This window comes from Puma concolor, chromosome D1 (genome assembly GCF_028749965.1).
Source record: "Puma concolor isolate L17-30 chromosome D1, mPumCon1.1.hap2, whole genome shotgun sequence".
NCBI lineage: Eukaryota > Metazoa > Chordata > Mammalia > Carnivora > Felidae > Puma > Puma concolor.
This window is the reverse complement of record NC_141676.1, coordinates 113758214-113830302: the sequence shown is the minus strand read 5'-3', so window position 1 is coordinate 113830302 and position 72089 is coordinate 113758214. Positions and strand designations below refer to the sequence as shown.

At 41.5% G+C, this 72089-nt stretch overlaps 2 protein-coding genes across 4 annotated transcripts in view; both read right to left on the bottom strand.

Annotated features, from left to right (window-relative positions):
* Window positions 1-33146: 33146 nt before the first annotated feature.
* Window positions 33147-52518, bottom strand: LOC112865165 (caspase-12-like). 2 transcript variants are annotated; one of them, XM_086679265.1, is made up of 13 exons: window positions 52284-52518; window positions 51129-51378; window positions 49532-49594; window positions 49239-49373; window positions 47198-47446; window positions 45850-45912; window positions 41797-41888; window positions 41213-41386; window positions 40093-40327; window positions 39545-39691; window positions 36629-36738; window positions 36119-36238; window positions 33147-35262 (listed from the first exon to the last, which is right to left on the bottom strand). In XM_086679265.1, exons 2-12 carry the CDS (start codon window positions 51334-51336, stop codon window positions 36140-36142), a joined length of 1575 nt encoding a protein of 524 aa, XP_086535391.1. In that variant the 5' UTR covers window positions 51337-51378; window positions 52284-52518; the 3' UTR covers window positions 33147-35262; window positions 36119-36139. The 2 variants fall into 2 exon arrangements, with proteins under 2 accessions (XP_086535391.1, XP_086535390.1); XM_086679264.1 differs by having other exon boundaries at window positions 33147-34909; window positions 52284-52515.
* Window positions 52519-59659: 7141 nt separating this feature from the next.
* CASP4 (caspase 4) overlaps window positions 59660-72089 on the bottom strand; it is a 14190-nt gene continuing 1760 nt past the window's right edge. The window contains exons 1-8 of one of the 2 annotated variants that reach the window (XM_086679263.1): window positions 71824-71949; window positions 68256-68365; window positions 67010-67183; window positions 65656-65893; window positions 64956-65120; window positions 63427-63536; window positions 61845-61948; window positions 59660-60111 (exon numbers count right to left, since the gene is read on the bottom strand). In XM_086679263.1, the coding sequence (XP_086535389.1) occupies window positions 61850-61948; window positions 63427-63536; window positions 64956-65120; window positions 65656-65893; window positions 67010-67183; window positions 68256-68351 (882 nt within the window). In that variant the 5' untranslated portion in view covers window positions 68352-68365; window positions 71824-71949 and the 3' untranslated portion in view covers window positions 59660-60111; window positions 61845-61849. Of the gene's footprint in view, window positions 60112-61844; window positions 61949-63426; window positions 63537-64955; window positions 65121-65655; window positions 65894-67009; window positions 67184-68255; window positions 68366-71823; window positions 71950-72089 lie in introns of those variants that run through there. The other variant, XM_025929060.2, reaches the window with a different exon arrangement.

Below are 72089 nucleotides of genomic sequence, written 5' to 3'. Positions count from 1 at the left end.
TTTTTACTGACTCATCTCCGCATCCCTAGCAGTTAGACGGTGTCTGATAACTATACTTCTTACTAGAACTTTACCATTGCACCTAAAATATAATTCAGATGGCAGGCATTTGAGATCAGTTAAGAAAAGGAAGAAGTTAGCTCATGCCAGAACACGTGAAGCGTGCCCAGTGCGAGGGTCTGGGAGTGGCCCCAGTGATTCAGCACCTCTGGCAAGCTGATGGGTGAGTCTGGGGTCTGCTATAACACCTGCTGTTAAGGTTGGATTCTTCCCTCCCTCCCCCCTCCCAGAGAATTGAGCCCCATGGAGGGTGAGGGAAGTAGTTGGAAGGGTGAAGGACCCTACAGAAGCAGCTGGTAGCATTCCAAATGAAAGGCAGTTAAAGGCCTGTTATGAAGATGCTGGAGGTTATTTTTCTGCAGCTTTGGCTATCGGATTACCCTTTACTGTCAGTGGCGGAAGCTAAGATTCATGTTTTCTCATCTTCACGGCCAGGAGTATACAAGTGCCTCTTCTCTGTGGATGAGAAATTGCAACCGTCTCTGGGAGAAAGCCTCCAGGCAAGTTTTCTTCCTCTGCACCACAGCCAACAACTAGGTAAAACAACTGTGCATTCACTGGAATGGTCCGCACTTTCCGCAACATGCTGGGCCATCGAAAAGATGTTGCAAAGGCCATCTTTCAGAAGTTAGGGGTTAAACTCAAACCATGAACTGCAGTAAAAGGTAGGAGTGAACCATCATACTGGGTTGTTTTGAAGATTAAATGAGTTAATCCCTGTAGAACTTTTAGAGCAGTGGCTGGTCTGCACCTGTACTCATTCAGTAATGGCAAATAGAAGTGTTTTTTACCCTCCCCAGGAAAGATCCCCTGCTAGTAATTTGGTTATTAAATGTCAACAAATCAGGCAATTAGGTAAGTCTCTTACTTTATTAAAACCTCAGGAATAGTAGTCAGCCAACATCCTACCAAAGGCCTCGTTTAGCACCACATAAAAACCTGGTCCTGTATCTCAATTTACAAGTCAAGGTTGAGAAACTATGCCTGGCAGGGAGATAGAGGTATTTTCAAATTCTTCCACATCGCTCTTCTCCCCTAAAACAAACGCCTTTGTGCAGCTCACCCAGCCCTACCGAAGAGGACGGTTAATGGCTACAGATGGCTATTGATTAATTGCAATCCTCCACAGTTTAGTTTTCATAATTCTTGAGGTAATCATAGAAACATAGACTCACAAAGCTGAACAGCGCTATATGGTCATTGAGTTCAAAATTCACATTTTACACTTGAAGAAATGTGTCTTCATTTGGACTCAGTTCAGCCCTTTCCCTTTCATTTGGAGGAGGAGAGCCTGGAACAGGAATTCTGGTCCCGAGCCATTGCTTTCCTGCTGTGTGCGCACCCAGGCACTGTCCTGAGCGTGACTGCTGAAGGCTCTTCAGGGCAAGGGCCTTGGTGACTCTGCTTTGCCAGATGTGTGGTGCCTCATGGGACTCATCGCAGCCATTGTGTGATCGCCAAGCCCGTGGGTACCGTTTTAGCCACAGAAATCGAGGTTAAGCTTCTCTCCTCCCAACGGACAACACGGCTGCCGTAGATTTGGGTCTCTTACTGACTTGGAATTCCCTTGAGTTTTTTTAATTTGCGACCGGGCATTAAAGTGTTCTGGACTTTACAATGTTCATGGCAATATTTATCCCTAATTGCACTGGGTTGTCAGGAATGGGCCCCCGCATGGGATGGTGCCGAGGTCGTTCAGTTCAGATTTAGAGTGGCTGGTTGACAAAGAGAAAAGCAAGTTGATGCAATGCAGTGGATCCCCTGATAGGTGACAAAAGTCCAGCTCAGCGTACGTACGCACTCGAGCCCGCGTGGCAGACCATGGGCCGTAGGAAACATGGAGGCTCACATAGTACAGATGACTCTGTGGCCTGCGGTAACCAGCCAGCACCCTGTTCCCATGCAGGTGATAGAGCAAAAGGCTCCCCCACGGCCGTGGCACGTTTTGAAACCATGTTCTTGGAGCTGTAGGCTCCTGTGACTTCTCAGAAGGAGATTACACTCTCACACCACTGCCTCCGAAAAAAGATATGATCGCTTCACATGCCTAGGTAATGGAAGGGGAGTGCTATTATTTTTTAATGTTTATTTATTTTTTGAGAGAGTGAGAGAGAGAGAGAGACAGCGAGTGCGAGCAGGGGAGGGGCAGAGAGAGAGGGAGACACAGAATCTAAAGCAGGCTCCAGACTCTGAGTTGTCAGCATGGAGCTCGATGCGGGGCTCAAACTCACAAACTGTGAGATCATGACGCGAACCGAAGTCAGAGGCCTAACCAACTGAGCCACCCGGGTGCCCCGGGGAGTGTTCTTATTGTGTTAAATATCGAATATAGCGTACTTTTATACTCCCCAAAATAAAATATGCACGTGTGTGCACATAGCCCATAGGAACTGGATGCAGGTCGTGTCCCTTCTTTATGTATATTCAGACATTATTTGAAAGCTTCCTCTAATCTGCAGTAAAAGGTGGGAGTGGAATTGGAACGAAGGAGAATGCGCACATCTTGTATATAGTGTGGTATCAGGAGAGACGGGAGACCAAATGGAAGATTACTGTTGTTTTCACTACATTTGGAGAAAGGTTTCCTTTCCTGGCCTTGATTTTTCTTGTTTAAATACTGTTTGTAGAAATCAATCTGTAGGGCTCACGACTGCCAACTCTATACGACTGTATTAACAGAAGTTATCAAGAATACAGATGATTCATAAGAAGTATCATCCTGATACGTGTACAGCTTTGTACTGCCTTGAAGAATACAGATAGGACAAGCAGACACATGCACACACCCCTTAAGAAAGTGCAAATAAAACCAAGTTACACTGCTGTAATTCACAGATGCAAAATAGAGCTGTTTTGTTTTTGTTTTTCTTTCTCAAGTGCAAGGGCATATAGTCTTGACTAAAATTAATACTGATGTCACTGTAGACACTTAAATGGTACAGCGTGTATGGGTATGACGTAAGGTATGAAAGCCTCTCAGTGAAATAGCTGCAGAATTGTCTTGTGAATTAAAGCACATCTTTCTAGATCTTTCTAGGTCTCCATGCAGTGCTACAGGACACTATCATGAATTAACAGGTTGTAAGGAAATAGTTCACTCAACAGGAACATCCTGACCTCTCAATTCTCAAGACTTCATGAGAAGTAGCTCCCAACCACAGCTGCCAACCACGTTAGAATAATCTGGAAAGATTTTTTTTTAAATACTCGCAACCCAACTCCACTTAATTTTCATTTCCTGAAATACCAGAAAACAAATTGTACAAAAAGAAATAATACCTGACCTTTAGACCTCAATATTCCAGTCACTAAAATTACCTTAGGTATGTCACTGAATATCTGCAGCACACATATTTGTCTATAAAAACGGTTTGCTTATTTGCAAAATACTAAATTCTTATAGGGTTGTGAGTTTATGTGAGCATTCATTGAGATAAGGGATGTGATAGGGTTTTGAAATGCAAAAATGCTATACAACTATAAAATCTTAGAGTAATTAAAAATTTTTTGTTTAACTCTATAGACTTTTTTTTACCATCTTTATCATTTTAAAGAATACAGCCCAGTAGTGTTAATCTCCATTAGTGTTTGGATTTTTTTATTGAAGTATAATTGACATATAAAATTGTAAGGTATTTAAAGTGTGCAGGATGATGATTTTTTTTTTTGCTGTTTAAAAAAATTTTTTTATGTTTATTTATTTTTGACAGAGAAAGATAGAGTGTGAGCAGGGGAGGGACAGAGAGAGGAACACACAGAATCTAAGGCAGGCTCCAGGCTCTGAGCTGTCAGCCCACACCGATGCGGGGCTCGAGCTCATGAGCTGTGAGATCATGACCTGAACCGAAGTCAGACGCTTAACCGACTGAGCCACCCAGGTTCCCCTCTAATGATTTTGTATACACACACAATCATGAAAAGTTTCCCCCACTAAGTTAACTAACACACCCATCACATATTTTTCCCTTTTTTCTTTATGTTGACAACATTTAAGTTGTACTTTGTTAGCACATTCCAATGATACAACACAATGTTAATAACTATAGTGACCATGTTTTACATTAGATTATCAGACCTTATAAAAATAACAAATGAAAATTTGTACCCTTTACCAGTCTTTCCCTATTTCCCCCATACCTCAGGCTTTGGCAACCACTTTTCTACTCTCGGTATTTATAAATGCAACTTTTTTCTTCTTCTTCTTTTTTTTTAAATAGATTTCACATATAAGTGAAACACTGCAGTATTTGTCTTATCTTTCACTCTGGCTTATTTCACTCAGCATTATGTTCTCCAGGTTATTCCATATTGTTGCCTATGACAGGATTTTCTTCTCTTTTTAAGGCTAAATAGTAGCCCGTATTATATATACCACCTTTTCGTTACCCACTCATCTGCAGGTGGACATTTAGGTTGTTTCTGTACCTTGGCCATTGTCAATGGTGCAATGAATATGGGAATGCAGATATCTCTTTGAAATCATGGTTTTGTTTGCTTTGGGTATATACCCAAAAGTAATAACACTAGATCATAAGTCCTATGTTCAATTTTTTGAGGAAACTCCATACTGTTTTCCATTAGGGCTATGACAGTTTACATTCCCTCCAACAGTGCAAAAAGCATTCCCTTTTCTCTACATTCTCACCAGCGTTATTAGTCATCTCTTGTATTTTGATAATAGGCACCCTAAGAGGTGTGTGAGGTGATAACTCCTTATATTTTATTTACATTTTCCTGGTGATGAGTGATGTTAAACACATTTTTCATGTCCTGTCGGGCCATCTGTATGCCTTTTTTTTTTTTTTTTTTTGGAAAAAAAGTGTTCAGATCCTTTGTCCGTTTTTAAATCCTATTGTTTGTGGGGTTTTGTTTTATTTTGTATTTTGCTGTGAGTTGTATGAGTTCATTATATATTTTGCACATCAACCTTTTATCAGATTTATGGTTGGCAAATATTTTCTCCCATTCTGTAGGTTGCCTTTTCATTGTGTTAATGGTTTTCTCTGCTGTGCAGAGCTTTTATAGATTGAAATAGTCCCATTTTCATTTTGCTTTGGTTGCATTTGTTTTTGGGGTCAAATCCACCCCCCCCCCAAATATTACTAGACCAATGTCAAGGAGCTTACCTCCTTTGTTTTCTTGTAGAAGTTTTAGTTTCCATTTTTACATTCAAATCTTTAATCCATTTTGTTGATTTTTGTTTATGGGGAAGATAGGAGTCCAGTTCATTATTGCAATATGGCTATCTAATTTTCTAAAAACATTTATCAGAGACTATCCTTTCCCCATTGTATAGTCTTGGCTCCTTAGTTGTAAATTAATCAACCATATATGCATGCATGTGTTTCTGGGTTCTGTATTCTGATATCTTGATCTATGTGTCGGTTCTTTCTTTTTCCTTCTTCTTCTTTGAGAGATAGAGAGACAGACAGACAGACAGACAGGGAGAGTGAAGGGCAGAGGAAGAGAGAAAGAGAATCTTAAGACTCCATGCTAAGCACTAGCCCGATGTGGGCCTCAATCCCATGACCCTGGGATCATGACCTGAGCTGAAATCAAGAGTTGGATAGTCAAATGATTAAGCCATCCAGAAACCCCTGTGTGTCTGTTCTTATGCCAATACCATACTATTTTTATTATAATGGCTTTGTAGTATAGTTTGAAATCAGAAAGTATGATGTCTTCAGCTTTGTTCTTCTTTTTCAAGATGGCTTTGGCTATTCAGGGTCTTTTGTGGTTCAATACAAATTTTAGGAATGTTATTTTATGTATCTCTAAAAAATTCCGTTGGAATTTTGATAGAGATTGTATTAAATATCTACATTGCTTTGGGTAGAATGGATATTTTAACAATATTAATTCTTTCAATCCATAAACACAGGATATCGTTTCATTTATTTGTGTATTCTTCACTTTTCTTTCATCGTTGTCTTCTAGTTTTCAGCATACAGATCTTTTACCTCCTGTGTTAAATTTATTCCTTTGTGTTTTATTCTATTTTTGACACAATTGTAAATGGGATCATTTTCATAATTTCTTTTTCTGACAATTTGTTGTTGGTGTATAGAAAGGCAACTGACTTTTACATAAAGATTTTGTAACCTACAACTTTACTGAGTTTGTTTATTAGTTCTTACAATCATTTGGTGACATCTGTCGGTTCTTTTCTGTTTTAAAAAAATTTTAATGTTTATTTTTAAGAGAGAGAGACAGAGCATAAGCAGGGGAAGAGCAGAGAGAGGGAGAGAGAGACGCAGAATCTGAAGCAGCCTCCAGGCTTTGAGGTGTCAGCACAGAGCCCTACATGGGGCTTGAACCCACAGACCGTGAGATAGATCGTGACCTAAGCTGATGTCAGACATTAAATCAACCAAGCAACCCAGGCACCCATAGATTATTTTTTTTTAAATGTTTAATATGTTTTCTGTAAAAAAAAGGGGGGGGGTTATTTTACTTCTTTCTTTCCAATTTGAATGCTTTTATTTATTTTTCTTGCCTAATTGCTCTGGCTAGGATTCCCAGCATTACTTTGTATCAAAGTGGCAGTAGTGGCCATCTTTGTCTTATTCTTGATATTAGAAGAAAAGTTTTCAGCTTTTCACTATTGAGAATGATGTTAGCTTGTCATATATGGCCTTTACTTTGTGGAGCTACATTCTCTTTATACTCAGTTTGTTGAGATTTTTTATTATGAAAGGATGTTGAGTATTTTTAAGTGTTTTTGTGCACTTATAGGACAGATGGACCTAACAGAAATACACAGAACATTTCAGTATACAGCAGTAGTACACACATTCTTCTTGAACACACAGGGAACATTCTCCAGGATAGATCATATATTAGACCATTAAACAAAATGGTCTTATTAAATTTAAGGAGACTGAAATCATATCAGATATCTTCCCTGAACACAATGCTATGAAACTGGAAATTAATTACAAGAAGAAAACTGGAAAATTAACAAATATATGGAGATGAACCAACATGCTTCTGAACAACCAGTGAGACAAAGAAGAAGTCAGAAGATCAATTAAAAAATATCCTGAGGGGCGCCTGGGTGGCTCAGTCAGTTAAGCGTCCGACTTCGGCTCAGGTCACGATCTCACGGTCCACGAGTTCGAGCCCCACGTCGGGCTCTGGGCTGATGGCTCAGAGCCTGGAGTCTGCTTCCGATTCTGTGTTTCCCTCTCTCTCTGCCCCTCCCCCGTTCATGCTGTGTCTCTCTCTGTCTCAAAAATAAATAAACGTTAAAAAAAAATAAAAAATATCCTGAGACAAATGAACATGAAAATGCAATCTATCGCAACCTATGGGATGCATCAAAAGCAGCTCTAAGATGGATGTTCATAGCCACAGATACCTACGTTACAAAGAATAAAGGTCTCAAATAAGTGACCTAACTTTATACCTCAAAGAACTCGAAGGAGAAGAATAAATCAAACCCAAAGTTAGTAGAAGGAAGAAAATAATGAAGATTAGAATGGCAATAAATGAAATAGAGACTAAAAAGACAATATAATTGATCAATGAAGCTAAGACTTGGCTTTTGGAGAAGATAAACAAAATGGGCCAATATTTATTTGTTTGTTTTTTAGAGAGAGAGAGAAAGAGAGAATGCAAGTAGGGGAGAGGGGCACAGGGAAAGAGAAAGAGAATCTTAAGCAGGCTCCATGCTCAGTGTGGAGCACAACGTACAGCCTGATTCCATAACTGTGGGATCATGACCTGAGCCAAAATCAAGAGTCGGACTCTTAACCAACTGAGCTACTCAGGCACTGCCAAGATGAACCAATCTTTAACCATAATCACCAAGAAGAAAAGAGAGAGGCCTCTGACAAATAAAAGTATAAATGAAAGAGGAGATGTTACAACTGATACCACAGATATACAAAGGTTCACTGAATAATTTTATGCCAGTAAATTGGACAACATAGAAGTGGATAAATCCTTAGAAACAAGCTGAAGTCTGAACCAGGAAGAAACGGAAAATCTGAACAGACCAGTGATGAGTAGGGAGATTGAATCCGTAATCAAAACCTTCCTAATGCAAATAAGTCCAGCGGCAGATGGCTTCACTGGTGAATTCTACCAAATATTTAAAGAAGAATCCTAATCCTTCTTAGAATCTACCAAAAAAATAGAGGAGGGAATGGGTCCAAACTCAATTCACAAGGCCAACATTACCTACATACTGAAGCCAGGCAAAGAAACTACAAGAAATGAAAACTACAGGCCAGTAACCCTGGTAAATAGAGATGCAAGAATTCTTACCAAAATATTAGCCAAACAAATTCAACAATATAATAAAAAGTTCATGTACCATGATCAACCTGGATTTATTATAATTAAAAATAATCTAAGTTGAGTGATCACTGAACCAGTACCTAAATGCTTCTGGGAAAAAAGAAAAATCAGGGCTATTTGTCAATATATATATAAATTCAGTATGGAAGTAGAGGGAATATGTAGAATGAGAAAATAAAATAGCAGAATTTAGAGAAACAATGGTATTATAGGAAAAGGTATGAACAAAAAGTAAGTTTCAATGGAATAAATTTCATAAAATGTTATGAATTGTCTACATATAGCACAGACGTCTAGGAATTATCAATTCTAACCTTTCGTTGACTTTGTTCTATATTACAACTCTTTGTCAATTGTAGGTCACTGATATACATGCAAATTATGTCTTGTCTGGTGGAGGTTTAATTATCTTCATGTCTACCCTGTGGAAAAAGTAGTCCTGCCACCATTTGCATAACTACTTCCATACTCTTGATCTATAAATGTGCCTGTTTTTAAGTTATCTTTGAACCAGTTATAACATCTGTCTGATCCCCTCACTAAATTGGTAGATCTTTAAAAAATATTCATTTTTCTATGTGTATGAAAATCATGATCTTATCCTTTACTGAAAATTATATTTTAAAGAGACAAAAAGAAAAGTTAGCTGAAAAGAGGGTGATTGAATGGTTATTCAGAGAAGCAAAAGGGCACCCAGTGTACATTGTTCCTGAGATCCAGGGAAGAAAAGGTTTCGGGAGTCAGGGAGTATGCACAGTGCCCCAGAGGTCTCTCCTAAGTTGACAGAGTTTAAGAGCTTCTTGCACCTGGCAACCAAGTGATCCCTGATATCTCTGCAAAAGAGTATTTTCACAACGTGTTAGGGTTATCAAGTACAATGCAGAATTCTAAGGAATGAATGAAACATGAAAACAGAAATTGAAGGGCGCCTGGGTAGCTCAGCTGGTTGAGCATCCAACTCTTGATTTCAGCTCAGGTCATGATCTCATAGTTCATGAGTCTGAGCCCCACGCTGGGCTCTGCACTGACAGCGTGGAGCCTGCTTGGGATTCTTTCTCCCTCTGCCGCTCCCCCACTCATGCTTACTTCCTTGCACTCTCTCTGTCTCTTTCTTTCTCTCAAATAAACTTTAAAAAGAAAATATAAAAAGGAATGCATAAAGGGAGACAATCTTTGTTTTAGTTTTTTTCTTTTGACCCTTATTCTGTAACTGTAAAAAAAAAACTGTAAAAAAAAAAAAAAAAAAAAAAAACAGGCTCTGTCAAAAATATACATAGTCCAAAAACATTAAAAAAACTAATGCAAACCCCACCTGAAAACACACCAGTACTTTTTGAACATCTTTCTCTATGTTCCTTTAAATGCACATGATTTAATATAAATAAAAACATAATATGTCTCCCTGCTATTAGGTCTCTAACCTAATTTTTAATCTTCTAATTCTCAAACTTTTTATTTCTTTTTTTTTTTTAATTTTTTTTAATGTTTATTTATTTTTGAGACAGAGAGAGACAGAGCATGAATGGGGGAGGGTCAGAGAGAGAGGGAGACACAGAATCTGAAGCAGGCTCCAGGCTCTGAGCCATCAGCCCAGAGCCCGACACGGGTCTGGAACTCACGGACCGCGAGATCGTGACCTGAGCTGAAGTCGGATGCTCAACCGACTGAGCCACCCAGGCGCCCCTCAAACTTTTTATTTCTAATTTTAGTGCTTTAGTTGAAAAATATACTTATGGCAAAAAAAAGAGAGATAAATAACAAGATAGGCAATTTGAATCTGTTTGCATTATGGTTAATTTCTTATATCACTCACATCTGTATAGTATTTTACAATTTACAAAGCATCTCCTTTTGTTTCATTTTATTTAAACCTCAAATTCTTTGAGGTACCCTGAGGAGGAATTACTGTCTTTATTTACAATGAGGAAAGTGAGTTTTAATATAAATACCTTGCCCAAAGTCACAAAACTAAGTGGCTAGTTTTATGTTTGCATTCACAAAAATAAAGTAAGTGTTATTTAAGCCACTAATTCAACAAAAATATGATGGAGACCATGAAAATAAAAATGAGTAGAAAATGGTTTCTTCTCTCCTCTCTGCAATTCAGTTTAATGAGAAAGGATTATAAACATAAAAAATCAGTCTGAGAAGTCTGTAGGAAAGGCCTGAACACTGTAGGAGAGAAAAGCCACTTCTTGTAGGATTTGGGGTTCAGATCACAACAGAATACGTCATGTCCTAGACCTCCTGCCTCAAATTGGACAGTCCACTCAATCTCACCAAGGAGTTCTGATGAGAAATGAACTGATGCCTTTCCCAGGGATCTCTTCTTCAGAAATGGATTAGTCTTTAAAGAAAACAACAACAACTCGATTCCAAGTTTCTCTTGACTTTGAGTGAACAAGCAGAGCACAATGAAGGTGTAAGTCTGTGGACTTCTTTTCAAGGCACAATGAAGATGGATTAGAGAGTTTTACCAAAACACCATTAAAGTATGCATGCCATTGCTTCAATTTCAAAGATTCGTGCTTTCTGTCTTTACCCAGAAAAATTGCCTATTGTTTTTAAATTTTTTTTTCCAACGTTTATTTATTTTTGGGACAGAGAGAGACAGAGCATGAACGGGGGAGGGGCAGAGAGAGAGGGAGACACAGAATCGGAAACAGGCTCCAGGCTCCGAGCCATCAGCCCAGAGCCTGACGCGGGGCTCGAACTCACGGACCGCGAGATCGTGACCTGGCTGAAGTCGGACGCTTAACCGACTGCGCCACCCAGGCGCCCCTTAAATTGCCTATTGTTAAAGAAAAACTCTTTGGAGCTAAAATATTCAGCAAGCTCAGGCAATTTCAGCTATCTCTTAAAATGGCAGAGAGCAGGATGCCTCAAAATCTGACCTGCCCCAAAGCTAGGAAACATTACTCTTTAAGCAGACCACCAAAGTCAGCTGTCTCTGTCCAGGAAGTGAAGAGTCTGTGGCTGGTAACAGACAGGAAGTGTTTGCTTCTGAACGTCATGGTAATGAAAGAGAACTGCAGACAAATAAAAGGGTCTACTCTGAACAGAGTGCAGCCAGTACCCCACTTTAGAATTGAATTCCGAGTTGATTTCAAAGAGGTCCTACTGACCTATTTAGGTACAAAGAGTTTCTTTTTGGTTTGTTTTGTTTTTTTCCTTTCAAAAGACAATATGAAAATAATTCTTCAAAAGGATCACTGAAACTACTTAGGGACATCAGCGTAACCTGGAGATACTAGACTGTGTTGTCATCAGTTGACAGTGTTAGAAGTGCACTATCACATAAATGATGCAACACATTAATATTTTTTCTTTGAGGATTAGCATTTTCATTATTTTAAGGAATAAAAATTTTTAAAAATATTTTTAAAACTCGGCATTCGGGGCGCCTGGGTGGCTCAGTCGGTTAAGCATCCGACTTCGGCTCGGGTCATGATCTCACAGTCTGTGGGTTCGAGCCCCGCATCAGGCTCTGTGCTGACAGCTCAGAGCCTGGAGCCTGCTTCTGATTCTGTGTCTCCCTCTCTCTCTGCCCCTCCCCTGCTCATGCTCTGTCTCTCTCTGTCGCAAAAATAAATAAAAACATTAAAAAAAATTTTTTTTAAAAATAAAAAAAAAATAAAACTTGGCATTCAACACCCAAGGTTTCACTGAGCATCATATCAGAATGTACATCTTTTTCAAAGAACTCGCAATCTTTAATTTTCAGAATTCTTTTAAGCTCTGAAGAAAATTGCTATACATGTAAACTCAGCTTTGTAGAAATGAACAAATAAAAACAAAATCTGAATATTATCCCCTTTAATGTATGTTAGACATCTAAGTAAGCTAATCCTAAGTGAAGCATTGTATCAACGTAAGTAGGTAAGAAGATGGGTTTCTTTTTTCATTTTCCGTCATTGTACTTTTAACTTAAACAGATAAACTCACAGCTACAATGTTAGTTCAAGATCAAGAATGACATTTTGTGCATTAAGATCTTATCCAGGAAAATAATTTATATGTGAGAGAGCAGATTTTATGGATAGGGACTGGGGCTTCCTATTTAATTAACTTAAAGCTCAATCGCAGAAAATCAGTGCCATAATAGAGTGGAAATATGTGCACTGAATAGCACTTTGTAATTGATGTAACTAGATGAAAGTCTTTCATTTTGAGACGGATTTCCATTGTGTGAATCCCATAAAAATGCTATACAATGCAGTTTGAGATATAAAACATGAAATTTCTAAGTGACTGTAATGTTCAATCTCTTTGATCTGGAAAAGGACATGCATCACTCATGGCCCAGTCACTTTCGTGTTCCTGTGGCAGATAGGAGTTTTGATCTGTGAACTCAGGTTATCATGTATTTCCAGATTATTTTTTATTTATTATAAATCAACTTAATTTCTACTCTGAGTGCAGTGCCAAAGTCAGAGCGAGATTCAGCTGTAGTTATTACTCTTTGGATTGTACCCTCTGTCCCAGCTCTGGAGATCTCTTAAGTGCTGAGGTCTTACTTGGAGCCTAGACATTAGCTTGTCTTGGCAATTAGTCTCCATGGACACTTACTGTTGCTGGCAATCCCATCGTCCTGGTCTGTTTAGAAACCCCCCAAGCTGGCACCATTCTGCCACTACCATATGGAGACAGTGGTCCTTGATGAGGCTGGGAGCCCCAGGCCTGCAACCTCATGAGTCAACCTCATCTTGTGCCCAGGGGCCTGGCACAGCCCACGGGTTCCCTCGGTGGTCCTCTAACAGCCTGCAAGCTTTAGAAGAAACCATCTGCAACCCTCTGCCGCTTACTGGTCCCCAGACTTATATCTCTGTTCTCCCACGTCAGGTAATATTATTGAATGTCACAAATCCCTTTCCCTTCATACATTTTTCTCCAGCTTTTGGAAAATAAATCCAAGAAACACTGCTACTAACTTCTTAAGCATGTATGAAGCAAGGTGTCTCCCTACTTGCTAGAATAGAGGGGATGGGAGAAAGTGAGAAAAAAACCTCAAAAATTACCTTTCCATACTCTGTTTTTGTTTTGAGAGAGAGAGAGAGAGAGAGAGAGAGAGAGAGAGCGAGCCTGCAAGCAGGGGAGAGGGGCAGAAAGAAAGGGGAGGGGCAGAGAGAACAGGAGAGAGAGAATCCCAAGCAGGCTCCACACTGTCAGTGCAGAGCCTCACACAGGGCTGGATCCCATGAACCACAAGATCATGATCGGAGCCAAAGTCAAGAGTTGGATGCTCATCTGACTGAGCCGCCCAGGTGCCCACGTTTCCATACTCTCACACAAGAATTTGATTTCTGTACTATTCGTACATCCACAAAGTCATGTCCTGGTTTTAATGGATCTGCCATTAGGAATGTGCCCTTCAACAACAAGTCAAACTGGTCAACTACTTTGACTTTCTCAGACCTGGATGTAGTTCAGCCAGCTGGAGCTGACATGAATGTGAACATGGACATCATGTTACTCAGTATGTGTGTGAACACGTATGTTCGCAGTTTCTCTTCTGTATGGTAGATTGCTCGTATTCTCAATCAAAATGGTTTAAAGTTTCCAGGACCTTCAACTATTGATCTAGAGGCAATGAAAATATTATACCTCTGTTTTCCATATTCCCTTTACATTGCATTTATACCTCTTTTAATGCCTTCTCATACTCTCTTTGCTTGATTACCCAAGTGATTACATGTCTTATTTACCTTATTTACTTTAGGTCAGGCTTAATTCAAACATTTTCCAGCTATGTGACATTGAAAGGCTTCCTTACATAAAGCTTCCTTAAACCTCAATTTCTTAATTTGAAACTGAGATTATAAAAATTATCTTGCAACGCAGGATAGGGGATTCTGTAGAAATAGGAAATGCATACAAATCTCTTAGCATGTTTTCTGAGACATAGTTTGCACTCAATATTACATAATACTTTATCCAACCACTAGACAGCCATTTGCTTAGCAGATAGTTGGAGGATTTTCTTGTCTTCTTTTATTTTCTTCATACACACACAAACACACACACACACACACACACACACACACACACACATACATATCTATATGTCGATGCACATATAAACATCGCTTTTAGCTCATTTCTGATCTAAAAACATAAATAAACTATTTTGAATTAGATGTTAGATACTAAATAAATTAATATGTAAGACACTTAAGGTATCTTTAAATTTGGAATTTTAAAAATATTTATGCTAACCTAGAGTCTGTTTCCATCCAATTTGAAATACCATCTTGGATTTTTAAATCTTCACTGCAGTAAGGTTACGATATACTTTAAAAACTCTGAATGTTTTTAAAAAGTGAAATATTCAGATAATTATAGCCCATAAAGTAATTTGTGACATAGCTGAAAAGAAAAAAAAAGGTATTGCTACCTACTTAAATACATGAGTCAACCTCATCTTGTTTATCTCTGCTATTCCAATAACATCAGCCTTGAAAGTGGTCATTTTGGCCCAGTGGATTGTATTCAATTTATGCAGATTCAGTTGGGTTTTGTTTATTTCCTCTTCTTTTATCATTACCCTCACTACAGAAAGTATTGGATGATCTTCCCAAAAGTTACCTTTGTGTTTTGTTTTCCATATATAGCATAATACATAAAGTCCAACCATTCTCCATGTTGCTACAAAAAATATTTGTGACTCATTTTTTGTTTCATTAATGATATGGTACCTTAGAGTATATACATACTTTTAACCTTATTTGTGCTGAAGCATCTTATGGAAGAAGTCTGTTGGTGAACATTGTTCAATGGCAAGATTTGTGAGGAAGAAAGAAAACCGGGCTGGACCGAGAGACCAGCCTCTGCCAGTGTCATGGGGAGCATATCCAAGCTGGGGTCAAACTTTAGGGACAGAGTGTATCAAGGGGTTGTACCTTTGTACCTGGCCCCATCGAGCAATTGAATGCAGGCTCTACCCAGGGAGGAGACATGCTCTTGGTTTGGATGTTTTCTGCATCGTAGGTTAATTCACGGGTATGGGCTTAGTAGGGGAGCCTTGAGCAATCAACATTCTTTGCATTTGGGGGATACACTGCCTCTGTCTTGGAGGGGGATCTGAGGCATGCAAAACAACAACCTGTTGAGCGCTTCACATATACTTGCTTTGTAAAAATAAGTCTGTTCCTTATAGGAGCAGCACCTTCAGGATTCACAATGATCTGTTGGTGTTTTGTTTTGTTTTGTTTTGTTTTGTTTTTTGTAAGGAAACTTAGATAAAGTGGGAGGAAATCTACCTCCAGCTAGGGGGTAGCTGGAGGGGCTGGCAGCCGGCCAGGGGCTGCCCTTGGAATTCAGCATCTCTTTCTTCTCTCCTTTCTATTTTCCCTTCACGGTCAGCTAGCATCAGCTAGTTTGGAGTGTTATCTGGTGGCATGACCCAGGCCCACATCATTAAGGGGTCCAAGATGCGGTTCAACCAGTATCCTTCTGAGTTCCTGGCTGCTATGCTTTTTTATGCCATCTAAGTTAAAGAGGGGAGTACTGAGACATGCCCCCAATAGACCCTTGGGTGCCAGGGGCGTTTGCCCTGCCCTCCACCATCAGTACAGACTCAGTCCTGTCTTATGAAGGTCAGGGCTATTTACCCATACCTGGAAGTGGACTCCATTCCTTGTCTAATAGTCTCTGACACAAGGAGCCCAAAATGACTAGGTAACAACCATGGCTAAAATGTAATGAGATTCTTCGTGGGTGCTCTGAGACAAGTATTTCCCCCCTGGAGGTTTCTAGAACCAAAGACACTTGAGTTGTAAGACAAAGAAACACAAACTCTACTAATTGACTCATTAGGAGTGTCAGGGAATGGAGCCACTTTCTGTTTCCAGCCATAATTCCAGGACTCCTGTGTTTTACCTATCCAGTACCTCGCATGATAAAATAGTATTGATCTAGGGTATAGCCTACATCCTGGAGATTGGTGTGCTATTTTTATGGAGTATGATATCCAAACTGGCGCTTCTGCTGCACTCATAATTTTTTCAGATTGGCTTTGTGTATTTCAGTATGAGTTAGAGCTGGTAGATTTCATGATCAGTATCACGCCCATCCCCATACTTCCTTTTCCTTAAAGCTGATTCTTTGATTGATAGATTGTATGGGAATCATAGGCAGGCGGGAGTCTGTATTCTCTTGGATAGTATACTTGTTTCTGCCTTGTGGATAGGAAATAAATGTAAACTTAACCAAGAATACTTATTTTGGTCCAGATACCTCACTGCCCCTTCTAGGACAGAAGGGATTCAGTGTGGTCAACATTACAGCAAGTGCCTTGGTGTTCTCCTCTGAGGTTAATGCTGTATCAAGGGGTCAACGTTGGTCTCTATTTCTGACATATTGGACATTTGATAGTGGCAGTGGTCTTAGATATATCAGTCTTTTTGGATCTTTGATAAACATTTTTTTGGTTTTTACTTTAATAGGCATAATCTACAAATCAGGGGATCTAGCTGTGAGTGAGCTCACACAAAGCCAAATTTTCTGATAAGAAAGGGCAGGAAGAATATTAGATGACCAAAGAAAGAATAGATCAAACCTAGACTAATAGATTGGTCAAGAAACATCCAGATGTAATGTTTGGAGTGAAATGATTGTGATGTGCAAAATAAATTCTTCTGTCTCTCTTAAGAGAAAAATATATTAATATTTTTACCGTGCACTAAAATTTATGGTATATTTTTTCTTGGGGAATGCCCAGAAGGGCTTTTCCCTGCTTCAGGGCTACCTTTAAGCAAAAATAGTGTTGCCACAAGAGAGAGTAGATTTTACTATACTTCTATATGAAAAGTGAAATGGCATAATGTCATAAGCACATTGTTGAGCAGCGTTTAATAACTGGACATTACATTCTGGGAAGGGCGGTAGTACATCTATCTTCTTTATAGTGTATATATATTTAATTCTGTATGACTTAGATAAAATATACTTAATTTATTCAGTTGTTACTAATGCATCCATTTATTCAGCTAATATTTATGGAACCTATATTCTATTTTAGCATTATACTAGTAATCGGGGGTAGACAATGTCTTTCTTATACTTAAAATTTTTTAAGTTTATTCATTTACTTTGGAGAGAGAACGTGGATGTATAAGCACCCTGAGGGGAAGGGATAGAGAGAGAGAGAGGAGTGAGAAAGAATTCCAAGGAGACTCCATGCTGTCAGCACAAAGCTTGATGTGGGGCTTGAACTCACAAACTGTAAGATCACCATCTGAGCAGAAAGCAAGAGTTGGACACTGAACCAACTGAGCCATCCAGGTGCCCCTTTTCTTATACTTTATTTTTATTTTATTTTTTAAAATTTTTTAACATTTATTTATTTTTGAGAGAGAGAGAATGAGCCGAGAGGGGGCAGAGAGAGAGGGAAACACAGAATCCGAAGCAGGCTCCAGGCTCTGAGCTGTCAGCACAGAGCCCAACACGGGGCTCTTACCCACGAACTGTGAGATCATGACCTGAACCGAAGTCCGGTGCTTAATGGACTGAGCCACCCAGGCGCCCCATTTCTTATACTTTAAATTTAACAGAGAGATATACTAGCAAGCAACACTTAAAATGCAAAATCATAAATGCTATGGTAGGGGGTATTATAGGTTTTGGTACCTGAATGTCTTATAGATGATTCAAAAAAAAAAAATAGGAAAAGGATTTTTACTAGGATATCATCGATTGATATTAAGACCAAAATAATTGTTAAAAATTATCCAATGAAAGGGTGAACAGAGCTGCACATCAAGTGGTCACCACATTCAGAGTTGTGGCAGATGTCTAAGGGAAAGCAGGAACAATGAGGGATAGAGGGAGTTGGTTGTGACTGGATCGTAGTGTACAAGGCAGACAGTAGCTCAAGATGGTGGTAGATCTTATAATCAAGCCTGGTATTATTTTATCCTGTGGGCAGCTAGAAAATACAGGAGAATTTAAAGCAGGAAAAATATCATAGAGGCAAAGGAGTCCAGTAAGGAGATATGAAAAAGTCATCCATGCGAGACATAATATTGGCCTTCATGAAAATTGTGTCAAGGGAAATGGAAATAATGGTTGGCTTTGAGAGACCTGGGATTTAGACTGAAGTGGTGTGGATTGAGAGAGAGGAAGAAGACAACCAGGCACCCGGTTTCTGACGTTGTTGCTGGTACTATTAACTTCAACTGAGAAATCAAGATGTATGGCAGGTTAGTTATTCAGGGATAGGATGACATCACATTTGAACTTGTTGCTTTTGAAACATATCCACTGGAGAGGTTGAATGAAGGCTTGGATTTATGGATCTAGAGCTCAGGAAATACAGATTTTGGAGCCCATATCTGTAGACATGGCCATTGAAGCCTTAGAAGTAAATAAGATATTCCAGGTAAAACTTGTAAAACAAGACCTAGAAATGAGAAAATGGGAATATCAAATATAAAGGGCGCTGTAGAAGAAGGGCCTGCCTTTGGGGAAATCATGAGAGAAGTTCCTCAGCATCCAAAAAGTACAGGAGGGTAAAAATCAGCCATGACATTTGCTGGAGAGAAGTCAAGTAATTAAAATTTTTTCCTTTGAGTTTAGGAATAATTGGTGACCCTGGCAAGAGCATTATCTGTGAGATAGTTGTCGGAAAGGAGTCAGACTCAAGCTGAAATTCAATTGAGTCCGACTCAATGCAGAACCATTAAAAAAGTGGAGAATGTACATTGCAGCAAGCTATTGAATGGTGCCACTGTGCAGTAATTTGAGATTTTGAACTTGGAGTAAATGTGACCACAGTCATAAGATGTCAGCAGAAGAGGAAAGCTGCAATTATACAGGATACCTGCAGAAGAGTTGTACTAGGGACATGTGGGTCTAAGTAGAAGATAGGAGAAAGTGGCAGGATAGCATTCTGTATTCAGAAACTCCTGTTAATTTCCAGCACCTCCCAAACAAGTGACACCGCATTCACCCTCTCTAATTTGTTGTGTCCTTATTTATTGTTATAGGTGTGTTTTTCCTCTTGTTGACCAGCCTTCACATTGTTTTGCTGGGGTGGGGGTTGTGGAGGGGGTAGAATCTCATCATTTAAAACGATGGAGAAATTAAACCTTTAGCTAATAGTCTTTCAGGAATAGGGAGCGTCTGGGTGGCTCAGTCGGTTAAGCTTCCAACTTCGGCTCAGGTCATGATCTCGGGGTTCGTGAGTTCGAGCCCTTGTGTTGGGCTCTCTGCTGACAGCTCAGAGCTGGAGCCTGCTTTGGATTCTGGGTCTCCCTCTCTCTTTGCCCCTCCCCTGCTCATGCTCTATCTGTCTCTGTCTAAAATGAATAAATATTAAAAAAATTAATAGTCTTCTAGGAATAAAAATGCATGTAACTAACTGCTCCCACCCTGGTGCCTCATTCATTAAACAAACATGTATTGAGTGTCTACTAAGTGTGAAACACTGAGGATATAGAAAGAAAGAAATTTTTTTTAAAACAAAGACAAGAAGTTCTAGTCAAGATGGAAACATGGGAAGATCATGAACTCACCTGTTCCCAAGACACACTGAATCTACAGCTACACACAGAGCAATTTCTTGTGAAAGAAGTCCAGTAACGAAACAAGGAACTCCTACACATCTGTCAAACAACCACAGAAAATACACCGCCCATACTGAAACAGGAAAAACTGAGATGCACTCTTGCCAACGCTTGCCATAAACTTCACCCCTGGCACAGTCACGTGCCATCAGGAGGGAACGCACAACTCCCAGCTTCAACATGAGGAGCAAAGGGTTTAGACCCAATATCTAGCACCTATCTTTCAACACTTCCACCTGAAGAATAGTCCCCACAACACCCAAGTCTGAGAAACACTGAAGCTTGCATCTGTGAGACCGCAAGACTATAGTAGACTAAGAATGTAGTGGATGACTATGTAGCCATCCATGACTGTAGTAGACTGAGAAACAGTTCCTCCCAGGTTCAGCACAGAAGGAGTTGACCAAAGCACTAATCTCCCGATCTTTCTCTGGAAGAGCCCTATTTCCATAGTTTAAAAGCTGCTGACTGACGGTCAGGCTTCTAGGCTAGCACACACCTACAAGACAGATCCTCCCCAGACACTTGACAGGCCTGTGACTGCACTGGCCTTGTTTTCCCTCTGGCCTCCTCCAGGTAGCAACAATCTCCCTGGAAGGACTTTGTGCACGTGTCTAGTGCTCCTGCTTTTGTGGCTACCGCCCAGGGGAAGCACCTCTTGATTAATGGCCTCTGGTGGATAGAAGAGCTTCAATTCCCTGGTCCCACAGGACTGGAGCAAACAAACAGTTCTGAACCAACTATCCCCCAGAGTTCAGCACAGAGAGAGCAGACAAAAGTGTCCATCTTCCAGTTTTTCCTTGGTAGAGGCCTATTTGCATACTTTAAAAGCTGCTGCCTGAGCATCTGGCTTCTAATCAACCTAGATCCAAGTATTGACTGGGATCCTCTCCCTTGGGACACTGACGCATCTTGGTACTCAACTACTGGGAGCCGCTAAGAACAAAGAAGGTAGCTTGGACAATCCCAAAGGTTTGAGAAAGTATCAAAAGCTTGAGCCAGGCTGAATGATAAGTTTCATCTCCTATATGAGACCAGTTTGTCAAGAAGGGAGGGGTGGCTGTTATATCGCACAGAGAGTCAAGGAAAATGAAGAAGAAGAAGATGTTCCCCCCAAAAAGAACATGTGAAAACTCCAGAAACTGATCTTGATGAAATGACAATAAGTGATTTACCTGGTAAAGAGTTCAGGAGGCAAAAGTATTAAAAATAACGACAACTACAATAATTTGTTAACGGATCCAAAAGGGAAAGATAAGTTGTGACATCAAGACATAAAATGCTGGGAGGAAGAGTAGTATTCTTTTGAACTTAAGTTGTTACTGGCTTAAATAGAAGGTGTTTTATGTAAGTCTCATGGTAACAACAAGTCAAAAAGCTAGAGTAGATGCACAAAAGATAAGGGGAAAGGAATCCAAGCATACCACTGCAGAAAATCATGAAATCTTAAAGGAAGATAGCAAGAGAAGAAAGGAACAAAGGAATTACAAAACGGACAGTAAACACTTAATAAAATAGCAATACTAAGGCCATATTTATTAATAGTTACTTTAAATGTAGATGAATTAAATTCCCTAATCAAAAGACATAGAGTAGAGTAGGTGAATGGATTGAAAAACAAGACTCAGTTACATACTTCCTATAAGATAGTCACTTCAGCTTAAGGGCACACACTGACTAAAAGTGCAAGGATGTGAAAACATATTCCATACAAATGTACAAATGGAAACCAAAAGAAAGCAGGCAGGGGGTGGGGAGGATGATAGATGACAGATAGATAGATAGATAATATAGATTTAGATTTATATAGATATTAGACTTTAAGTAGACTGTAATATGAGACAAAGAAGGTCGTTATATAATGATAAAGGTGTCAATCTTTCAAGAGGATATAACATTTATAAACATGCATGTGCCCATTGTAGGAGCACCCAAATATACAAAGCAAATATTAATAGACCTAAAGAGGGAATAGATAGCAATATAATAATAGTAGAGACTTCACCATAACACTTTCAACAATAGATAGATCATCCATACAGAAGATCAATAAGGGGTCATTGGACTTAAACTACACGTTAGACCAGATGGATTCAAGAGACATTTATAACATATTCCATCCAACAAATAACAGAATACATGTTTTTCTCAGGAAATGTGATGCCTCCAGCTTTTTTTCTTTCTCAAGATTTATTTGGCTATTTAGATCTTTTGTGTTCCATATGTATTAAAGGGTTCATATCCAAAATATATAAAGAACTCAGTCAAGTCAATAGCAAAAAAAAAAAAAAAAAAAAAAAAAAACAATTAAAAAATGGGCAGAGGAACTGGATACTTTGCCAAAGAAGACATCCAAATGGCCAACAGATATATGAAAAGGTGCTTATATCATTAATAATCAAGGAAATTCAAACCAAAATCAGTGAGATGTCACCTCACATTTGTTAGAATGGCTGTTCTCAAAATAATAAGAGATAGCAAGGGCTGGTGAGCACGTAAAGCAAAGAGAACCCTTGTACATTGTCCATGGGAATGCAAACTGATACAACCATTATGGAAAACAGTATGGAGGTTTCTCAAAAAAATAAACATAGAACTATCATATGATCTACCAATCTGTCTTCTGAGTGTGTACCTGAAGGAAATAAAATCAGTACCTCTAAGAGATATGTGTGTCCCATGTTCATTGGGAACTGTGTTCATAATAGCCAAGCTATGGAAACAACCTAAAATATGTGTCAATGAATGAATGGATAAAGATATATATATGTATATGTATATATATGTGTGTGTGTGTGTGTGTATAAGTATGTATGTATTCCTTAAAAAGTTTGATTCTTACATTTGTGACAACATGGATGAAACTGGGGGACATTATGAAATGAGCCAGACACAGAAAGAAAAATATTGCATGATTTCACTCATATGTGAAATCTAAAGAAATTGTATATGTAGAAGTGGAAATTACAGTGGTAGTTACCAAGGGTGGGGAGGCGTTGATGACCAAAGGATAAAAATTTGCAGTTATGTAGGATGAACAAATCTAGAGATCTAATGTAGAGTATGATGACTATCGTTAAATACACTATATTCAAGAAAGTAGATTTCAAGTGCTCTGAGCACATATTCAAAAAAAATGGCAACTATGTGACAAGATGAATATGTCAGTTGGCTTGAATGTAGTAATCATTTAACTATTTATATGTGTAATAGAACATCATGTTGTACTACTTAAATATATACATATTTATTAAGAGTAAAAATAAATTTAAAAATTGTATTGTGATTTCATTTTCAAATGCATGTTGTAGATGCATACTTAAAATGAAAACAGTTTTTTTTTTTTTAATTTTTTTTTTTTTCAACGTTTATTTATTTTTGGGACAGAGAGAGACAGAGCATGAACGGGGGAGGGGCAGAGAGAGAGGGAGACACAGAATCGGAAACAGGCTCCAGGCTCTGAGCCATCAGCCCAGAGCCTGACGCGGGGCTCGAACTCACGGACCGCGAGATCGTGACCTGGCTGAAGTCGGACGCTTAACCGACTGCGCCACCCAGGCGCCCCAAAACAGTTTTTTTTTTTAATTTGAGTAGAGTACAATTTAGTGCTCCGAATAACCTTTACATGATTCTGACTCATTGGCCTAGAGGAGGCGTTGGTATGCAAGAACTGTCACTGTCGAGCTCATACCATCTGTAAAGCATAGAAAGTAGTTTAGTTATGGGATGATGTATTTGAGAGTATAATTTTAGTTTAGTATATTTTTCATTCCACAAATTTGAAGTATAAAGGAGAAAAGAATATGACAAAATCATGAGGCTCTCAACACAGCGAGCAAGTTGGAAATTCTCCAATTAGCAATAATTGCAGAATCAGCACTTACCGTACTCTTGAAATAAATGCCTCTTTAGAGAAAGTACAATTTAAATATTTCTCATACAAATATAGAAAACAACACTGTCTCAAAAGGAAATAAAATAAAAACATGCTGATTGGCAGCTGAGGTAATTGCTGCGTTCAAGTTATCTTATCTGTTTTTATATTTAAAAATATGCCCTACTTTTTTATTCCCATTGCCAGACCTGGAACAATGTGTATATTTTGCATTCTGAATCAAAGCCATAGTTCAATAGTAATGCTTCTTTAAAGATAGTAACAGATACTTGACGTCTCATAATATTAGGGAAAGAGTAGAATTGGGAAAGGAATAGAAATCCACATTACCCATTCTGAGAGGTAACCCACGTGGCCATCATAGATGACTAGAGCATTTCCTCCTGGGTGGACCAGCCTGAGCTATGTCTCCTGCCATCTTCTCATGGGTTCTGACGCGGAACAGAAGGAAATATCACGCCTCAATGATTTTCAGACATTATAGACAGCCTTCTAAGGCCATCTTGGGAAACAAAACCAAAAAGGTCCCAGATACCAGATTGATGATTACAAATTCAAGTTTAAAATGTTGTGTGTATTTCACCATAATTAAAAAATAAATTTGAGTTTAACTTCCAAAATGAAAAAAAAGAAACCCACATTAGATTAAGTTTTTAACATAATTAATGTATTTGTGCTACTGAATTCTCTACCAGATTTTTCTTTAACAAAATGGACAAAATTTATATAGTTTAACATTTTGACTGTTGGAAAGAAGCAAAAATAAATACATATTTTATCATTTTTTTTCTTTTTTAGCAAGTTTTTATTTAAATTCCAGTTAGTTAACATTCAGTGTAATATTAATTTCAGGTATGCAGATATCTGGATTTCTTTCCGAAGATACAAATAACACCTACTTTATACCTAAGACATGTTTTTGTGTTGAGTGTTAAGAGTCATGACTTGGGGTCATAGGTTGATTTGTTGTATTTCTGAAGACAAGTGCAGTATAATGAAGCTGAGATCTTTATAACTGACTCTGCTATACTCGAAGAAGAAATGAGAACTTGACAATATTTCTGAGTTCTTCATGAGGTTACATTATAGCTTCCATGTCTAAGATGACCCCCTCCATGGGGGTATAACGTAGATCACCTCACTGTGTCAATCATAAGTCAGGAGAGTTTCCACATGTTATCAGCATGTCTTCTGCTGGTGCAGGGTAGGTCTCAAGGTTCATCCAGTGATCTGAGTGGAAACTCAATGTTTCAGGCTTTGCGTTGGGGAATCCATTCTGAAGGCATTTGCACATCTCTTTGTTCAGAAGATTTTCTTTTGTTCATATAGAATTGAAAAGAAGTGGAATGAATCTCTCAAATCACAGCTCTTTTTATTGTTGGAATCCTTATCAATATGTAACAATCTTAAAAGAATCATGAGGACCACGTGCCTAATGTTTCTCATCTTCTGGCATGAAGATAAAACACATGGAACTTGAGTCAAAAATGATATTTAAGCTCTTATCTATACATGATCGTATTTCCCTCCCAACTAGAATAATCTCCAGTCTATCTCATATTGGTGAATCTGCGTAATTTGGGGGAACATATATATGAGTTGGGGATTTTTCTCATCTTGTAAATATTTGTGAGCATGAGTTCTGTTTCATATAGGTGCTGTGCATATGGGAATAAGGGGGGCCTGGTCCTCACTCCAATAGAGCGGATTCCAGCCACACTGGAAAATGCATCATTACCAATCATGACAATTTCACTGAAGGAAAAAACAAATCACTAATTTTAATGCAAGTAGATAACGGGGTATCTAGTTTTGATCATGGGTCAGAGAAGCCTCTGTGAAGAAGTACATCTCAAGATGATGGCTGACGGAGGCATGGACATTAGCCCTATAGACCGTGAAGGGTTATTTCAAGCAGAGGGAACTACATGGGAGTGTGTGAAGGCCCTGAGGTGAGCATTCGCTTGGCGGAGTGCGGTTCAGAGAACACTAATGGCATCAAACGGAGTTAGAGGCATCAGGAGTGCCTGTTGAAGATTTTGCATTTAATCTAAGATCATCGAAGCTATTGCTGAAGAACTGATCAAAGGCAGGGGTGGGAGCGGGGATCTAATGCCACCAGGAGACACGGCCTCTAATAGCAGTTGAGCTTAGCCAGCCTCTCCGTCCTGTCACTTGCTGGCCTATGAGCTTATCGCCTCCTGCCTGATGAAATATGAGTCTCCAGGTTTCTCATGCTCAGGGGGCACCTTCTCTTCTGTCGTTTTCTTCAGATAGGGAAGAAGGTCAAAGCCCTCCTTTTCCAATTCTAAGGTTATTAGAAAATAGGAGTGTGTTTTTCCTGAAAATTGTCATGTCAGGCCAAAATTACACTGAGTTCCAGGAGAGGATTAAATGGTTCCTAGACTGAAAGCCCGGACAAATCACGACCTAGTGGGAGGTGAGAGGGGTGTGCCTTCCTTCCCTAGCATCTCCGGGTGTGTGAGTGCAGGTGTGTCCATGCATGAACCTGTTTGTGTGTGCACGTGTGTGTGTGTGTGTGCACCTTTGTGTGCTTGTGTGCATGCATGCACCTATGTGTGCGCGTGTGTGCGTGTGCACGTATGTGTACGTGTGTGTGCGTGTGCGCACCTGTGTATGTGCCTACGTGCATGCACCTGTGTGTGTGTGTGCATGCACGTGCGTGTATGTGCCTGTGTGTGTCTGCGTGCATGTGTGTGTGTGCACCTACGTGTGTGTGCCTGTGTGCACTAGTTTAGGAGTTCCCATGTGTGTTCTATGGAAATGTCGGGTACTTACATATCTTCTCCTTATCTTCAAACTCCAAATCTTTGTTCAAAAGCCCCCTTTTAATAGCAGCATTTTTTCGACTTGCCTTCCTTCAGGAACTTCAACTCTCCGGTGAGTCCTGGGCTCACATTTTCCTCCTTGGAAAGGAGGAAAGTCTTTCCTGTTACCAGTCTTTCAAAGTCTGGTGTCTCACATGGACCGATATCAGTGGAGGCTTTCTTCTGCTAACTCTGATAAACACCAGTGGCTCCATTCTCTTGAGACGGGGAATTTTCTTCATTCTCCCCAACAGTAAAGGTTAAAGATGGATTTCCTCTCCAGTTACTTAAGGGCAAAAATACACGCTTAATTCAATCCAAGTGTATTAAATTTTCTCCCAAGAATACATGGTTTAGTCTCATAGATTGTATAAATTTATCTTATTAATTTGACTTTAACCTGATTTTGTAAATAACATCCTTGGCATTGTGCTGAGAAGCATTTGCCTCCTTCCCATGTCTTCTTCCAAGACAAAGGGCAACTCCATTAGCTGAGGATTTGTTACGTGTGGGCTTCCTTTAATGCAGTGGTAGCTGTCCAGTATACTAATTAACACGCTGTCCCAGAGGTCAGACAACAACAAGGCTTTCAGACCAAATTAAAATGACCAAACACTATGGCTTATTAAACTAATTAAAATACTGAGCCAGAAGCAAGAATGAAATAAGTTAATACACTTAGCTAGAGCGAGAAGAGGGTAAAAACTCCCTGAGTCCTGGTGGTGACATTGTTCATAAACCCTGCCCCTCTCGCGCCAGCCTTCACGACGGATGGTTTGGCCACGAGAATCAGAGTTGAGGTCAGAATGAGGGGGGACCACGGAGGAAAATCTTTCCATCTATGGCGTGCCCCTACTCTACCCAAGAGTTGTAGGGCAAGTGTTCTTGGTGCAAGAGCTGGCCTGTTGAACAGCCTCTGGTCTTATCTGTGTTTCTTGAGTAGAGCTTATGTGGGATCAGAATGGAACTCTATTGGCTGTCAACAAACTGTGGCCAACTTCGAAGTGGAAAAGTCCTTGTCTAAAGGCGGCATGATCACGATGTGGCTCTGTCCGTCCCTTTGTATCTTTAAGCAGCATATTTTTGTTCTATTGCTTCTTCTACTTTTTCTATCTTGGACATCTCTTACATATTATTCACTTACTATCTATATTAAATCATATGAATTCTGTATCGCACAAGTTATTTCTTATTCATTATATACACTAAACCCCTCCTGTGAATTTTACCTATAACTCATATGTTTAATTCTGGCATATTACTGTCTGTGCTTAATATTTCTTATGAACTACATCCATCCTATTTGTTTTCCTGTCTTTTATAGCAGATTGAATATTCTCAGCCTTACAGAAAATCCCCATCACAGAATGCGATTAGCTGAGCCATCTAATTTGATTAGTGTCATAATCACCAAATCTATTCTTTCTATCCCCCACTGTTTCCCCTGACAATAAAGGAGAATTTGCATAATTTAAGGACATTAAGAGACACTGGTGGTAATTCAGGTGGGCTGAAAGCACAGGCTGTTGAGAAATTGATAAACTTGAGTCAACAGATACAAGTGACCAATTTAAGTGGAGTTCACAGGAGAGAAAGGTAACAAGGGTAAGTCTCCAGTTTCTGTATCTATTATATGTATTATTTACTAGAAGCATGTATGAAGAATAGAAGAATAAATTAAGGAGTGGACTGAGGGAGGTGGGGGGGGCGATACCTTTTTTTTTTTTTTTTAATTTTTTTTTCAACGTTTTTTATTTATTTTTGGGACAGAGAGAGACAGAGCATGAACGGGGGAGGAGCAGAGAGAGAGGGAGACACAGAATCGGAAACAGGCTCCAGGCTCCGAGCCATCAGCCCAGAGCCTGACGCGGGGCTCGAACTCACGGACCGCGAGATTGTGACCTGGCTGAAGTTGGACGCTTAACCGACTGTGCCACCCAGGCGCCCCAACTTTTTTTTTTTTTTTAAACAAACTGAAGGCTTGTGGCAACCTCACATAGAGAAAATCTCCTGGCGCCATTTTTCCGAGAGCATTTGCTGACTCGATGTCTCTCGTGTCACCATGTCGCCTTTTGGTGATTCTTATAACTTTTCAAAATTTTCATTATCATATTTGTTACAGTGATCTGTGATCAGTGATTCTGACTCACTAAAAGCTCCAATGGTGGTCAGCATTTTGTAGCAATAAAGTATGTTTTAATTAAGGTATACACATTGCATTTTTTAGACATAATGCTACTGCACACTTAATAGACTATAGTATAGCATAAACATAATTTTTGTATGTACAAGGAGACCAAAAATTCATTTGATTGACTTTATTGTGATATTTGCTTTATTGCAATATTTGCTTTATTTAAATGATCTGGAACTGAAGCCACAGTGTCTCCGAGGTATTCCTGTAATGTATGCAAATTCAATTTTGGAATTATGCTCCAAGGGAGATGGTGAGTTGGTAATTAGTTAAATATTAATGTGAAACTTAGAAGACCAATCTGTTGAGTATATACAGTGAGAATATTTCTACATATAGATGATATTATATATCATGAAATTTAATGATAGCATCTAGGAAAAGAATGCAGAAGGGAAGAGAAACTCAATGAATCATATTATAAGCATATATACTACATATTTATACTATACTATATGCAGGTCCCATTTTTAGTTTTTTATTGTGTCAACATAGCTAAGCTAGAGCTAAGTTTCTCAGAATTTCCTTCCATGCAAATTTTCAGTTAGCTTCCTGCACATGGGATATTTTTCATGAAATTTGGAAGCAGCACCTATGTTCTTTTTAAACACAGAAGGTCAGCAAAGGACCCAACCACCTTACAGCTCAGGAACGCTACCACTCACATGCTTGGCTAGGGAAAAGAGTCAGGTCCAGCCAGAGTTTCTCCCTCAGCTTTTGCAACTCCTGGGTCATACTGATATGAACCACTTTTCTCTTTATTGTTTTGTTGTTGTGGTGGTGGTGGTGGTGATGGGAATACTACTGTAGCATCAAGAAAAGAGGAGCAAGGAGCATTGGGGTAGCTCATTCGGTTGAGCGTCTGACTTTGGCTCAGGTCATGATCTCACCACTTGCGAGTTTGAGCCCTGCTTCAGGCTCTGTGCTAACAGCTCAAAGCCTGGAGACTGCTTTGGATTCTCTGCCTCCCTCTCTCTCCCCTTCTCCCATTCACACTCTGTCTCTCTCTCTCTCAAAAATAAATAAACATTAAAAAATTAAAAAGAGAGAGAGAGAGAGAGAGAGAGAGAGAGAGAGAGAGAGAGAGGAGCAGAATAAACTTAACAGGCTACAGAGGACAGCACCAGGCATGATACTCTATGATACTGGGGCTGGAATTCTACAAATTCCAGTTTACTTTGGTCAGCCTACCTCCCATTAGGTTCTGCCAATAAGGAGCAAAGAAAGAGGTAAGAAAACATAAGGACAAGAGAAGAATTTACCTGTTTCTTGATTCCTGTCAGCAGTGACCCTTCCCTTAGTTTCAGGTTAGGGATTGTCCCATTACTCCCAGAACCTGCCTCGTCACACCCCCTGAAGGCAGTTGGTGGGGTCCTTTCTGCAAAGGTCTAGATTCTGCCTCGTGGGACTCCCATGTCCAGGCTTTCACACACCAATGGCTACCCCACCAAGTCCCCCATCAGATGTCCACATCCTGATTTGGCAGCATTTTGGTTTTGATAACTTCAGCTCCTTCCGTCAACACCCCTCAGTCTTAGAGCTGACTGGTAGATGCCTCCTGCAGATGCCACCTTCGTGGTCCCTTGGTATCCCGTTTCCTCGTTTTCAGACTTTGAACACTGTACTTAAAAATCTCTATGTTAAGTGTAATCTCTTTATCCATGTGGAGTTATGTCTCTTGTCTTGCGTGGACCCTGTCTGACAAATACTGTCTCTCAAAACATGTGACTACATGGTGGAAGAGTACCCAGTAGTTGGGAAAAAATTATCAAAGAAAATTTCTTGGAGGAGCTGGTACCTGAGCTGAATCTTCAGTGAGAAAATGTTTATGAGAATGTTTTACCAAGTTCTTAGCATAAATAAAAACATTCAGATGAATATTTCTTCTCAGGTTTGCTCATATTGCCACTGTTATTGCTGTTTTTGTTCAGTATTATCATTATCATTATTATTAACACTACTTTTACAAGGAATAATCAGGGTTTAGACAGTTGCAAGTGTTTTGGACGTGGGGTATGTGGTCGATCCAGGAAGGAAATATGAGTGCACATAAAGGCACGTAGAACGTGTACAGGTACATGGCGCCTGACACGGCTCAGGTAGTTCAGTGGAAATGGGCTTCTGGATGGAAAAGTTGAGGGGAATAAGGACACAACAGAGTTTGTGAACTGTGAGAACATGTGTGCATCCTGTTCTGCAGAAGATAAGGAAACAGCAAGCTGATGACTGACACTCCTTTCTGAGCAGTGTCTCTCCAATGGAGGTCTGCTTACTTTTTGGAAGACTCATGTGGATTTATGTTGACCAGGCATGAGTCTATGCACTATTTCAGATGACAGGTACAGGTCATTTGACGGGAATTGATGAGAGGGTATGGGGAGAACAGAATGGATTTGGTGATGAGGAGGTAGAATTGGTAGCATTGGTGATTGATTTGGTATCGAAGGAGAAGCAGAAGGTAATTAACATGCAAAGTGAGGTTCTGGCAAGGACAAGTGTGTGCTTGGAAATGCCAGCCATCGACACAATGGTTCTAGAAAGGGGAACAGGGCTGGACTAACATTCTTAGTTCACTGTAAAACATGGCGTGTGTTTTGGTCCGTTTGGGCTGCTTTAGTAAAATAGCACAGCCTGGGTGGCTTCTGAACAGCAGAAATCTACTTGGAAGTCTGAGATCGGGATGCCGGCACATTCAGGTGGAGCCCCAACAGAAGTCTCCTTGAGTCTTCAGGTGTGGGAAGGGGCCGGGGAGCTCTCTGGAGCCTCTTTTATAAGGCACTAATCCCATCCATGAGGGCCCCAGCCCCTGACCTTAAACACTTCCCAAGGACCTTCTCATACCATCACACTGGGCGTTAAGATTTCAACATATGGGGGCACCTCGGTGGCTCTGTCAGTTAAGCGTCCAACTCCTGATTTTGGCCCAGGCCATGATCTCAGGGTGGTGAGATTGAGTCCTGTATTGAGCTCTGCACTGACAGCATGCAGCCTGCTTGGAATTCTCTCACTCCCTCTGTCTCTGCAACTCTCTCTCTCAGTAAACAAACAAACAAACATTCTTAAAAGAAGGTTCCAACCTATGAATGTTGTAGGGACACAAGCATTCAGACATAGCAGTGTGTTTTAGATATCTATTTACATAAGCTCCATGTATGTAGTAAATACTTCTTTTTCGCCGTGACATTCTCAACAGCTCCTATTAAATCAGGCAGAGAACAATCATACAGACACTGTTTATGGAAGGTAAGATGTTTGATTGTGAAGGAAAGAATGCATTTTGAATTTTTACCACACAAATAATAGATGTTCCCAAAGAAGTACCTAGACAAAAAGGAGTAGGTTTGATAAAATATGAAAAAAACTAATCCCCAACTAAACCAAAACCTAAGTTTTGTATCGCCGAGAAAAAAAGTTTGTATTGCGAAGCCATTTGGGAAAACATACTGTATATTTTATCTCCGTAGGTCCCCATCATGATGATTTTAGATGGATTCATTCATCTAGTTGAAACTTGAATGTCTTCTCTGCGCCAGGCACGGCTCTAAATTCTGTGAATACTGTCACAAAGGAAACAGAGTCACCACCCTCACGGTGCTTATATTCTCATGGAGTGAGATGAACATATAAATAGTAGACAAATTACGTAGTGTGTCATAAGTAAGCAGTACTGTGGAAAAATCAAGAAGGGTGAGGATGTTGGGAGTATCAGGGGCAGGAGAAGGCTGGCTGGGTCATTTAGACAAGTGAGGACACTGATAAGGTCTTAACTTAGTGGAAACCCCAGGAAGGGCAGTACTAAGTCATGCAGTTATGGGGTGCAAGGGGCAATTGGTTTAGGCAAAGGGGATAGCAGATTCTGAGATAAGAATGTGCCTTTCAGGTGAGAGGCACAGTCCCGGCTGGGCTGGAAGCCAGAGAGGTGCCCCAGTTAGTGGTTCCTGTGAGTTTCTGGTAGACCCCCCCGCCGTAGACCTGGTGGACAAGAGGAAGCACCAGTTAACATTTAACTTGTTTGCAGTGACCTATAAACGTGGGAAGAGATGCTTAGCTGGTTTAGAAAGCAAACAAACATCAGAATAATTTTGATTTGGGGCCTGAGAAATTAACAAGATAGAGTACACATCGTGCTGATGCAGATATAGGAAAATGAGCCATAGTGCATTCAGCTCAGGGGGAGTGCACATTCAGACAATTTTTTGAGCTCTACCCTACATAGAAAATTCGAATTTTAATGCTTTTGACCCTGTCATTTTAGTTCTGAGAGTTTATTCCAATAGTATTATCAGAGAGCAACTTAGAGATATACTTAGGAGGAAAATTTTATTATAAAATTGCATAAGATAACACATTTGGAAATTACTGAACTTAACAAAATACATTCTAATCCATCCATTAAATTCAATATTAGGCAGGGGCACCTGGGTGGCTCAGTCAGTTGGGCGTCCGACTTCGGCTCAGGTCATCTTCTCACAGTTCGTGGTTTGAGCCCCGCGTCGGGCTCTGTGCTGACAGCTCAGAGCCTGGAGCCTGCTTCGGATTCTGTGTCTCCCTCTCTCTGGCCCTCCCCCACTCACACTGTCTCACTCCCTCTCTCAAAAATAAACATTAAAAATTTTTTTTTAATTCAGTATTAGGCAGCCATCAAATGTGGAAGCAATCTCTGGCAGAGACAGTCAAAGGGACCCAATATCTCCTTTCCCCATTTCTTAAGAGAAACTCCCAGGGGTTTTTTGCTAGGAATTTGACACATGGAATAAATACTTCATTTCTCAACTTCTGCGCAGCTGTGAGTTACTTTGGACCCAGTGGTGGTTCTTGATTTATAGGAAGAGAAGACTTCCTGAAAGGGAGGGGGCCTGTGTCTGCTGGTTCTTCCTCTTTCTTGCTGACTAGGCTGCAGTTTTTTTGACCTTAAGAGGTGTAGCTCCAACAGCTGGAGATGTGACCTTCAGAATATAAGGGGCTGAGTGAAAAGGGACAGGAAGGAGACTCTACCCAGCCCCCAGTCAGCCCTTGATCGCCTTCCCCCACCCTCTTAAGCTTAGGCTATGTATATTACTGATGCTTCACATCTCCCTTTAATCCTAGATGGTAATTTTGAATCAACACAAGTGCAGGTCATAGAGTATCTTACACAGTTAGCTTTCTAAATTCATCTGTGAGTTTGTGTATGTAGAGAGAGAGGAAGTAAGACCACAGGATGGAAGACAGAGAACATAAATCATTTCATGGAACTTGATTTTCACTTCCCTCTTTGTCACTTTCAGTTCTAAAGGGATATTTTTACATAATCTCCATGTTCTCAAGATTCAAACAAAATAAAGTTTTTTTGTTTTTTGTTTTTTGTTTTTTTTTTTTTAGTGATTATACACATTGGCTTTCATCTATAGTTTGAAAGTTAATGAGTATACAGATGCAGATATGTATGGGTACTTTTTTAAAAAAAATCAACATTTTGATAATAAAAACATACTACTAAGAGATAAATTCACACTGGCCTTTGTATATGTTTTTAGGAGAACTCATAAGTGAACTCCGGGACAAAGATTTTTCACATTCTAGGAATCAAAAAAAAATACTACTTGTAGTTCATTAAAAAATATTATCAAAATATCCTATGGCCGAGTTAGAAATGAGTCAAAATAAATGAGAATTCAGTCTATAATGTAAATGTCCCAAGTCAAATGTTAGTAATAGTGTTCCAAATGGAGAGTACGTGAATGATCCTTTATAACAGAGAAGAGTTTATCCCGAGAATATGATCTTTGCCTAATACCAGGACACCTATTAATGTAATCACTTATTCATTAAATATTTTTTAGATGTTTTTCTATACTTAAACTTTGTTTTGCAATGAAAATGTTTTACCCTTACAATAACGTGAGAAAACAAACAAAATTTTTTAAAAATGTAGTAAGTACTAACTCAGCAACAATATGAGATTGATTTTCACTTGGCCTTGGTTGAAGGTGGGCATTTGGGAAGTTTCGTATAAAAATATTCACGAGCAGACATTGCCCTTTTAAAGTAGTAGATTCGTCGAGTACATAATGGCCCAGTTTCCCTGGAAAAGTAGAGAGAAGGAAACATAAGGAAAGGGGCTATAGGAGGTAAGGCATAAACAGAACTGATGCCTACCATGAGTTGTGCCTTCACAAAAGGGCTATGGGCCTGTCACCCCCAGAGGGGGAGGTCCGCACTAGGGTCTCATTGCCTCGGTGCACACCCAGCAGCCTCCAACTGACACTGTGGTACAGGCAGTCCTCATCACAAACACAGGAGGAATGAAACTCAGCCAAACTGACTTCCCTGGGAGGACGCCTCACGCCAGCTGTATATGAACATCCAGTTTTTTTGTGCAAGCTTCGGAACTAAATATCTTCCACTCGGTAGGTAGGTCCTTGAGAGACATTAAGACTGGAGGGAAACATTAGACTTATAATTTCTTATAATTTCATATGAAACCAGGGTTTTCCCAAGGGTCATTAAGAACATGGGGACGATGGGAATGCAAGCTGGTGCAGCCACTCTGGAAAACAGTATGGAGGTTCCTCAAAAAATTAAAGATAGAACTACCCTATGACCCAGCAATTGCGCTACTAGGCATTTATCCAAGGGATACAGGTGTGCTGTTTCGAAGGGACACGTGCACCCCCATGTTTATAGCAGCACTGTCGACAATAGCCAAAGTATGGAAAGAGCCCAGATGTCCATTGGTGGATGAATGGTTAAAGAAGATGTGGTGTATATGTATACAATGGAGTATTACTCGGCAATCAAAAAGCATGAAATCTTGCCATTTGCAACTACATGGGATGGAACTGGAGGGTATTATGCTAAGTGACATTGGTCAGTCCGAGAAAGACAAATATCATATGACTTCACTCATATGAGGACTTTAAGAGACAAAACAGATGAACAGAAGGGAAAGGAAGCAAAAATAATATAAAAACAGGGAGGGGGACAAAGCATAAGAGACTCTTAAATATGATGAACAAACAGAGGGTTACCGGAGGGGGTGTGGGAGGGGGGGATGGGCTAAATGGGTAAAGGGCCATTAAGGAATCTACTCCTGAAATCATGGTTGCACTATATGCTAACTAATTTGGATGTAAATTAAAAAAAAAATTAAGAATTTTGTTGAAAAAAAAAAGAACATGGGGACAGGACAGTACTAGGCAGCTACACCCTGTCACTGTCCTCCATTCTGTCTGTATTTGACACACAGGCTCTGAGCAGGGAGCTCCCAAGTCCACTTCTTGGAAGCATTTACCTGAGATGCTGTGTATGAGTTTTAATTCCCAGGGAAGAGGTAGAAATATCGTGTCATGGAGAGTCTCTCAATCGTGGGCATCTGGGTAATTATATTTGGAGTCTCAAATGAATATTGAACCTAAGGCAGGAAAGAAAATCTTTAGATACTTCCTAAAAGGGAAATCTGGACTTCTCTCTCAGGAGTCACAGAATTTGTGGTATGTTTTAAGGCTGTGGCCAGGGGGGTATACACAGAAGAAACGTTTAGCTTTTCCTTGGCTATAGTACATCCATGCATGATGGAGTATCCTCAAGCATTTTCTGAATAAACAAGGCCATCAGAATCAGAGAAACTCACACTGGTTCCGTGCAGTATTTCCCCAAAACCTCCTCTTTAAACAAACGTGGAGTACAGGAAGGAATGCCAAGATGGCCTAAGAGCTTTCAGGATTCCCCACCCACCCACCCACCAAAAAAAATTGAGAATGGTTGCACAGTGATGACATTGAAAAAAACAGAAGACCTGTACCTTTCGGAAAATCTCCTCCAAATGATGACAACAAGAATACATTTTGAAGTAGCGGATAAGATGGGAAATGAAGACAGAGCCATCTGTGTTCAGTCTCCAGGAAACATTATCTGCAAAGAAAAGGTATGAAAATACTGGCAGATGTGGCCTTTGTGTTGTGTGTGGAAGACTCTTAGAGTCAGAGCTTTTGGGCATAGTTTGATTTTAGTGCTTTGGAGGAGAGAGAAAGGCAAAGCTGGGACCTCCAGTGTCCCCAGGAGGCCCAGAGAAAACCGTCGTGGACTCTCAGCCATCAACCCTGTTCACGCTCTTGGAGCCAAAGTTACATGCCTCGGACTGCAAGTAGTGGAAAAGAAACTAATTCCTGTCGTGCCATTCTGGACCTCCTCTTCGTCTGTTCTGTTTTCTCCTGGAATATTTTGCTCGTTTTTTATCGTGACCATCTCTTGAGCTACCACTCTTCGTGACCATTGCAGTGTGATCAAATCTCTCCCATCGTCAAAAAGCTAATAGTCTGATGGTCACTTTATCTGCAGCTCCCTTCCTGTTCCTTCCTCCTTTTAATGGTTGCATTCCTCAGGTTTGTCTCTCCCCACCGTCTTCACATCCTCCGAGCCCTAGCCCGCTCACCCGTCTGCTGTCTCCCCCCACCACCCTGACTTTACCAAGTCACTTTCCTCAAGGCCATTCATGGCCTCCACGTCATTCAATCTCATGGTCACTCGCTGGGTTTCACCTGATCTCTCTCATTCAAATCAGAAACTGGCCATAAGTCCAGTGGAGGCTTTCTTGGTCACACTGACCACACATACACACCCTTACTTTTCTTTCTTATGCCCTGATAGGAAACTTCCTGAGCCCAACTTACAAATACTCTGCCTCCCAGCTTGACCTCTACCATCCACAAGCCTCAGCTTTGGGATCTCGTCTCCGTCTCTTCTCTGCTCCTGTATAATTTCATCTATTTTTAGACTACGAGATATAATTCTCAGCCACCACCTCCCGAATCCTGGTGCCATTCTCTTTTCTGAGGTACACAGCTTTGTAACTCTCTCTGTTTCATCTGGAAATATGCCAAAGACATCTCACACTTTCTGGCAGGATTCCCGTTTTAATGAATGCACCATGACCATGCCTTGAGTCCTCTGTGTCATCCCTTCTTACTCACCTGCCACATCCTCCCAACACTGGGTCCTAGACATTTTATACACTAATTCCTTCTGGATTCAACAGCTGTGTCTTCCCGAGACTGCCGTTACCAGCCGTGGCCAGTAACCCTGCAGTAGCGTTTTAACCCGCCTCCTGTATTTCCTGCTGTACTGTAATCCATTCCCCACAGAATCCCCGGAGTAGTTATATAAAAATGATAATCTTACCATTTCATTGCTTAAGTTTCACCAAAACTTCCTATTACTATTAGTATAAAGTAATATTAGTAATAAAGTATGTAAACAGAAAAGATCAAATCCTTCCCGAACCTATGAGGCCCCAAATCGCATGACCCCTCCTGACCTCTCCAACCTCCCTCTCAGCACTGAGCCCCAGCTCTGTGCTCAAGATATACTGGCCCATTTTTCCAGGCTCCTTTCTTTCCCAGGTCCTCTGTGCTTTTTCTGTCTGGAATGTTCCTCGCTTACCCTTGACATAGTTAACTCCTTCATCTTTCAACACGTTTTTCCTCAAAGCACTTAGCACAGTCAAGAGACAGTCAGTATCTACTTGTGAGACGTGGGTGTATATTTTCCCCTGAGTTAACCTCTGCCTCTCTGCTCCGACCAAATGCTCCGTGAGGTTCAGTAAGCACATCTGCTTCACTTGTGGATCCTACACCCTGTGCTCACTCCACCTTAGCGGGTCGTTACGTGTGCAAAAATGAATGCAAGAACTTTACATGTTACACTTCATTTCCTTAAGTAAGTTAAAGAGTCTCTTAGATACATACCAGCCCATATATGCCTTCTTAACTTCCTTTAATTGCTAAAAGTACAGAGCTCTTCTTTCAAATAAAGTTTTATTTAAACTCCAGTATGTAAAACAAAGAGAAGTATGACTGTTCCAGGTACGGAGTGGGTGTTCCCTGCATAGCCTTTTCCTGTCAGACGACACTCAGAGGGTCCTCCAGTCCCTTGCTGCTCATGTGTGGCCATGGGCGGACAGCACTAGCTTCACCACAGGGTGTTTTGAAAGGCACCATCTCGCCACCCCCCCAAGACCCACTGAATCAGAACCCTGCCTGTAATATCGTTCCAAAGGGATGTCTGTGCACATCGCAGTTGGTAATCACTGCAGTAGAGGACTTATAACGGTGGCTTTGTAAACAAGATTCTTGAAATTGCCCTGGTTTTCTAAATCACCCCAATGTCATTGGTGACTGTTAAATAGATTTTCTGCAGGTTTGGCCACGATCAGCTCGGTATATCTTGTGTTTCTATCTCCTACTTTGTCTTTGCTGCCAAAGGAGGATTTTCAGTCTTGGCTGCATGATGCTGAAGTCAGGCATTTGAATATTAACTAATTTTTTTTAGATTAGAGTCAAATAATAATGTAAGAGGTTCTGGAATGTGTGAAGAAAGTACTACAGTTTTACTGATTACCTGTTTAATTGCTAGCAGGTGATGAGGTGGGCCAAATCATGTGCCATTGCTGTCTGAACAAACAAAAACAACTCTGATTTATAGTTAGACTATTGTAACACTGGATCCTCATAAAACTCTGGTTTATTTTGAATGTTTCCTCCAAAATGAAGACTTCTAGCTTTCTAGTTATAAAAAACTCCGTATTTTTAATCTATTCTCTGCCTAAAATCTATCATGAAGGAAGAGATGTTTTTCAATCAGCAATCACATAGGATCACAGCCAGGCCTGTGATCTGGAAACTAACAGGAGATCGAGAAGCTTCTCTCTGAAGTCACTTACGTGGAGTCGAAGATTTGAAAGCGATGAAGTCCTTCTCCACATGGGTCTTTTGTACGGCATCACTGAAGATGTAGGGTGCTGAGGGCTGGTTTTCCGGCCATGCACAGGCTTCTCCCACATCTGTCACCCAGACGGCCCCGTTGCCTTCTGGGAGAGACACGCTTGTCTTACAAAAGATGTTACAGACACAGACACACAAAATGTCTCTTAACCCTTATACCTTTACTTCAATACATTTCCATCTGGAATTTATTAAAAATGCCAGTATCTTCCTGATAGAAAAATTGCCTCACTGACTGGGAACTACACAGAGGCCACTTATGTTTAGTAGAACCTAGTCCCAGATGATCGGGACACGTGCTGTTATTCTAGGGCACTTAACACTTGTTCAACGACGATACAGGCTTCGTATCTTTCTGGAGCAGGTCCAAGTGCCGTTCTACAGTGTGGTTTCTCTCCCTCAGCCCTGGGAAGGCGAAGGCTGGACACCAGGCTAATCACAGAAAAAAGCAGACGGCCACCCCCTGCGTCCCCCAGCTCCAACTCACTGCCTCGGCAGGCCTGCATGATGATGACCTTCGGTTTGTCTTTTAGGTTCCTGCAGTTGCGATTGTTGAAAATCTGGAAGATGGTGTCGTCGTGAAGGACATCTGGCTCTTCCTCCCTGTGCTTTGTCCCACAGATCCCGTCCAGGATGCCGTGTGACATGAACACGAGGAACGTGCTGTCTGAGAAGCGGTGCTCTGGGCGGGTGGCAAAGTGCTTCAGCTCGACCTTCATTTCCTGAAAGAGTTTCCAGACTTACCACCTGGGAGCTGTCTGTGTCTACTTTGTGCTCACACAGTACATGGACTTTACACGCACACACGCAAGAGGGAGAGAGAGACAGCAGAAATGGAGTGATCAGACGATTTGGACAGAGTGGAATTGTACGAGAAATTACGTTCTGACATACAGCCAGAAAGCTGGATGTATAGAATGGAAAAGCAGGGTTTTTTCATACAGCGTGTAGCCCGGTGGTGTTCAGTAGATCCTTAGACTGAGGGAGACGCTAGGAGGTGGAGTACAGGGAGGGACACGTGAGGTGACGGGTCTCCTGCCAAAGGCTTTGCTTTTCACAACTGTGTTACAGGCTGCAGTTGCCCTGAGTTTTCATTAAACAAAGAGTGAGACAGAGACAGAGATGGAGGGACTGTTTCCACTGGCGTAGAGACGTGAACAGATTCCTTGCTAGGTTTAAAATGGTTTGTCTAAAGCCTCCCGTGGTATTTTTTTGGATGAAGCCAGAATCACAACTTCTTCTGCGTATGTATGTGTGCAAAACTTGTTTTGTTTTGTTTTTTAACCGCCTACTTGGCTTCACATTCAGACGCACGATACTGAAATTATAAAGGCCTCAGAGTGGTGTCTCACATAGACTATCAAGTGATGGGTGTCTCCCAAACTGAGAGCATTAGCAAGAGCCAGCCTGTTTAGTGAACTACTGCCATCTAGGTCTTGGCCTTCAGAGTGTACGTCGGGAGAGGCTGGGGTGCAGGATGCCTATTCTAGAGAAATGCAGTTTCTGTAACGTGCGCTCCGTTCTGACAGCCGCCAAGGAAGAAGTCCAGGAAGGAGATGCAAGGAGGGACACTCATCCCAACTCATCCCACTCTCTGGGGCCATTACCTGAGCGGTGAGATTTTCCTTTATAACCACTGAATATCCAAGGTTCTCCAGCAGATCTCGCATCCCCGAAATGTCCTTTTCACAGCCTTCTCGCTCAGAAAGATAATCGAATGTTCTATTGCAAATGATGAGAGCCAGGCGCATTCGGCTCGTCTTCTCCATCACTGGATAGATCTGCAGTTAACCGACACAGAGTGAGTTGCACCCAGCCTCCCACTTTTGCCTCCAAATCCTATGCAAAATAGGCCCTTACAATTAGAGATTTGATGGCTGGAGGACTTGGGGATGGAACTAGGGATTCATGAACAAGGCACCAGACTAAAAACGTGTAGTAGTTCTGAGTACACGCTCCGGAAACCTTGCTTCGGTTCACTGGTGGCGAGGAGTTTAAAGTATGTTTGAGGACGGGATGAAACAGACAGGAAATCTGATGTAAGGGCCCCTTAATTAGATAACATGATTGAATAGCATCCTGTTCCTTTGGGGCTGATCCTAAGGCATCTGTAGCAAGAACTGAAATTTCCAGTGAGTTCCATGTTGTTTGAGTGGACAACCTTGTGTGCCCCTATTCCAAAGTATATTACCTCATGTGCCATTATTGTCTTTGGTTCCTTAAAATGGATACAAGGACAAAGCTTCAGCACATTGATTTGGGAAGCCTGGGTTACCTGAAAAACTACAAGAGAAAAAATTACTCATTAAGGAGTAGCACCCACTGTCTGGCAGTCATGAGGATCTTTTCACCGGGCTCTCATTCTTAGGAAATGCTCACCGCCATCCCTTCAAAAGGCTTAATAAAACAACAACAAAAAAATCATTTTGTATTACAAATGACAAAAAGAGAAATCTTCATACCACCATCTTTCTTTCTGCTTCTTACTGACCCCACGGACAACTTTTGTTTTTGTCAGTGGCCATGGCATTGAGTAACCTTTCAATCCCCGTGCGTTAGTCTCACACAGACACAGTACCTAAGATTTGGAAGGAAGCCTAATGTTCATGTGGCCTGGTCAAGTGATTATTCAGTTATTTAACTCCACTAAAATATCCCTACTGTGCACATTGTTACCACCAGTGCAGTGTCTCCACTAACAGAGACCCTGCAGGATTCTAAAGCATTTTGACCAATTCTGAGGATCCTGGAGTGTGAGCTTTCAAAGCACTGGTGTATATAGTTCCTGCATTGGAACCATCAAGACAAATGTCTCCTTCCTTTTCCCATGAAAGCTCACTAATACTTCTACGGCTTCTCTCCTCGTGTTTCGATCACTTTATGTAAATGTGCCCCTAAAAACTATGATAATAATAGCTCTTAATTGTGCTTGCTGTATGGTAGGCTTCATTAGGACAGGGAAGGTGTGTTTAATCTCTGTATTTCCTATGCCTAGAATGATTATCTGGCACAGCTACCAGGCATCTTTCCCTTTTCTTGTTGTAGTTTTCCCGTAGGGAAACAAGCCTTCCGGTCCTTCCAGTATTGCTGGGTAAGAACAATTTCATCTTCCTGACCAACAGGTCTGTTCGTTTTCCCGCACGTCTGCCCACCTTCTGTCCTTCCCCTCCTGTGACAAAGGACGGCACATTCTTCCTCCTGGCTGAGGGTAGAGACTGTACTTACGTTCCCGCTCGATTTCCTCTCACCTGCGAGAACTGTACTCGGGTGATTCCTCGTCCCCGTCTTCTGCATCATGTGTACCCCTTCTTGCCCCTGCTGTGCTCTCCCTGCTGGCGTATCACATGCCTTGATATCCCTTTATCTGTTACGCACTCTGCCCCTGCACTTGGTGTCCCATCCAGCTATTGTGTTTCCCCGCTCTGCTTCTCAGTACAATTCGTTAAAGGTGGCATCTCTTTTCGCTATTTTCATCTCTCATTCTCTTTTCTTCATGCGGTAGACACTGACTGTCATTATCAACACTTAAATGCTTGAGATTGAGGTCACCACTGGCCATCTGTTGCTTCTTGAGCATTCAAACGTGGTCGAGCACACCTTCCTCCTTGAGCAGGGTTCTCCAGGCTTCAGAAGCTCTGCGTGCGGTAACCGTCCTCTCTCAAGCTGGATGCCCTTCGCCAGCCTTGTGCTTCCTCCACGCCTCCCAGAGTTGGGTCTTTCTACATTGAACCCTCTAAGATGTTCTGTCAGCCTCTCTCCCCAGGTGGCCTCTTCCAGACATGTCATCCTAAATACTGTCTACATGCTGCTGAATCCTGAGATTTACTCCCGTGCCTGGTCCCCTGTGAACAACGTGGCTGAATCTACCTGTGTATTCAACATGTACCCTTGGATGTGATCCAGGCAACAAAGTAAATGTGTAGAGAGAAGGACTCCTGATATTTGCCCACTCCTACAAATAGGTTTTTCCTCAGATTTCTCTCTACTACAAGTTTTTTGCTATCTCAGTTCCTCACACCCTTCACCTAGTTGCCTACCCAAAACACAGAATCATCCTTGGTTCCTCCTCTTCCTTATTTAGCCCACAGCCAGTCCAGGATAGTTTTTGTTGACTCTCCATCCCAGAGAGCTCCAGATTTGACTATCTGAGATCTTCCCTACCATGACACCAGCTGAAAGCTATGATCTCTTAACTGAAACATTTGAACATATTTGACCTTTCTGATGCTATGCTGGTTTATCACTCCTCCACCTAGAAACTTCTAAGGGCCTTTCTATTGCAGATACAATCCCGATACTTTCCCACTTTCTAAAAGGCTCTAAATAGTATGGTAGCTCCAAGCTGAGATCCTAACAGCTCCTTCTACGTCCCTCCTAATCTCCTCCTCTCCCATCAGATTGATCTTGGGACACGGCAAGACCATTTCTGACTGAGAGCTCTTGGGATTGTTTCCTCCTTCCCTGCAAGGCCTTGGCCTCAGAGTATGACACATCCCGTCCCAACTGGTCACATTGTCCCGAATATCACGTCAGATGAGTTCTCATAGCTCTTCATCCTGGCCCACATGCCTCGCCTCTTTTCTCTTCTCCATCCCCCGAATTACGCTTGCATTTTGGTCATTCTTACTATATAAATACCTTCACTGCACTGTAAACTCCATAAAAGCAGGATCTTTATCTCGCTTCCTGCTATAAACACAGTGATTAGAACAGCATATATAGGTTTTTAGCTAATATATGCATATATACATACGGATATATGAATAGATAAGACAGTGAATAAAGATGGCAAAATGTTTATGCCTTTGTAAGCTTGTCCAGAGCTCCTGAAAACATGCTAATCAAAACACAACAGCGCTATCACTCCTTCCTAGACGCTACGATTCTCGGATGTGGTTCAGTAAGTCATCAGTTTCTTTAGTGATCACACGGTATATGTGACCAGTCTTGTTGTGCTTTTCTTAACGTGTTTCTTTTCCCTTTTTTATTTTATTTTTTTACATTTTATTTATTTTTGAGAGAGAGAGAGAGAGAGAACAAATGAAGGAGAGGCAGAGAGACAGGAAGACACAGAATCCAAAGCAGGCTCCAGGCTCTGAGCCATCAGCACAGAGCCCGATGTGGGGCTCAAACCCACAAACTGTGAGATCATGACCTGAGCCAAAGTAGGACACTTAACCGACTGAGCCACCCAGGGGCCCCTTAGCGTGTTTTTCTTAACCACATCCTTGTTCTATTTGCAGTTGTTAGCTGATCTCTCTTTGATGTTTTATGCATCTTTATAGATGTTATTAATCAATCTCATTTAAAAATAGGAGTCTCAGAAAAGTTGAGGTAATTCCACCGGGGAACGTGGTTAGTCAAGGGCAATGATGGGCTCATTGCAGAGATGGCTTGTGTTTTATTCCAGCTCTCTTTCTGTTGCCCAGTAGGGACTTCTCTGTCTGCCTCAGCTCATCTAGTGTCACCACATGTCCATGACGCTGCCTGTCCTAGGAGAACCCATGCCTACGACCCCCAGCCTTCTCTCCCAATTCATGATCTTCACTTTCACTTCCAGATTCTCAGAAGATGGAGAGCAGGGATGTAAGTGTTGACCTTGCTTGTGACCTGGGGGTTGTGAGGAAGTCAGAAATAACCCAGAGTTTCTGGGGCACCTGGGTGGCTCAGTTGGTTGAGCGTCCAACTTCGGCTCAGGTCATGATCTTGCACTTTGTGGGTTTGAGCCCGGCGTTGGGTTCTGCGCTGACAGCTCAGAGCCTGGAGCCTGCTTCCGATTCTGTGCCTCCCTCTCTCTCTCCCCTTTCCCTCCTTGTGCTCTGATTCTCTGTCTCTCTCAACAATAAATGAACATTAAAAAAATTTTTTTAAATAAATAAATAACCCAGAGTTTCAGAACCGATCTCAGTGGTCTTTCCCCTGTGACTTAGGGCCTCTGTAATGTAGGGCCTTATCCTGAGTGAGCTTTGAGGGTTTCCAAGAGCCATTTGGTTTGGTGGCTTCCACTATAGGGAGAGCCAATGCCTGGGCTGACAGCATTTTTCTTTTTCTTCACTTTGTTCACATTTACTTCAGATTCCAAAGTGGAATGAAGAAGAAGTTAAATATCAATGCTCTTCTCTGTAGATCATTTGCAGAGATGGTAACTGAAAATTCAGGTTTCCTAGCTCTTTACTGCAGGGCCTGAGGACACCTCTAGAGGTCTGAAGGTTTTCATTGTGGTGTGAGACTTGAAGGCACTTACCTGTTGAGGAGGAAAATGACTTGATTTTGCCAGATTCATCCTTCTCATTTTCATCAAGAATTTCTGAAATAATCGAAAAGAAGATTTGTTAGCAGACCTAAGTTTCTAGAACCTCCATACTCGAAACTCTTTCCCTCGCGCTCACAAGTAAATGACTCTGTTCAGCGTGCGCCTTCCCTATGAAGCATGGGAATTTGGCTCGTTTTCTAAGCTCCAGCTTTGCTTCTTAAGGCCTGTGACTTTATGCCAAGTGAAGGAGGAGGCAGAGGTTCCGTGAAACAACGAAGGGCTCATTATGCTCCTGCTCATGTGATTTCAGGAATAATCAAATTCTTTAATCACAGTTTTCTGCAATGGCATTTTTCGTTCTGAGGAAGGGAAGTGCACATCTCTGTAAAGTTAGTCTTTGAGTAACGACAGAATAATCCCAGAAGGATGTTGCAGGCTTTGAGAATATCCTCATGTGTATATTATACTGTAGAGAGGGACAGCAAACTGTGGCCTGCAGGCCAAACTCCATCCACACCAGTGTTGGCCAATAAAGCTTTATTGGAACACACTCACGCTCACTTTGTACTTATTGTCTGTTGCTAATTTTATACCACAGCATCAGATTGGAGTTACTGTGACAGAGAACGTTTGGTCGTAAATGCTTAAAATGGTGACGCTTGACCCTTCATAGGAAAAGTGTGCCTCCCACACTTCAAAGACATATTGATGCGCCACGGGCCCTTACGTTCCCTCTGGACTCCTTTAACAAGGACAGATCTAGGTGCTCAGAGATTTATTCCTTGGGCTAAGCCACACGTGAGCAGACGATGGTGGATTTTTTGTTTCTATGGAACATTTCACATCTGGGAATAGGTCTCGAGTCCACAGCGTATGGCCAGTGTCCCACAGACTGGCTAAAGGCTGTCCCAGAATTTCCTAGAGCCCAAGCACCATTTACGCATTGAACAGACGTTAACTCAGCACCTATTATGTGTCAGGGCTCGTTTCCAGGAGCTCGGGCTACCTTCTGGACAAAGCCGACACAGATCTATGCCTCATGGAGTTTATGTGTTAGCGGGGGAGACACGGCACAGTGACTGAGAGAGGTAATGGAATGATTGAAGGTGACAGATGCTGAAGAGAAAAGAAAAGGTGCAGCAGTATAAAGTGATTGCAGATGCTGGCAGAGGGTCTGGGGCGGACCGGGACATTTTACAGTCTTAAGTATGATAGGCAGAGAGGGGACTAGACATGTGGATAGTTGATTCTCCACTTGCAAATAGAAATAAGAACACAGAAACCGCATAAGGAGAGTAGATACCAATGAGTTACCTGTCCTTTGACTTCAGATACTCACTTATAGTCGCCTCGCTCTTGGAACTGAAGAAATGGTTCTTTAGCATTTTGCCCACCAGTTGAGTTTTCTCAGTGAGATCACCAACCAGGCCTTCAGTCTTATCCACAATGACATTCACTGTTTCCCCTAGTGTTTGTATCTCTCGTTCTTTTAACACCTTCTTTTCCCTCAAGTCCGCAAAAAAGGTACCAAGCATGCCATGAGCAATCCCCTTTTTGTCATTGACCAGATCTTGGGGTGATTTCTTGTCTGTGAGAACAATAAGATTTTAAGTATGGAAAGGACTTTGGATGTCTGATTCTAGGCCCATGGGTCTCAAATTTTAAAATGCAAAAGTAGGGGTGCCTGGGTGGCGCAGTCGGTTAAGCGTCCGACTTCAGCCGGGTCGCGATCTCGCGCTCTGGGAGTTCGAGCCCCGCGTCTGGCTCTGGGCTGATGGCTCGGAGCCTGGAGCCTGTTTCCGATTCTGTGTCTCCCTCTCTCTCTGCCCCTCGCCCGTTCATGCCCTGTCTCTCTCTGTCCCAAAAATAAATAAACATTGAAAAAAAAAAAATTTAAAATGCAAAAGTATCTGAGAGCTTGTTAAGCAGAGCTCCTGGAGCTCATTCCTAGAAATCTGGTTTGGTAGATCAAGGTAGAGTTTATTATTTTTATTTCTGTCTATGTTTTTGTCAACTCTCTGTCCAAAGGTGCTCCAGATTTGACCATGTGACAACTTCCCTACTATGGCAACACCAGCCGAAAGCTGTGATCTCTTAACTGAAACATTTGAACACATGTGACCTTTCTGATGCTATGCTGGTTTATCACTCCTCCACCTAAAAACTTCTAAGGGCCTTTCTATTGCAAATACAATCCCGATACTTTCCCACTTTCTAAAAGGCTCTAAATAGTATGGTAGCTCCAAGCTGAGATCCTAACAGCTCCTTCTACTACGTCCCTCCTAATCTCCTCCTCTCCCATCAGATTGATCTTGGGACACGGCAAGACCATTTCTGACTGAGAGCTCTTGGGATTGTTTCCTCCTTCCCTGCAAGGCCTTGGCCTCAGAGTATGACACATCCCGTCCCAACTGGTCACATTGTCCCGAATATCACGTCAGATGAGTTCTCATAGCTCTTCATCCTGGCCCACATGCCTCGCCTCGTTTCTCTTCTCCATCCCCCGAATTACGCTTGCATTTTGGTCATTCTTACTATATAAATACCTTCACTGCACTGTAAACTCCATAAAAGCAGGATCTTTATTTATCTCACTTCCTGCTATAAACACAGTGATTGTAACAGCATATGTAGGTTTTCAGCTAATATATGCATATATACGTACGGGTATATGAATAGATAAGACAGTGAATAAAGATGGCAAAATGTTTATGCCTTTGTAAGCTTGTCCAGAACTTCTGAAAACATGCTAATCAAAACACAACAGCACTATCACTCCTTTCTAGACACTACGATTCTCGAATGTGGTTCAGTAACTCATCAGTTTCTTTAGTGATCACACGGTATGTGTGACAGGTCCTGTTGTGCTTTTTTTAACGTGTCTTTTTTAACCACTTCCTTCTTCTGTTTGTGCAGTTGTTAGTTGATCTCTCTTTGACGTTTTATGCATCTTTATAGATGTTATTAATCTCCTTTAAAAATGTGAGACTCAGAAAAAAAATGAGTCTCAGAAAAGTTAAGATAATTCTACCAGGGAACGTGGTTAGTCAAGGGCAATGATGGGCTCAGTACAGAGATGGCTTGTGTTTTATTCCAGCTCTCTTTCTGTTGCTCAGTAGGGGCCTCTCTGTCTGCCTCAGCTCATGTAGTGTCACCACATGTCCATGGTGCTGCCTCTCGTAGGAGAACCTATGCCTACGACCCCCAGTTCTCCCCCAGCTCATGATCTTCACCTTCACTTCCCGATTCTCAGAAGATGGAGAGCAGGGATACAAGTGTTGACCTTGCTTGTGACCGGGGGGGAAAGTGAGGAAGTTAGAAATAACCCAGAGTTTCTGAACCTATCTCAGTGGTCTTTCCCCTGTACTGTAGGGCCTTACCTTCAGTGAGGTTTGAGGGTTCACATGAGCCAGCAGGTTTGGTGTCTTCTACTATCGGGGGATCCATTTCCTGGGATGACTCAGCATTTTCCTCTTCTTCATTTTCTTCACTTTCTTCACTTTCATCTTCATATTCTGGAGTAGAATGAATGAGAAGTTAAATATCCTTGCTCTTCTCTGTAGATTATTTGCAGAGATGGTAACTGAAAACTCAGGTTTCCTAGCTCTTTACTGCAGGGCCTGAGGACTCCCCTAGAAGTTTTTGTCATCGCATGAGATTTGAGGGCACTTACCTGTCGAAGAGGAATATGACCCGCTGTTGTCAGAGTCATAATTCTCAATTTCATCAAGAATTTCTGAAATAATCGAAAAGAAGATTTGTTAGCAGACCTAAGTTTCTAGAACCTCCATACTCGAAACTCTTTCCCTCACGCTCACAAGTAAATGACTCTGTTCAGCGTGTGCCTTCCCTATGAAGCATGGGAATTTGGCTCGTTTTCTAAGCTCCAGCTTTGCTTCTTAAGGCCTGTGACTTTATGCCAAGTGAAGGAGGAGGCAGAGGTTCCGTGAAACAACGAAGGGCTCATTATGCTCCTGCTCATGTGATTTCAGGAATAATCAAATTCTTTAATCACAGTTTTCTGCAATGGCATTTTCCGTTCTGAGGAAGGGAAGTGCACATCTCTGTAAAGTTAGTCTTTGAGTAACGACAGAATAATCCCAGAAGGATGTTGCAGGCTTTGAGAATATCCTCATGTGTATATTATACTGTAGAGAGGGACAGCAAACTGTGGCCTGCAGGCCAAACTCCATCCACACCAGTGTTGGCCAATAAAGCTTTATTGGAACACACTCACGCTCACTTTGTACTTATTGTCTGTTGCTAATTTTATGCCACAGCATCAGATTGGAGTTACTGTGACAGAGAACGTTTGGTCGTAAATGCTTAAAATGGTGACGCTTGACCCTTCATAGGAAAAGTGTGCCTCCCACACTTCAAAGACATATTGATGCGCCACGGGCCCTTACGTTCCCTCTGGACTCCTTTAACAAGGACAGATCTAGGTGCTCAGAGATTTATTCCTTGGGCTAAGCCACACGTGAGCAGACGATGGTGGATTTTTTGTTTCTATGGAACATTTCACATCTGGGAATAGGTCTCGAGTCCACAGCGTATGGCCAGTGTCCCACAGACTGGCTAAAGGCTGTCCCAGAATTTCCTAGAGCCCGAGCACCATTTACGCATTGAACAGACGTTAACTCAGCACCTATTATGTGTCCGGGCTCGTTTCCAGGAGCTCGGGCTACCTTCTGGACAAAGCCGACACAGATCTATGCCTCATGGAGTTTATGTGTTAGCAGGGGAGACACGGCACAGTGACTGAGAGAGGTTATGGAATGATTGAAGGTGACAGATGCTGAAGAGAAAAGAAAAGGTGCAGCAGTATAAAGTGATTGCAGATGCTGGCAGAGGGTCTGGGGCGGACCAGGACATTTTACAGTCTTAAGTATGATAGGCAGAGAGGGGACTAGACATGTGGATAGTTGATTCTCCACTTGCAAATAGAAATAACACAGAAACAGGGGCGCCTGGGTGGCGCAGTCGGTTAAGCGTCCGACTTCAGCCAGGTCACGATCTCGTGGTCCGTGAGTTCGAGCCCCGCGTCAGGCTCTGGGCTGATGGCTCAGAGCCTGGAGCCTGTTTCCGATTCTGTGTCTCCCTCTCTCTCTGCCCCTCCCCCGTTCATGCTCTGTCTCTCTCTGTCCCAAAAAAATAAATAAACGTTGAAAAAAAAATTTATAAAAAAAAAAAAAAAGAAATAACACAGAAGCAGCATAAGGAGTGCAGGTAACCAATGAGTTACCCGTCCCTTGACCCAAGATACTCACCTAAAGCCAGCTCGCCTTTGGGACCGAAGATACTTTTCACTAACATTTTTCCTACTATTCCCGATTTCTCATTGAGACCATCAATCAGGCCTTCAGTCTTATCCACGATGAGGTCCACTCTTTTCCCTAATGCACGTAACTCTTGCTTTGTTAACACCTTCTTTCCCTTCAAGTCCTCAATAAAGTTGTTCACCCTATTGCCGGCCATCCCCGTTTTGTCGTAGGGCCGGACCTTGGGGTGATGTCTTGTCTGTGAGAACAATAGGGTTTTAGGTATGGACAGACTTTAGATATTGGATTCTAGGCCCCTGGGTCTCAAATTTTAACATGCAAAAGAATCTGGGAGCTCGGTAAATAGAACTTCCTCATTCCCAGAAATCTGATCTCCATGATCAGGGTGGAGTGTGTTATTTTCATTTCTCCCAACGTCTCAGATCATGGCAAATCTCCTTGCCCAACGACCACACTTAGAGTAGCACCAGTCGCCTTCAAGATTCTGCTCTTTTACAGGTGGAGAAAGTGAGGCTTACAGAGAGAAAGCAGCCTCACTAACTAGCTTGGTGATGGCCGACTCAGTTCTGTCTTGGTGTCACCTATGATCTCTTTACTTCCTGTCACTTTTATCACTACTCATTTAAAAACCTGCCATCATCAATAGTGTACCAGTAAAGCACGGACATATTAGCATGTAGGAAAGGACCCCTGTTTGTGTTCCGAGGAAGGGCTGCAGGGTGACTCTGGCCTCAGAGACTGAGAGAACACAGTGTGGCTGGTTTGGTCCCTGCTGTTCATGAGAGGTCACACAGGGAGCAGAAGCATGGAGGAAATGCAATGCCCCATGGACGGCCCCTCACCCTGCTGAGGACACTCGTAAAACGGGTAAGAACTCTCAGTGTGAGTTCACAGAAAGGGCTGAAATCGCAGCAAAGTGTTAAGAAGATAGCTCCAGATTTTTTACATCTCCTTCCTTTTCCTAGAAGGTCTAACTTCTTGCCTAACATACTTCGTCTGCTCGCGTACCTGCCACCGTGCCCTGAGCCCCAAGCCCTTACGTCCCCAGGGTACCTCGCGAGTCCCCCTTGTGTCCCCCACTCCTCGTCCTCCTGTAATTCCCTCAAACACGGCCACAAACGATGGAAGACTGGAGCCACTCACCGGCTGTTGCTGCTGAGGCTCTCTGGGCAGGAAAAGGAGTGAAAATGAAAGCAGCCTTCTATCTCTGCTCTGAATGGATTGGCTGCTATTACCCAAATCGAAACGGGAAACTACAGCTTTTCAGGTTCCTTTGTCTTTGCAAAGAAAGAATTTGACCCGTCTTCCGATCTATACCTTATTTCCTTTGAAAAACAGGAAGCAAAACCTGGCTTTTCTTTCTTCTGTCTCACAGTTGCTGTGTTCTGTGTTGCAGTGTATTTTTGACACAGTTAATAAGTCAAATAGACCCTCCTTTGTCTCAGTGCCGTCTGTCAGCCACCCAATGGCAGAGAGGCCTCCCTGGACGGAGGTCCGCTCAACCCCTGAATGACGTGTGAGTTTGCGTGGTTTAACTGGAGCTGGAAAGTGACACACAGGGGTACTCCCTGTCACTGTTTTTAAAATTTTTTTCAACGTTTATTTCTTTTTGGGACAGAGAGAGACAGAGCATGAACGGGGGAGGGGCAGAGAGAGAGGGAGACACAGAATCGGAAACAGGCTCCAGGCTCTGAGCCGTCAGCCCAGAGCCCGACGTGGGGCTCGAACTCACGGACCGCGAGATCGTGACCTGGCTGAAGTCGGATGCTCAACCGACTGCGCCACCCAGGCGCCCCCCTGTCACTGTTTTTAAAAACCCAGATAAGCGATCTTTTTTCTTCTCTTGTTCCTCATCTGCCCGCTTGTCAGTTCTGGGGAAAACGTGTATATTTCTCTTGGTTGACTCTTTTACTTAAAATTAGAGTTTTTTGTTTTTTTTTTTTTTTTAACATGGGTTCGCAATTGCAATTAAGTAACACAGTTTTTATGAAATGAAATAAGATCATCCACCCAAATAGTCTCACACTACAAAGTAACCCCAGTATATGCTTAGCTCGCATCATTGAAAGTTTTGTTCCTGTGCTTGTAAAAAGCACTCAGTACAATACTGATTTTGTTGATGGCCTGCATCTCCAGTCTCTTTGAACCCTCTGCTCTGACTGGTAGCTCACCTGCGACTTGGTCTTGCCGCCATCATGCGGTAAATGGACACGGCAACTCTCTGTGCCCGGGTCTTCAGAGGCATGGCACTCTTCCCCCTCTTGGACACCTGGGCTGGGTTGCTAGAAGATGACAGACATCACGTGGAGAAGAGCCCAGTGGCCCCGGACAGGCCATCAGAGACCAGCTTCAGGCTTCCAAAGCCAGACGTTTTACTAATACATAAACGATCCCAGAAATGTCAGTAGGTTCCTAGCCTGTGTGCCGGTGATCTCAGACAAATGGAGAATCCCAGAGACGAGAAGGACCACACGGGTGACTGACCCACTGAGTTTTGGGACAGTTTGTTATTCCCCAATAGATAAACACATTTACCTCTAACTCTTCCCTCATCTTGTCAGTCATTTGCTTTTTACAGCTTCACAATGTATGACAGATATTTATAAGAATCAACACATTAGGTACTGTCTCAGTTTTTGACGTTAGAAGCATTTCCTAGTGATATTTGCTCCTCTTCCGGAAACCCTTCATTCCTTTGCCTTCCAGATCACAAGCCTGTCTTCGTTCTCCCATGACGTCACTGGCTGCTTTTCTTGGTGAACTTGGCCAGTGACTTCCCATCTCGGGGCCTCTGTCTGTCCTCCTTCATTCAGCAGCCTCAGGCAGCAGCTTGGTTTTTGATACCGTTTATACATAGGAGGACAGCACAAAAGTTTCCCCTCCAGCCCATGCCTGCCCCCTGAATGCCGGGCTCATATAGCCGGTATCCAGTGGGCATCTATTTCACTGCCTACCAGATGTCTCAGTGCCCCCAAACCTACCCCCTGTTAGAATGTTTTCCATTTTATTCTTCCAGTGTCTGAGAGTAGAATGTTCAAGTCCTACACTCTTTCCCTCATTTTCTCCAATTCTGTCGGCTTTACCTTCAGGACGCAAGGATTGCCCTCTGCATCTGTCATCCAGATCTGGACTGCCCTCAACTCTGAATTTTTGCCATAGCCTTCCAAGTCCTATTTCTGGGTCTACCTTGGCCTCATCCTTCCCACTTTCATCTCCACCCGGGAGCCAGACTGATCTCGATAAAATGTAACTCTGACCATTTAATTCATTCATCCACTCAACATTGTCTACAGTTTTCTATCTTAGAGTACAAGTGGAAGGTCTTTTATGGCAATGGCACATTATATAGTCTGGACATGGTGAATTCCTTGATCTCATGTCCTAACTTTCCACCACTCCTCTTTGTCTGTGGATTTCCAGCCATCATCTCGTTGCTCCTGCTCAAACACGTCAAGCATGTTCCTGTCTCAGCCCATTTCTCCTCGCTTTTCCCTCTGTCTGGAATGTTCTTCCTTCACATGTCCCATGATGGGCTCCCTCTCTACATCCCGTCTACTCTGCTGATAAACTGTGTATTTATTTAGTTTCTATATATTCTCTCCCGGTTCCCTGTTAAAGTACAAGCTCCATAAGGAGAGGAACTTTGTTTTGTTCTCAGTGCCAAATGCCTGCCATATAGTCCTTATTGAATATTTGTAGTTTTACTGAGTGAATGGATATTTTATTGATTTTGTGCATTTTATTTTTTTATTTTTTTATTTTTTTTTTTTATTTTTTTTTCAACGTTTTTATTTATTTTTGGGACAGAGAGAGACAGAGCATGAACGGGGGAGGGGCAGAGAGAGAGGGAGACACAGTATCGGAAACAGGCTCGAGGCTCCGAGCCATCAGCCCAGAGCCCGACGCGGGGCTCAAACTCATGGACCGCGAGATCGTGACCTGGCTGAAGTCGGACGCTTAACCGACTGCGCCACCCAGGCGCCCCGATTTTGTGCATTTTAAAAAGTCCTGCCCTTGGCTTGTTTATGCACCTTCTTTTTTTTATCATCTTTGAATTCACTTTTTAGCTTCATTTTTTAAGATTAATTTCTAGTTAGTTAACATACAGTGCAGTATTGGTTTCAGGTGTAGAAGTCAGTGATTCATCAACATACAGCACCCAGTGCTCATCGCAAGTGCCCTCCTTTTTTTTTTTTTTTTTAATGTTTGTTTATTTATCTTGAGGGAGAGACAGAGAGCACAAGTGAGGGAAGGGCAGAGAGAAAGTGAAAGAGAGAATGCCAAACAGGTTCTGTCAGCACAGATCCCCATGCCAGGCTCAAATTTACGAATCGGTAGATCATGACCTGAGCGGAAATGAAGAGTTGGATGGTCAACTGACTGAGCCACCCAGATGCCCCAACAAGTGGCTTCCTAAATGCCCATCACCCATCTAGCCCATCCCCCACCTTCCATCAACCCTCAGCTTGTTCTCTGTTGTTAAGAGTCCTTTGTGTTAGGGGGTGACTCAGTGACTCAGTCGGTTGAGCATCTGACTTCGGCTCAGGTCATGATCTCACAGCTCGTGAGTTCAAGCCCCGTGTCAGGCTCTCTGCTGACAGCTCAGAGCCTGGAGCCTGCTTCAGATTCTGTGCCTCCCTCTCTCTCTGCCCCAACCCACTCGCATTCTGTGTCTGTCTGTCTCGAAAATAAATAAACATTAAAAAAATTTTTTTAAGGAAAAAAAGAGTCTCTTGTGTTTGTTTCCTTCTCTTCTCTCTCCCCTCTTCCCATATGTTCATCTCTTGTTTCTTAAATTCCACATATGAGTGAAATCATACACTATTTGTCTCTCTCTGACTGGCTTATTTCACTTAGCATAATACATTCTAGCTCCATCCACATCGTTTCAAATGGCAAGATTTCATTCATTTTGATGGCTGAATAATATTCCAGTGTATACATATACCACATCTTCTTTCTCCACTCATCAGTCAGTGGATATTTGAGCTCTTTCCATAACTTGGCTCTTGTACATAGTGCTGCTATAAACATTTGTGTCCATGTACCCTTTGAATCAGTATTCTTGTATTCTGTGTGTAAATGCCTAATGCAGTTGCCGGATCATAGGGTAGTTCTGTTTTTAACTTTTTGAGGAGTGTCCAGACTGTTTTCCAGAGTAGCTGCACCAGTTTGCATTCCCACCACAGTGCAAGAGGGTTCCCTTTCTCCACCTCCTCACCAGCATCCGTTGTTTCTTGTGTTGTTAATTTTATCCATTCCAACAGGTGTGAGGTGGTATCTCGGTGTGGTCTTGATTTGTGTTTCCCTGATGATGAGCGATATTGAGCATCATTTCATGTGTATACTGGCCATCTATATGTCTTCTTTGGAAAAGTGTCTATTCATGTTTTCTGCCCATTTCTTACCTGGATCATGTATTTTTTGGGTGTTGAGTTTGGTAAGTTCTATTTAGATTTTGGATAGTAACCCTTTATCAGATATGTCATTTACAAATATGTTCTCCCACTTCACAGACTGCCTTGTAATTTTATTGATTGTTTCCTTTGCTATGCAGAAGCTTTTTATCTTGATGAAGTCCCAGTAGTTTATGTTTGTTTTTGTTTCCCTTCATAGAGTTATGTATCATGTCTTGATTCCCATTTAGGCAATCTCCATCCTCCTGAAACAAAATTGTTTTCTTAGCGATTCCTACTACTTCACCTTCCAAACAAAGTGTATAAATAACCTATTAAGTTCAATAAAATATGCTATTATGTTTTCTTTGTTGTTCTCTTGGGTTTATAGATTAATTTGGGTGGCAAATTGAAACCTTTATATTTTTTTGTCTTCTAATCAATGGGATTATATATCTCTCATAGTAGTTAAATCTTTTTTTATATATATATCACTCAGGGATTTTTTAAAATATATTTTTGCATATATGCCTTGTGACTATTTGTTTAGGATTATCTTCAAGTATCTTATGTTAGTCTCTTCTTATTGCAAAGAGAGGCTTTAAAAAAGCAAACACTTCCTGATTTTCTTTGGAATATAAGAATGCTGTTAAATTTTGTATACTGATTTGAACTCTTGCAAATCCAAGGAGTTAATTATTAATTGGAAGAGATTTTTAATGAATAAAATCATATTTTTCAAAAGCAGTAATGATTTTATTTCTTGTGTTCCATAGTTTTTACTTTTGGCTTAATCGGCTTGGAACTCTAGTGCAAAATTGATTAGAAATCTTTTTTACTTCTATGTTATATAAAGATAATACTCAAATACTTCTGCATAAGAAGGTTACAGATTTTCTCATATTGTTTTTCCTCTATTTCTATTTTATTGGTAGGCTTTTTATTAAATATATGTGTTAGATTAAGGAATTGGCTTTCTTCCTGTTTTCTTAAGGTTTTAATTTTTAATCTTTATTTATTTTTTAATGTTTATTTTATTTTTGAGAGAGAGGGAGATGCAGTGTGAATGGGGGAGGGGCAGAGAGAGAGGGACAGAGAATCTGGAGTAGGCTCCAGGCTCTGAGCCATCAGCACAGAGCCTGATGAGGGGCTCAAACTCGCAAACCTTGATATCATGACTTGAGCCAAAGTTGCTGCTCAACCGACTGAGCCAGCCAGGTGCCCCTATTTTTTATTATAAACAATTTCTGAATACTACAGAATGCCTTTGTAAACTTCTTAAAATTATTGCATCTACTTTTTCATCTTATTTTTTTGAGGAACGCTATCATAAATATGTCTGTTATTATACTGTCACCCCATTCTTAGTGTAAATACTAGTATCATTAAATACTAGTTAGTAAATATTAATATTATTTCAGTTATGGCTAGATTTTCTTTGCTAGCATGTTTTTTAGAATCTTTACATAAATTTAATGAAAAATCAGCTGATATTTTTCTAACTTTTCTTCTTTTGTAATTTTGTTTCAGTTTTAGAGAGGCCCTGTAAAACAACTTAAGAAGTGTACTTCTCTTTTTGATGTGGAAGTATTTATTTAAAGTAGAGCTCATCAGTTTCTTAGAAGTTTTGTAAGACCTGTCTACAACGATTTGGGTCTATTAACCTTTTCTGCTGTTAGATATGACAAATAAAAATTAATTTCTTGAATTTTTATGGATCCATTCAGCTTCTTACTTTATTGTGTATTAATTTACCTTTTCTGGAAAAATTTCCATATATTTCCTGTGTTATGTATGATATTCTCTGTTTTTTTTTCTGTATATTTTTGTCTGTATTTATTGTACCTTTGTATTTCTGACACTGTCTTTGTGCTAATTCTGTTTTTTCATTTTCAGTCTTGCTGAATGTCTGTGATTTGATTCGTCCTGTTAAAGGGCCAGCGTTTGCTTTAATGACCTGCTCAGTCCTTTGTTTCCTTACCATTTATTCGTGATTTCTTTTTAATCTTTATTATTTGCTTACTTCTTTTTATGTATTGGTTTACTATTCTTCTGACTTCTCAAGTTGAATGCTTAGTTCATACGTTTTTCTTCCTTGTTTTTGTATGTGTTGTACATATACACTTGTATATGTATATGAATTATGTATGTGCATTTATTGATTGATTGATTTATATATTTCAATTTTGAGTTGAGATGTGAGGCAGTCTTTCTGCTAGTGGATTTCTAATATTAACACTCAGTAGCCAGAGAATGAGGTGTATATAATATGTGTCTTTGGATCTTTGTGATGTGGCTCATGTTTCTACATAGGTAGGCCAAGTCCAGAAATAAAAACATCATTAATCTTTGTAACGTTAGTTAACCCTTGCAGTTCAAAATTCACTTAACCCCTATAGTTCAGAATCCCTACCATTCTAGTCTCTCCTTCCTTTGAAGAGGCAGCACAGCACAATGGTTAATAATTCTGATTCCAGAGTGAGTCTGGGCACTCCTATCTTGTTGTGGCCATGTGCTGACTGTGACTTTGGACAAGTCATTTAAGCTCTATGTTCTTTTGTTTCACTGTCTGTAAAACAGGGATGTTGATAATTACAGGGCTGTTGTTATGATTAAATTAGTTACTTATATACAAAAATCCCTCACAATAATCAAGATCTTTACATTAATCCTGACATAAAATTGATCTGTATAAATTTAACTATTATAGTTACATTCGATATCTAGAGCATCCTTTTATTTTTTTAAATTTAGTTCAGCCATGTGTTAAAATATCTATCCAGCATTCTCTGTACACATAGCAGAAGTGGTACATCTCCTTCCATAGTAGTTCTGATGGCCATGTTGCCCAAATTCCTCTACCAACATTCATCCCTCCAGAACTGTGGATGTTGTCTTTTCCATTACTAACACCCCCCTTTCACTTTACTGCCATTTATGCAATTATATTTGTATTTCTCTACAAATACACTGACTTTATACCGTCTTGAATCAAAGCCCAACTGATCTCAATAGCCAAGAGCTTGCAAGGGATAAAATTTTTCTGAAATGTGGAACATGCAGAGTCGGAGGAAAACAATAACAAGAAAATTAACTTATGGGAAGAAAGATATATGGGATTAATTTGCTGAAATCATAATAGTTTACTGAGGAAAAAAAATGAGCCCAACAGATCATGTTGATTAAGTAATGAATTAGAAAATTTGTTCTACATCATCATATAGATCCAGCGTTTGAGAGTGTACAAATGGGGAGCTAATTTACAGTGTTGGTCTCCAGATGGGCACTGTCTCCTTTCACCTTGTACTGAGGGCCAAAGTCATGGCCAGCTGTCTTCACCCAGTGACATGCAGACACGATAGGAGTCATTAAGCTGGAAAATCCAGCTTGCTTCTTACACTTCATTTCCAACCAGCCACCATTTTAATTGAAATTATATTCTCTTTTGGAGGATTTACAGGGCACAGTTTAGTTGTTTTCATTTTTATTGAGATACCAAATGTTAAATGAGTGTGTTGTGCTAGCTAAGGTACTTTTCCAAGTTGGTCAAGAAGGGCTGGACTGCCCATGATTGCCTGAAGGAGAGAAAAAGAACAGAAGGTCACGATAGTAATCCCCAGCAGCCTTTAGTCCATCCCTTATTATGATTCTTTTTTCATCCTCTTCTGGGTACTTTTTGCCACTTCCTTTGGTTTATATTTGTGACCCTTATAATCTGTCTGCTAAAAATAGTCAGTGTGATCTTTGCCAAATCTGTTATGAAATTACATCATCTCTCTGTGCAAAGCCCTTGAAATATTGCCCATCTCACTGGGCATAAAACATGTAAAACATTTACCATGTGACCACCAAGGTCCTTGTGATCAGGTTCCCCACTGCTTTTCTTAGGTCGTCTCAGCCATTTTCCCCAGTCTCATCTGCCTCCAGCCTACCATCGTTTTGCAGTTCTTTAGACATGTTAATTGCATTTCTGCCTTAGGGTGTTGGTACTTGCTGTTCCCTGAGCTAGGACACTTTTCCCCCTGCCCATGATACCACAAGGTTCCCTCCCCAGTCTGTCCATTCTTTGTTCTGATTTTACCATTTTATCACTTCAGAGAAACTTTGCCTGATTAATCTATAGATAGCACTGCAGCATCCACCTTTTTGTGTCTCTTTAGTCTCCTTTATCTTTCTTCTTAGCTCTTATCCCTCTCTGACGTAGGATATATTTCCTTGTGTATTTAGAGTCTGTTTCAACTCGCTAGAGTATGAGCTTTCTCAGAGCAAAGACTCCATTTGTTTTGCTTACTGGTAGATTACCAACAACTGGAACAGAACCTGGAACATAGTAACTACTTGAGAAATGCATCACATCAATAATTCAATCCCCAAATGTGGTTCTACTGGACTAATTAGGCCTTAAAAGCTATTATACTGAGATATCTGTGCAATTATGGAACCAAATTGTCAGTAACTAGAGTATGGGTAAATATTTAAACTACTGAGATAAACGTTATGATAAAATATAATTTAAATTATGTGTCTGAGAGGGATACTAAGAATTGTTTATAATGTAGAATGATATAAAGCTGCTATGAGGGAGTAAAATAATTGTTGGGTCTAACCTTGATGTACCCATTCTAAAGTAGTTTGCCTAATAATAATAATAATAATAATAATAATAATAATATGTTGAGATGGGTGCTTGAAGGGGTTTTGATACTTGAGTAGTATTTGCAGATCTGAGACCACACTCTGAGTGTTCTGAGATCCACACTGTGAGAACAGCTGGAGAACCGGAGTTGGCCTCACCACAAGCTTTACAGTCCCGGATAGATTTCATTACTGTGTGATGATGATAGCTCAAAGTAGTGAGGGAGTGCCTGCCCTCAGAGGACCAAAGTCCTGCTTTCTCCATGGTCAGCTCCTCTGTGTTGTGTGTTTTCAGGATCTGAGGCACTGTGTGGTGACTGAGCGTGAGGGAGGGGCAGGCAGGTAGAGAATGAGAGATGAGAGTAAGTAATAATGGAAGCGTGAGCACATTTCTATGTTAATAACGGCTACCGTGTGTCCTTCGTAGGTTATTACTTCCTGTCTTGGTTTGGCTTCTCTCACTGATTGACTGACGGACGGATGGATTGTGGAGGTGGAGGTAGGGGCCAGATGCACATTAAGTACAATAAAAAAACAGCAACTGATCGCCAGACTACATCAACAAGACACACTACTGTGACCGTCTCAGCTGTCAGCTGCCATGGGTCACTGGACCTCACCCCCCGTATTACTCTCCCATTCACTTCACCTGCCAACAGCTCTTGATACTTACTATTTTCAATTGCCAGGGAAGAGATAGAAGTATCTTGTCATGGATAGTCGTTCAATGGTGGGCATCTGGGCTCTAACATTTGGTTTTTCAAATGACTGTTGTACCTAAAACCAAAAAGAGGTGCTAGGTGAGGCCTACCTCTTAGGAATTCTCAGAAAAGAGTTTCCACCTCGAGCCTGAAAATTCTGGGCATGCAGGGTGCTCCCAGGACTGATGAGGCTCGTCCCATGGATACTCTAACTTCCTGCCACTGCTGCCTTCCCTCTTAAAAGTGACACCCTCTGTCACAATAGCTCTTTATCTCACATACTTTATATCTAATCCAAGGCCTTCCAAACTTCCATTTCCTGTTTTCTGATCTATAGGTCTAATGACCCATTTTCCTTTGGGGTCTGTTCGTGAGAAGTCGGTCTCGAGAATTCTCTACGTTCTACATCCACCAGGGCTAACTCCTCAATTTAACGAGACTCAAATCCCAGGATTTTGTTCTTAAGTCTGGAACAATGAACAACTTTCACATCCCCTCCACCACCCTGACCTGAAGTCTTTTGACACGGACTGATCAATGAGATTCTACTTAACCTAGATCGACTATTGCTAGTCTTTTCCTAGAAATGCCCTTCAAAGTGCAGTGTATAAATCCTGTTCGTCAACTTGCTAAGTTCTTATAGAGACCCTGACTCATGTCACACTGCAGTCTTCTCCAGTTTACTAATGGTGTAGCCTTCTTTTTCCATAAGAGTGTACCTGTCCTCTGTGTTTTTGAATGGAAACACAACACACTTTTCCATGTTCTTAATACCAATCCCTTTCTCCCTAAAAAGAGGGGAGGAGCATATATTTATTATTCATGCATTTATTCACTCAATGAATATTAATTCCTATGTGCCTGAATGTTGAGGTGTTTAGCAAATCCCTGCCTTCATTAAGGTCTCATTTGAGTGAGTGAATGCCGTTGAAAAAGAAACAAATAAACACATACCCTGAAGGCATGCATGCTTGCAGGAGCTACAGAGGGAAATAAACTAGAAGAAGGAGGACCCAGGTATGTCCTGAGCCGGGGAAGGAATATCACATCTTCCCTTCTGGACCACTCCATTCAAAGAACGTCTTCTCCTGTCTTCTCTTTCACATGTCCTCAGTCTTTGTCTTTACGGATCCTATCCCAGCAATCATCTCTCTTACAAGAGTGTAAATGCTCCAAAGCCTTATGTCACATATGTCTCGTTCGCCCCATTGTTGCCAGGATAGAACCCACCACCAAGTATGCCACCCAACCCTATTTATTTAATAAATTAAACAATGAAAATTAATCCAAATACCTCCCACTCTTTGAAATGTAAGAACTTAAATCCCATGAGAGACAAGCTTATATCTTCTATTATTGTTTAATATATTTTGATCTCCTGCTTCTACACATTGATATTTTTTTTCTGTATCAGGTTTTAAACACCTAGATGACAAAAACCAGGTGCCACTCTACTTGTGTTTGCCTGACATTTCTGCCACTGTCCCCTGAAAGGCAGATAATAACAAAGCCCTCCTAAGCAACACGTGACTAGAAGAGGAGAGACAAGCTTACCTTCCGAAATACTTCCTCCAGATGAGAGCACCACGAATACTTTTGGAAGCACGTGATGAGTTGTGTAATGAAGAGAGATCCCTTGTTCACGTCTCTCCAAGACACATGATCTAAGGAGACAGGAAGTGGTCACCCTTGGGCTGTGGCCTTCGCCCTTAGGTTGCTTATATTTGTTTCTAAAGCATAGCGTGGTAATTCTCTCGACATGTTGAGGAGAAGCACTTATAACCCTTTTCCACAGAGAGGAAACAAACCAACACACCAAAAGCTAGTAGAGATTGACCTAATGGGGCAGCTCATCAGAATTGTGGGAGATGGCACTGTATTGTTAGGACGGACTGACTTTTTATTACATGCCCCGTGTTCATCTGCTTGAGAGATAACTGGAATTATCACATTTTACAGAGGCAACAATAGAAGCTCAAATGGATTCAGGAATGTCCCTATGTTTACACAGGTGGCTCTTTGCAGATTTCATACTCTCCTTTCACAATATAGCAAATAAAATAGATGAACAGACCCAAAGGAAACTCTTGGAGGGGATCGATATGTTCATGGCATAGATTGTGGTAATGATTTCACAGATACATACTTATCTCCAAACTCATTACATCATATACACTATATATGCATAGTATTTTGTATGTCAATTATGATTCCATAAACGGGTTAAAAAAGATGAAAAGTAAAAATTTGCAAATTAAAAGCACTCAAATGTCAGCCTTCTTCAGGTGATTATGTTGAGCTCAAGAATTCTACACTGTTCTTTTTTTTTTTTTAATTTTTTTTTTCAATGTTTATTTATTTTTGGGACAGAGAGAGACAGAGCATGAACGGGGGAGGGGCAGAGAGAGAGGGAGACACAGAATCTGAAACACGCTCCAGGCTCTGAGCCATCAGCCCAGAGCCTGACGCGGGGCTCGAACTCACAAGACCGCGAGATCGTGACCTGGCTGAAGTCGGACGCTTAACCGACTGCGCCACCCAGGCGCCCCAAGAATTCTACACTGTTCTATTAGTAGGGTCTAATAAGCCCCCTAGTACCATTTTGTACTCCTCTAACAGGGCATCCAAATCCCTTGCTGGGGTGTGTGATGGCATACCTACAGAAACTATCAAATGGGAAATACAGAGGCAAGGCTTGCCCTGGATCCCTGGAAAAGGGCAGCCAGTCCCCAGGATCCATAAAAACTCTTCTCAAAATGTTGACTGGATTCAATAGAAAACTGAATCCATCATTTATGTTAAAATGGCTTATGGTCAGGGGGGTTCCTTCCATTAGGTTGTTTTAATGTTTGGTGTGCCTTTGACTATAAAGCATAGCACTTATAATAAAAGCACAATTTTAGAACGTATGGGGGATAAAAGAATCTTTATCCCCATAGAACAGACAAGACAAAACATAAAAGACATCAACCCTTAAAATTTGCTTTAGGTCATTGTTGCACAGAGCCTGTCTTGATTTTCTAGAATCACTCAGAGCTGGCCTCGGGCCCCCCAATCCCTGTCTGCAACAGAAGGACACGTACGTGGGGTCGAGGAGCAGAAAGCGATGAAGTCCTTCTCCACGTGGACCTTGTAAATGGCGTCGTCCTCTAGGTTGTCACCCACCTGTGAAAGGCTGCTACCCATCTGTGAAGTGCTGTCCATTGGGGCCGCTGGAGAGTCACTGATCAACAGTTCCCCCAAATTTTCTGTGGAGACATCGACTTGCTGCACACTGTACAGCTCCGAGTATGCCTGGTCCAATTACCCACCTCTTTCTTGTTAAATATTTATTCTAACCAGTTTCAGACACACACACACACACACACACACACACACACACACACACACACACCACTCTGCCTTTCTCTCGTGTTGTTGAGCAAAGTGCCCACTAATGGTGAGAATGTCATAAAACTGGAAGAACCCATTTGCTAAGACCAACAAAGGAGTTAAAGCCTCACTTGCGTCATTTCAGAGAGCAGACTTAGATTTTTCGCTAAATAATTTTTGTTTCCTTTTTATCCCCCCAAATGCCACTCCACAAAACCTAAAAGACCCTGGATCAAGTCAAGTAGAGATGTGTCAGTTGACAGGGCATATTCTCATGCTACCAGCCCCCTAGGTGGACTCTCCTAATAGTTCAGTTTGGTTTCTATGGCCTGAATTGGGTCTACAGTCGTTCCCTCTAGAAAAAAAGTACACATCACAGTTCTCTGCAAACAGCTTCATCTCAGAACTCACCACCTCTGCAGGCCTGGACGATGATGACCTTGGGCTTGTCCTTTAGACTAAGGCAGTTGCGGTTGTTGAAAATCTGGAAGATGGTGTCATAAGCCAATACATCTGGGTCTCCTTCAGCGCTGTACTTCGTCCCACAGATTCCACTCAGGATGCCATGAGACATGAACACCAGGAATGTGCTGTCCGAGGACTTGTGCTCTGGACGGGCAGCAAATGCCCTCAGCTCTGATTCCATGTCCTGAAAAAGACCTCCAAGTCTCACTTTGACAGGGACAAGCATTTCAATTAGCCTGACCTCCTACTCCTCATGCACAGTGTAAGAAGCATCCGTGGCATTCCACGTGCTGTGCCTTTTCCTGGTGGCTGCCCCATCTTCCTATCATGGAGCAGTGGGTGGAACTTTCTGCTCCTGACGACACTATGTAAACCATCCTCTGGATACATGTTGCACTCGCCTCCCGTCCCTTATGTAGTTTTTACTTTCCATCTCTGTCTTTTCTCTCATTACCTGATCAGAGTTTTGTGTCATAAAGGCATCACACAGCTTCCCTTGTAAAACCCATCCCACCGTGCTTAGAATGAAATCGAACCGTGGATGTACAAACACCCCCTCTCGCCCTGCCTCCTCCTCTCCTGGGCTGTGGTCACCATAGTCTTACTGTGGTGTTCCTGTGCCAGCTTTCCCATTGCATTCAGACTTGTCACTTGGAATGTATTTCATCCACGCCTTTCTGGACCTGTCTTGTTCCATGCACTGGTGTGCCTCGTTCTCTGTTATCTCCTCAGAGAGGTTTCTCTCGACCACCCCGTCCAACGTTCTTGCTCCCCACTCACCAGTTTGCTCTCATGTTTCTTTTTCACTTGCTTTTGATTCTTTTCGGTCTTCTAGAGACACCCTGAAATTTTCTGTTTCGCTTACAGATTGATTACTCTTGCTAAGTGCACCTAGATCGTGGCAGGTGGGAGCTTCCTGTCTCATTCACAGATCTGTACCCAGTGCCAGGAATAACCCCTGGGACACAGTTGGGACTCAGTACATTCGTGGCAAGTACATTCTTGCTAAACGCTCGTTACTCTAGAGTTTTCTGAGCAGTGTTGGGGCCAAGTCCTAACCATCCCACTTTGGAACATGCCAATCGCTTTGTTCATTTATGGAACTGACGACAGTTAGAGCTCAAAAGAGGCATAGATTTTACTTTCCAATACTTTCATTTTATAAATACACACACACACACACACACACACACACAGCTTAAGGTTGTCAAAATATTTGCCTAATATGGTAACACTAATGTGTTAGTAGCAGTATGGATGTTGAACATATACTTGTTTGGGGCAGGTTAGGGGTCCCTACCTTAGCAGTGAGTTCCTCTTTTATGTGCACACTGTAGCCAAGGTCTGTAAGCAGCCTCCTCATCCCTGCAACGTCAAGGTCAGCTCCCTTCCTGAGAGAAAGATGATCGAACGTCGTATTGCATATGATGAGAGCCAGACGAGTACGATCCTTTCTCTCCTTTATTGGGTAGATCTGCCAGAAATGGATTTGCAGTGAGTTCAGTTTGTCTCCCTCTCCTTTGAAAGCCTCACCCACCAGTCCCTGTTACGTTCTAAGGGCTCTTGTAGCTGTCCCAGCCCCTGAACCAGAAGACCCTGCCTTCTTAACTCTTTACAGTGGATTGAGTTGACAATGGAAAGAATTACAAATTGGAAGTAAATGATCTTTTTTTTTTTTTTAATTTTTTTTTCAACGTTTATTTCTTTTTGGGACAGAGAGAGACAGAGCATGAACGGGGGAGAGGCAGAGAGAGAGGGAGACACAGAATCGGAAACAGGCTCCAGGCTCTGAGCCATCAGCCCAGAGCCCGACGCGGGGCTCTAACTCACGGACCGCGAGATCGTGACCTGGCTGAAGTCGGCCGCCTAACCGACTGCGCCACCCAGGCGCCCCGTAAATGATCTTTTAAGAGCCTGGAACAGGACCCAGTATATATCTGCGATGGTTACTCAGGAATCTTGAGGGCCCTCGAATATTTCCTACTGTCTCTTCCTCTCTCTTCTCTGCCTGGTCTCATCTTTCTTAGAATTCAAGATTCAGATCAATTTTTGTCAAAGCCGGGAGACACCTGCCAGTGGCCCCGGCTAAAAACGATTGCATCAGTGATCCTTTGCTTTGGTAACATTATTATTCTGGTACTGGTTTTTGAAAACATAGCAACATACAGTGCTATGCAGGCTTCAATTCTATTTTAAAAATATGCATTATATCTAGGATTTTCACTAGAATGCAAACAATTATTACTTGGCCATATTCTCTTATACATATTTTGCATCCATGACTATGGCTAAAATTGTCATAAATCACAAATAGATACTAGAACAAATAGATGAACAAAGTGAGAAATGTACATTTTATCATGGGGTTGAAAGAGAATTAGAGTCTATGTGAGGCCCCATGATTTCCTCCTTGCCCAAAGCATCTACGGGCAAGATGACCACTGCCCCCACTCCCCAAACTTTGCAGGTAGTGCTTTAGGAAACCGTGTATTTCGTGAAAACAGTTGTTTCTCTCTTATTCTCTATTTCACGGACGAGCACAGCACCTCTTCAGCCCTCTGTTTACACAGTTTCACGAAGTTTTCACGAGGACAAAGCTTGAGAGCATCTACAGATTCTTCTGGCTCAGCCGGCCCAGGCATGTTATTCACGCTAGCTGCAGGATACATCACATGACATAAATTATGAGATCTGCCTTTGTGACCCACTTACCACTTCAGAAACTGACAAAGAAGGGAAACTATGGGCAGAAGATTTTTTAACACGTAAGGGTTATGACTGTATCTAACCTCTAGTGTGAGGAGATGTATTTTGACTAGGAAAGAAGGGGGGGATTTTTAGTAGAGAAAGAAGATCCACCTTAAAGTGCAATAGTAGATTCTGCTAATTCTGAAGAAAACGCCTTGATGATTTGGGGTCAAATTTAGCCTTTCCACCTTCAGCAGAAACAGTTTGATTTTTCTAGTGGTTTTACTGTAGGGTCCTCACTCATCCAAGTAGACTTTCTATCGTCTCCGAGCAAGGACATATTGAACTAATATCTATTGGAGGGCTAGCCATTAGAAATGTAATTGGGCCACCTGTGCAAGTCAAAATTTTATAATGTCCATGTTAAAAAAAAAAACAAAACAACTAAAAAGAAACAGATGACATTAATTAATATTAATTGGCATTAGTACTAACATTAGCACTACATTTTAACATGATATGTCCAAAATATCACCCTTTCGGCACGTGTTACCAGCCAGGAGTCAGGCACCCAATAGCCAGGTATGGCTAGTGGCCGTCCTGTGGGACGATGTACAAGTTTGAGCCCGTTCTTATTTCATGCAATACACCCCAGACACGTAATGGGATCTTGAATTGTGTACCATCCAGCTGTCACTTGGCCCAGACTCTTGACCTTTCCAGAGGAGACAGGCTTCGGTGACTTGTCGCCAAGTTGTGATGTCAGCTATGTAGAGGGTCACTGCTGTGTCATAACTCTAGGGCTCTGTCCAGAGACTCTACTGTGCTCTGGTGACACTTGCCCCCAGGTTGCTGAGTAACTCGCGCTCAGTTTTCAACCAGGTTTAAAAATGTGAGGAAATCCCTCCTCCCTTGTGGAGAAGTTTGTCTCCGGCTCATCCTGACCCACTCCCTGGAGAAATGTAGTGCTCTCAGACCCGGCTTGGCCTCACTTGACGGAGATTGTGCAAGACACTTGGAAAGTCCAGAGCTCCCCCCCACCCCGCACCCCAGAGAAATGAGGAAGAAGAATTCACAAACAGAATTTAGAAGTTTGCCAAGAGCTATTCGAAAAGGAAGGATTTTGTCTATGAAATGGGTAAACCTTTGTGTTCACTTACATGAACCAAGAACACCTCTGATTTTATTTAAATGAGAAAAGCAATGTTACCCTGTATAAAATTTTCAGTTGTTTATATTCTACACTTTTTTTTTCTATTTCATTCATTTGTTTCCATTAGTTTTTAAATAATATTTTTCTGATAAATGTCTTTCTAAATGCTAAAAATCTGGAGAGGCAGCAGATTACAAGTCTTTAGGAAACCCAGCTTTCTGAATCTTTTTTGAACAGTGACACATGCTCTTCCTTTGTATTCCAGAAGATTCTGCCAGTGGGAGGACATATAGGGTCCTGGGATAGTCTCTGGTCAGAGAGTACGTTTTCTCATCAAAAGAGTTCTCGGTTTCCAGATTGTGTCCAGCTTTGGCGAACACTCTAACTTAACAAATGTTGGCTCCTAATGACCATTATGTATCTACAAATAGATACTGTGCTTGCAGATGAAACTGGGAATAGATAGGATTTCCATCTCATATTTAATGGTAAGGTTGGCATGGAGATGAATCCATTCAGTACCACATAATAAATATTATAGTGCAGCCTGCTTCCCAAAGGGGGTTCTACTCACCTAGCAGCACAGTGGAAACAAATGAGAGAATTAAGAGTTGAGATAAAAATTTCAATGTGTTTGTCTTATCTGTTACCTAATGAAATGCTCCGAGAACCCCTTAAACTGATACAAAAAGAGAGGGTCTGGTACCAGGTAAGACAAAGCCATCCCTTTGGGAGGTAGGAACCCAAGTAGTTATTTTTTTGTAGGAATAACCAGCGTGTGGCACGTCAGCCTGCCCAAGTGTGAGCTTGTTACACGAAACGAACTAGTAGCTTGGATTCCTCCTCTCCCCACTCCCCTCAGTACCATGCTAGGAACCCTCAGAACCCTATCCATGTCCAGAAGGCTTGGCCAATGTCTAGAAGGCCTGGCCAAGGTCTTTATGTCCTACAGAAGGCCAGCTCACCCAGCTTCCCCACCTGCCTGCATTCTGGGATCTCTCTGGAGGCTCTGTGTGCAGAGGGATCCCATGGAACCCCTGTGCCTGCCTCCCGCCTGCCATGGATTCGGCTGATGGCCTAATGTATTTTCCATTTAATGTGCATTGTGATGCCTGGAGTTGCTAAAATTATTTTGAAGCTCCCATGACTTTGTTTTTGATTCCCATTTGCTGAATTATCGCTGATTTTTTTTAAATCCACATTGTCTCCATTCCATGTCAGATTTAAGGGAAAGTAATAAACCTGCCGAAGGTCCAATTTAAATATTAATGAGGACACGGCCCAGGCCACCACGTTGGACGTCCATCAGACTGGTGTGTGTGTCCTGCTGGTCAGGGGCGCCCCACCTCTAGAAAGGACTCATTGAAAAAACTCATTTGCTATAGTGAAGTCTCTACAATTTCTGTTATCGTTTGTTAATTATTGCTTACTTTTATCAGTATATTGATAAGCTCTGGTATGCAGGACTGAGAGTTCAGGTTAAACACTGTCGTAAATTAAGTGTGCCACTAGTGACCTTGGACCCGGCGAGATTTGGGCTCTAGTAATATTTATAATTCAATGTAGATCAGAAGTTTTAAAATGTCCTGATAGATTGGACACGTTATAGGTGTTCTCCTGATCCTATTTTGTAACTTGCAGAAATGAGTGAGCCCTAGAAAGGTCTAAATATCAGAAGCAAAATCATAATTATGATAAGTAACCTTTGTTGCCTGCACATTCTTCATTTGTTGTATTCATCCTGTATTAATTACGTGCCTGCTATGTGGCCGGCACTCTGCTGAGAGAGATTACTCACTTGTGAAGAAAACACTTGTGCTCTGGGTGAAGAGACTTGGTGGATTATAATCCTGTGTAATCAGAAGGGAACCCTGGAGAAGAGTGACTGTCTTAGCACAGAGGTTACCAAAATTGTCACCATTTCAGAGATGCTGAGACTGGTGCCCAGGGAGGGAAAGAAGCTTGAATGAAATCACAGAGTGTCTACAGTGACAGGACCTGGGTTCAAGGTCAAATATCCCTCACTGCAAAGTGTCCACAAGTACCTCTTTCTGAGAGCAACGTACATGTAAAGACTTGGCTTCTTAGCTCATTGGGGATTGGATCCCTGCCAGCAAAAGACAAGATGGCCTCCAAAAGGACAACGACAGGTTTGGTGAAAACCACATTCTAGTAATGAAGGATGGCAGGATTATAGAGGACCCTGGAGGGGCTTTGGAGGTGACTAGACTCCAGAAAATTTGAGATGCCCATTGTAAGTGACTTCAGTTTACCTTCTAAACTGGTAGAATGCTTGTCCGTATTAAGGAAAGTTTGGACAATGGCTTGACCTGCCTCCTTGGGTTTCTGACGCACTGAGTTCAGAAAGACCCGGGGCTTGTCTCCAGGTTTGGCATCATGAAATTTTTTCTTTTCTGCTTCCTCCAATTTCAGGACATCTTTCTCCACCAAGTCTTGCAAAACGCCAGTAAGGAGCTCTTTGCCCACAGATTCCAAAATCTTAAATGGGTTTTTGTTGTGTTTGTCCTCTGTAGGAAAT

Bases quoted from the DNA above. Each gene is read 5' to 3' on its own strand.
- LOC112865165 (XM_086679265.1), bottom strand. From the start codon at position 51,336: ATGGCCGGCAATAGGGTGAACAACTTTATTGAGGACTTGAAGGGAAAG. The intron at 40,328-41,212 runs GTAATGGCCCCA...AAACTCTTTCAG, and splicing joins AGGAAAATCTCACCGCTCAG to GAAATGAAGGTCGAGCTGAA. The intron at 39,692-40,092 runs GTGAGTTGGAGC...TGTCTCTCCCAG, and splicing joins CATGCAGGCCTGCCGAGGCA to AAGGCAACGGGGCCGTCTGG.